General features: G+C 45.6%; 4 protein-coding genes and 1 pseudogene across 9 annotated transcripts; 4 read left to right on the forward strand and 1 right to left on the reverse strand.

Moving 5' to 3' along the window:
• Window positions 1-231: 231 nt before the first annotated feature.
• On the reverse strand, window positions 232-4,852 carry LOC133900025 (heterogeneous nuclear ribonucleoprotein 1-like). 2 transcript variants are annotated; one of them, XM_062341096.1, is made up of 4 exons: window positions 4,633-4,852; window positions 4,115-4,365; window positions 2,800-3,975; window positions 232-859 (listed from the first exon to the last, which is right to left on the reverse strand). In XM_062341096.1, exons 2-3 carry the CDS (start codon window positions 4,334-4,336, stop codon window positions 2,809-2,811), a joined length of 1,389 nt encoding a protein of 462 aa, XP_062197080.1. In that variant the 5' UTR covers window positions 4,337-4,365; window positions 4,633-4,852; the 3' UTR covers window positions 232-859; window positions 2,800-2,808. The 2 variants fall into 2 exon arrangements, with proteins under 2 accessions (XP_062197080.1, XP_062197079.1); XM_062341095.1 differs by having other exon boundaries at window positions 4,525-4,849.
• A 27,022-nt stretch (window positions 4,853-31,874) lies between these two features.
• LOC133900029 (uncharacterized) lies at window positions 31,875-36,033 on the forward strand. 3 transcript variants are annotated; one of them, XM_062341102.1, is made up of 4 exons: window positions 31,875-32,100; window positions 32,194-32,284; window positions 34,136-34,328; window positions 35,590-36,033. In XM_062341102.1, exons 2-4 carry the CDS (start codon window positions 32,231-32,233, stop codon window positions 35,718-35,720), a joined length of 378 nt encoding a protein of 125 aa, XP_062197086.1. In that variant the 5' UTR covers window positions 31,875-32,100; window positions 32,194-32,230; the 3' UTR covers window positions 35,721-36,033. The 3 variants fall into 3 exon arrangements, with proteins under 3 accessions (XP_062197086.1, XP_062197085.1, XP_062197087.1); XM_062341101.1 differs by having other exon boundaries at window positions 31,878-32,062; XM_062341103.1 differs by lacking the exon at window positions 31,875-32,100 and having other exon boundaries at window positions 32,158-32,284; window positions 33,970-34,328.
• An 899-nt stretch (window positions 36,034-36,932) lies between these two features.
• On the forward strand, window positions 36,933-46,955 carry LOC133900023 (OBERON-like protein). Of its 3 annotated transcripts, none has more exons than XM_062341092.1 (3): window positions 36,933-37,095; window positions 37,626-38,834; window positions 46,007-46,955. In XM_062341092.1, the coding sequence occupies exons 2-3, from the start codon at window positions 37,649-37,651 to the stop codon at window positions 46,648-46,650; spliced, it is 1,830 nt and encodes a 609-aa protein (XP_062197076.1). In that variant the 5' UTR covers window positions 36,933-37,095; window positions 37,626-37,648; the 3' UTR covers window positions 46,651-46,955. The 3 variants fall into 3 exon arrangements, with proteins under 3 accessions (XP_062197076.1, XP_062197077.1, XP_062197078.1); XM_062341093.1 differs by lacking the exon at window positions 36,933-37,095 and adding an exon at window positions 37,127-37,527; XM_062341094.1 differs by lacking the exon at window positions 36,933-37,095 and adding an exon at window positions 37,127-37,518.
• An 847-nt stretch (window positions 46,956-47,802) lies between these two features.
• On the forward strand, window positions 47,803-51,071 carry LOC133900030 (uncharacterized). Its single transcript, XM_062341104.1, has 3 exons — window positions 47,803-47,937; window positions 49,891-50,047; window positions 50,790-51,071. The coding sequence occupies exons 1-3, from the start codon at window positions 47,935-47,937 to the stop codon at window positions 50,834-50,836; spliced, it is 207 nt and encodes a 68-aa protein (XP_062197088.1). The 5' UTR covers window positions 47,803-47,934; the 3' UTR covers window positions 50,837-51,071.
• Window positions 51,072-51,934: 863 nt separating this feature from the next.
• Window positions 51,935-53,456, forward strand: LOC133901008 (polyol transporter 5-like; annotated as a pseudogene).
• Window positions 53,457-60,868: the final 7,412 nt, after the last annotated feature.

Consider the following 60,868-nt stretch of genomic DNA (forward strand, 5'->3'; position numbering starts at 1 on the left):
AAAAAAAAGTATACTATCATCCATGGTTTTAGCTCCAACCCAACAAAAGGAGACAATGAGGGACGGTAGGACTGCAGAACTATGGAAGGTGAATTATGGCAAAGCCAAGGCAGAAAAACCGGACACCGTCCGCTGTCCACTAGACATACAGATCCAAAAGAATAGATGGTGCAAAAACGTCACATAGTCAAATTGCAGAGAGAATAAGACTATCAAGATGTTGGAACATGATTCAAAAATAGCCTTGGAAAAAGCCTCAAAATGAATTAGAATATAATGTAGCATTATTATTCTTTGGGACCCAGAAGGGGCATCCCCTCAAAAGTTGCACTAGGAAAAACACAGACCAGACATCTGGTACATACACTTCAGTAAGATAATGAGATTAAAAAAAAACCAAGGGGAAAAATTTTAGCATCCTGATAACAACAGCTAGCACACGATTCGAAGGACGCTAGAGCATTTTTCTACTATACCAACAAAAACCCAACCGGGGGCGGGGGTCTATATGGGGGCAGCCCACAGTACAACTGAACACTCTTCAGATATATATATATCCCGCAATCTTACTTCACATCTAATCATCCAAAAAAAACCAAGGTTGCCAAAATCTAAACTCACTGTAGAAATCCGAAACCACAATCTCAAACCTTACATAGAATGCAAATACGTTTAAAAGATCCTCCGAGGATATATATCTGATCGCATCGACCACCTCCCCTGGTTAGCTCTATCAACTAACCCATATTTGTGAATCATGTGAGGTTCAAAATTTGCACCTGATGCACATCCAGTCCTCTCCTCAACCTATTATGATAAATGTTGTATGTGAATGAAAGATTCCTAGGCAGCTTCATTCCTGCACAAGACCAAGTAGAAGTTGTTAGTAAATAATCCAACACATGTAGCAAGATAAAGAGCACAAAAAAGGTTGTGCTTCCATAGTGTCATTTAGATCTCAGAGGGTGATAAAAAAAAAATGCATATGCAATAAGCTTATAGGAATAGCCGATCTTTTCTACAGATGCAAAAAGGACAGAAATGAGAAAAATCATCAAAAGTTCAAACGCACTATAAGTTCATGATCCAAAACAGGCTAACAATCGAAACATCCTACTCACTACTAGCATTTTTACCCAAAAACCTAAATGTAAGTGCATATCCCATAAAGATAAAGGCCCCAAGCTACCAAGTAGCTACCAAACTGCATCAGCCAAAAGAGTAGGCAAGCAGGAAATGCCATTATTGGCTCTAAATTCATATTGATGGGTTTTTAAAAAATCACACTTTAGAACAGATTCAGCAACTTTTTTTAACCAAACTTAATAACTGAATCAGTTCAGCAACATCCTGTATCAAACATAAAGGAATCACAGAACATATTTCAGCTAAGCTGCTCTAGTGGCACAGATGCACAAATTGGCTACCTGAAGTAAGTGGCTTAAGTGAGTTCTGGAGCAGCAGAGGGGCCTTAAGTAGCACAGAAAATTCCAAAGTAGCAAATCTTGGATACATTACTTGGGTTCATATACCACTAAAGATCGTTCTACTAGTTCATCACAAAACTAGAAGGCTTTCAGCAACCTTGTAGCCATGACCCAATTTGCTCATATTTTTGCACCAACCAATACGTGGAAACTAACTATAAAATGAAAATTCAGGGCCAATTGCTTTTTCCAAGTTGGAGAAAAGGGCCAGGGCCAAAATTTAACAGAAACATATGAAAAAAGACACAATTTTGAACAAGCATTACTTGTACATTGAGGCTTTTACATAAGCATATTAATGTATAAACAAGCCCTGTTGGATAGATTTTCAAACTAATAAGTTTACATAAAAGAAATTAATAAGGATCGATGATCTTAACATTTGTGTTAGTGGCTTAGTGCAGTTCATGGGCAACGTAGAGAAAAACATATTTTTATGTTAACAATTAACTCCACAAAGTATAATTTAGAACCATGATCTTTTAATCTGTTAATAGATAATGCTCCAGTGTATAATATTTGCCGTGAAGTTCATTGTCTACCCAACCATGTGGCCCATGTCAGGACTCTTATGGTGTACCTCATTAGTTGAGGTCCTCAACTTGATTGAATGACACACTACAAGCACGGTGAAAAAAGGGATCAGGTTTTAATTACTAGCCAGTGTTACACTTAAACTAAGAAACATAAGGTGATAGTGGATGTGATGCCTGTCTGGTTGTCCCAAATGAAGTTAACCGGTAGTATAGTCGAGATAACTTATGAGCATCTTCGAGTTTACAGTGAAATTGGAGGATATATATCTAGCAAAGTTATATTATTAGCATCTTCAATTTTAATAGCATCTTCTAGTTCCTAAATATTTGTAACGTCTGATCAAGCAACCACCACTAGGATTTTTATGTGGTTGTTGCACCACAAAATACAAAAAATTATAGTTCATTATGAAATAGTTAAAGTAACTGCTTAATCATGGTCTAAGAAGGTTCAAAGATATATCTTTATCCAGATTTCAGACATTCAGATGTCAAAAATAAATATATCTGTCATTCCCGGAACAACTAAGCACGGCATGAATAATTCCAATAAATAATAAATGAACAAAGTTTCTATGTGAAAATGAGCACTAGAATGTAAGTGCTTTCGTCTAGTGTCAGTGTTTAAATACTGGTTACACTCAACTTTTCTCCTTTTCAATAGTTTTCACATTGACATAGTCACAATGGTACTTGAAACTACTAATTGAAACACTATCCAAAAATAAAACGAAAATGCTGACAAAGATATCACAGCATAAGGAAAAATAGCTTACCTCTATCAGTCAATGCCCCAAGTAACCTGCTGAGCTCTTTGCTGTAACATCTGATGCTGAATTCCCAAGCCCATAACCAAATGGGCTGGTTCCATCAAGCTCAGAAGATGCAGATCTCCAAGTTGTGTCTCCATAGATGGAGCCACCACCTCCTGAGGCATCTCCAAAGTTCCTTGCATATCCATTGGCTGATTGGTTGAAAGTATTGACACCACCTGATCCAGAATTCCTTCCATAAGCACTGGAACCCAGACCAAAGTTGTTTTCACTGGATCCATAACCAAAGTTCCCACTACCATAGCCGGAGCCACTGCTAGCACCTTGAGCAGGCACAGGAGGGTTTCCCCAGTTCACATTGCTGTTCCCAATTCCACTAAGGCCCCCATTTCCAGATGACACAAAGGTATTAGAGCTTGCGGAGTTGGAAGAGTAATTAAGCCCCGAATTACCCCATAGATTACGAGCCAACGAGTTAAACACTGAACCATTATTATCGTTGACTCCACCATAGCTAACATTGCTATTGTATCTACCTGAGTTGGCACTGTAGTATGGATTAAGCTGCCGTCCATACTGGAGACTATTGTTGAAGCTAGAGCCACCTCCAATAGCTGGGTTCATCCCTGGGTCAAAATTCATACCAATTCCATAACCACCACCAAAAGAAGGATAACTACTGCGACCACCTGATAGAAGCCCAAATCTTGCATCCATCCTCATTCCATAGCCACCTACTGGGCTCGGATTGTAACCTTGCGTATATCCATTAAGGAAACTATTGGTCCTACCCATGACATAGTTGAATCCACCGACAGGAGAGCGCATGCTAGGTCCAGGCGATAGTTCCTTAGGAACAGCACGCTTGACCTCAACCATCTTACCCTTCAGTTCATGGAAGGTCTTGAACAATGCCTTGTCCACAGCATCTTCTGAATCGTACGTGATGAACCCAAAGCCTCTAGGTCGCTGCGTGTTGTGATCATACATCACGACAACATCAGTGATCGTCCCAAACTGCTCAAAATACTTTCTGAAGTCTGCTTCTGTCACGGTGGAAGCGAGACCGCCGACGAATATCTTCTTGGTACGACTGGGGCCCGGTGATCCATGAGCACTGCCACCGCTCTTGCTAAGTGCATGCTGATCGTCCCTAGGAACAGCTTTCTTTGCCTCCACCTGAAGAAATGAATCCAAACATTCTGAATTATTCGCAATGACAGCAACTACTAAGAGCTATGAACCAATATAACCTAGTGGCGTGGATCTAGCAGCACATCATGAGCCTAGCATTCGTAAACAGCAGCAATTTGCTCACCATGCGCCCGTCGATCATATGCTTCTCCATGATGACCCGCTCCGCGACGGCGGGGTCTGCGAACACGATGAATCCGAAGCCCCGGGCGCGGCCGGTGGCCCGGTCACGCATGATGACGGCCTCAACCACCTCCCCGTACTTATCAAAATACTCCCGGAGGCGTTCCTCGTTGGTGTCCCACGAGATGCCGCCGATGAACAGCTTCCCGGCGTCCGCCTCCATCTCCCGCTGCGCTGCCGTCGCCTCCCACGCTGCACACACACAAAGGAAGCAACTTTGGCGTCAGATCTTAGCCAGGCCGATCGAATCACCCGCAATCGGATCGGGAGCGAGCCCGGCCGCCTCAAGATCCGACCTTTGGCCCGCCGCGGTGACCCAAGCGGCAGATCTAAGCAAGAAGGACAACGCACCAGGAATGCCCGGCTCCAAAAACCGATCGAACAGCTGCAATTGGGCAGCAAATGGGGCGGAGTTTGGGACGGCAGTGCCGGGGAAGATCGTGGAATTCAGGGGCGCACCGATTAAACCGAGGAAGAGTCGCGTTCGAGCTGGCGTCTAGGATCTTGGGGGAGGCATGGCAACCTCAGGCCACACCACCACCTCCTCCTGTTCTCCTCTTCCTGTTGTGTCTCTCTCTATTCTATATCTCTCTCTCTCTCCTTCCTTTTTATCATTTATTTTTCTGCTATTCCTCTGCTTTTTAAGATGTCCTGTGAGTCTTATATATAGCTGTGTTGAAGTTTTTTATGTCCCTTTTTCCTGCCTCCATTTCCTCCCTCTCTCTTATCTGATTGTGTAACTCTTATAAAAATATGCACATTTAGTCCTGCAGGATCTTTTTATTTGATCGGGTCATATTATCATTCATGTTCGAATATATTGTAGCTTACAGTAATATGCATTTCAGAAATGTTTTTGTATATTGCAAATGGACTTTCGATTGGAAAAAGAAAATCAATCATGGATGCGGGCCTTTTGTTTGTAACGTGGTATTTTTTTTTCTAATCCTGCTGAAATTGAACTATTTCATATGAAATTATAAAGTCATTCTTATACTTTTTCATTGTGTAGTAAAAAATACGTTGGGAGAAGGATGCACATCTTTTATTTTTCAAATGACCAGGAGATTTACTTTTTATCAATTCTACTAGTAGGAGTCTGGAATGTCCTCCTTTTATTTCGTCTCATCATATTTTATTTTCTTATCCAAGGAAATAGCGAATCTGATACACCCTTTTAGGCCCATATCTAATGGTGTACACTCTTTTCTAAAAATATGACCCTTGTAAAAGTGTACCTCTTCTCAGGAGATATAATTTATTTTCTTTTGTAACAAAACAGTTTGTAGTGTCGTTAATGCCATGCCCTCTAGCTAAGAAGTTTGTTACATGCTCATGGGTTTCGCCTCTCGTCCTGCATTCTTTATGTAACGTAGTGTTTTTTTATTTATTATGATGTTGTTACAGTTATTTCCTTACAAAAGTTGTAACTGCATCCATTTATTTGTTTCCATGCAAACTTCCTACCATATCACTTTTTTTCTGTGGCTATGATAGAATGATGCTACTCCTATAGTTTAATTTGAACTATTACAGTGCGTTGTAGAGCTTAGAAAAATGTAAACTAATTGGAGGTACATCTATATAGTTGACCTCTACTTTTCCAACGGTGGTGCCACTTGAATAAAATTCTCAAAATTGGAAAAAGAGCATAGATTAATGCAAAAATGGTGTGAAAATAGTGAGTTGTGCTAATAACCCATCTTCGGTACTCTATCGAATTATTTTGAATGTAAACTTAACTATTTTGAATGTAAACTTCGTAGAAGTTTGAACGTTGTTCATAAATGTTCTTTAGGCATTGGGTACTACCTCCCCTATATGGTATGAATTTGAACTTCCCTTCCTTCCGTACCTTTTGAGCCTAAGCATACATTTTGCAAAAGTTTATATTCTTGGCCTATGATATATTCAAACAACAACCGCTACTACATTAAAATATTTTCTAACAAAGCTAAACTAAACCAAATCAAAAGCCAATGTTTTCTATTTAACCCAAAAAAGACGTGGAATGTGCCATTTACTCTCTACAACACCGTTATATTTATGTCTTTTTTTTTTAGAAAATTGTTGTATTCATATCGATCTCCCATATCATTTTTCATATGCCACGATGATTTTACAACACTTTCCATAGCAGATAAACTTATTATATTATTATCTTCACACCCTCGAACGTGCTGCTATGGTGTTATACTATCTCGATCATCCCCTAAATTAGCGCTATATGTGTCCATTTGCTTCTCGCTTGATGTATTTATAAATTCTAATATACACTGACAAATAAAACTTCCTAATTAAATTTTTAGAAACCCACTACTACAGAACTTGACATATATATCAACCCATCACTGTCAGCACCTAATAGGCTGGCAGTGATAGGGCATCACTGCCGGTTCAAAATCTATGCGAGAATAATCAGCCAATGTGACTTATGAACCGGTGGTGATGGATGACATTATTGCCGACCGAAGGTTTGAGCCCGACAGTGATACTTCACTACCGGATGAGGGCACCGACTGGCAGTGATACCTGAACTATCACTACCGATTCTAGCCACGAACCGTTAGTGATAGTGTGTTAAGTATTATTGTGGTTCCGTGTTATAAACCGATAGTGATAATGGGTATCACTACCGGCTCGTGTGACGAGCCGACAGTGATAATAGATGATAATATATCTTAAATATTCATATTTTTTTCATACGAAGATGGATGAGGAAAAATTTTACATGAAAATTGTAGTCCTCGATGAGATCTACAACTTTGCAGTTAAAACTTTTTAATTTGAGGTTATTTAAATGCCTAAATAATCTTAACAAATTTTCAGCCGTGGTCGATGATAGCTAATCTTAAAAAAATCATAACATTTTCATAGAAGTCGGATGAAGACAAACTTTATATAAAAATCATAGCTCTCGACGAGATCTACAACTTTGTAGTTAATTATTTTTTAATTTGATGTTATATAAATACACAAATAAATATCTAAAACTAATACAGATGGAGTCACAAACTTGACCATAAGCTTTTGGCTTAGATATAGTGTAAAATTAGTAGGAATCATTGAAAAAACCACATACAAGGCAATAAAGTTGAAAATTATAAATTCAAATATTTTTTTTATCACGAGTTTGGTAACTCGAATTGATGAAACATCTACATAGCACTGACTTTCAGATGTAGCACTATATCTGTAAAAATTATCAAGTAAATTAGAGAATGTCAGTTTTCGCAGAAAAACTTTAGAGGTCTTGTTGAAGATCTTCTGAGTCTTTTTTAGGGTCAAAGAAGGCACAAGTCTAAAGATATGTTTTTTATGCTCCTCGTCATTAGCTTCAAAAGTAGAAGTTGAACATCGAAATATAACTCTATATGCAAAAGTTATGATTGATTTACTTAACACTACATAAATTAGACACAAACTATTTTTATACGGAGTCGGATGGAGACAAATTTTATATTAACATTGTAGAACTCAACGAGATATATAACTTTGTAGTTGATAATCTTTTTATTTAAGATCATTTAGATATGCAAATAGTCATTCAAATGTTAAATGAGAATATGTCAAAAGGATTGATTTTGCTATTGTACTCAAGAACAAATGAGAGGTGAGATAATTAGAGAGGTCACGTGCACGGAACTTCTGATCAAGGTTGTGAGTTCGAGTTCTGGAACTCGCGCGAAAAAAATAGCGAGTGAGTAGTGATCGGTATTCGAGCTTCTAGTCGAGGGCGGGTGAGCAGTAGTCGATTGGTTGCCTTTGGTAAAAAAATAGTTTTTTGCTTTTTTTCAACTACAAACATGTTGAATTGGAGACCTATAATCACTATTAGCCAACAGTAATAACTGACTATCATTGCTGGCTGAAGCCTCCAACCGGCAGTGATTATCCCTTCACTATCGGCCCTCGGGGCGACAGTGATAGTCAGGGATTATCACTGTCTGTTGCCCACTGCCGGTTTAAAACAAGCAGTGAAGAGAGTTTTGGATCTAATAGTGTTAAGAGTTTCTGCAGTAGTGACTGTAGTTGTAAGTGATTACAAACTACCAGCATACTTTGTGGGGTTCATCTTTGTGAGGTTTTCAAATGCAGTAAAGGATTGTAGTCACTTTGTGTGGTTTGTTATCAAACTCTATGATTTTATTCGAATGGAAAAGGATGTAGAGATTGTACCCATTTTATTGTTTTCCTTGACGTGGCGAGTTTGAGATATATTGCAACATTGGAATATTTATCCTTTCTATTTTGCTACATGTTTTATTTTCCTTATGTTGGTCTAAAATAAAAGCTAAATCGTTGGATGCAATTGGGCATAATGGGTATTTTAAAAGGGCAGCATGGCACCATTGCCATGTGGACGTTAATGATACAGCCGAACCTATTGCTGACTTGTGTTATTAAGGTCAAATATATGTGAGAACCAAGCTTTGATTTGGATGATTAATAAAGGTGGTTACACCTCCTATCTAGCAGGAATTAAATCTAGGTTTGCTCTTTATATGTTTTACTAAAACGGAATCTTTTTTGAGTGGTAGGCGAGGTATCACATCGATAGCAAAGTGTATACGGTGATTTCGTCAGTCTTCAAGCTACACATCTTTGGTCTTTAATAAGCGTTCTGTGATTATATGTGTATGGTGATGTAAGTATATGCGTGTTTCTGCATATTATATTAAAGTTTTTTAAAAAAAAAATTACCGATATGGGTGCATACATAATTTCGTGTGTCTACAATTCAGTTAGGTACACTAATTGTTTTATTTAGTTCCACCTTCAAATCACATCTTTTCCATCAAGAATGCATAATTTTTTATAGGATTGAAACCTAATTAATTATGCCTAAAATTAATCGTTTGTATGACCACCACAATAAAAAAATCTCGTTTTTCCTTGATAACCTAGTTTACACAGTCTATGCCAATTAAAGGTTTAGCCATTTGATAGCCTCTATACCATAAACTAAGACCAGGTGACCTGCTTAATCTTTAGGATTGTGACTTATCATATTTGCACACAAAAATCAATCAGAATTTTCTGATTGGAGGAGACACACTCATGCCACACTGCATGCTGCAGTGTGCTTTTCCGGGGAAGTTCGTGGCTTTACTGCATAAAGAACTTTTGATCTGGAGAGAAGTTGCTACAGGTGATTGATCGATCTAGAGAGTGCTAAGTATATAGAAGAAGGATTGCTAGAAGCAAATGGTATAATGTACACGGAATCATACTAGGCTTCACTTGCTCAGTATGTATCATGAGCTGAAAATACAGGTAGTTTTGTTATACTAGGCGTGCATGCATGGTGCACATCTCGACCAATTTACGCTCTCAGAATATCCATGCAGCCAAGGACGCAGGTACGGAAACCATCTCTTGGTGTGGGATGGAGACAAAGGTATATTTCAACTATGAGAGTCTAAATTTTGGTATCTAAGACTTACGTATACATAAATACATTATTTATAAATATGTGATAAGAATGTACTCGTGTGTGTAAGTGATGTGCATACGTAGAGGTTATAGGCGGAGCTAGGGAATTTTGGGGTGTCACATGACCAACCAAAAATTCGAGATGCTGGTATAAATTAGCTCTGTGTTGAAAAAGAATTCACAAATATCATTACAGATTAGTGTCAGAGACACACTTAAAATTTTCGTGTAAGTAGATGTTCTAGCTTCGTCAATAATAAAAGTGTGCGAAAAGAAAGCACGTACGGGAAGATGAGGTACAGGACTCACCGAAAGCGGTCTAAAATCAGGAAAAGATGGTGCTGAACCAAATTGCGAGAATATGCTGATGCGTTGTGTTTTTGTGTGCTAGTCCTATATCCGCAAATATTTGTCACCATTGGCCATCATCTCTCAGTGCATAGTTTCTTATTTTACCAATTCACCACGAAATGAAATTGCGGGAATAATTCGCTAACGGAGCGAGGAATATTGTCAAGTGTATCCACATATATGCGTACTTTTTTGTGTTTGAAAATTTTCATATAGATTGGGAAAAGTATCTGCCCTATATTTAGAAGTTTCCACGCGTTGACTTTGCTCTCTTGCTGTTTCTCATGCCAGAGGCATCAGGCATGCAAAGCATGCAGCCTTGCTTGCTTGGGGCTTGTTCGGTTGTTGCCCTCGTCGAGATCCGCCTGAGCTTGAGGAAGCTGGAGAGATGTCTAAGGGGTGTTTGGTTGCTACTCTGACCACCTCCTCAGGCAACTGAGCTCAGGTTAGGCGTCCGAGATCGAGCGCCTGAGCAGCTACTCGTGAAGATCGTTCATGCCTGAGCATCTGTCAGCGACCACGCGCAGCTCGCCCAGTCCTCCTGCTCGTCGACGGCAAGCCACAGGTGCCGTCTCACACGACGCTACACAGCCCGTCCCTACAGCTCCTTAGACCTTAGCCCAACCTCTACGCACAGCTCTCAAAGGCCGACCTCGCCGATGACCAACCTAGGACCGACCGCCCCACAGGTGCCTCACTAGCACCACAGCTCCTTCTTAGGCTCCCGGGGCTAACCTCGCCGCCGGCGAGCTCCAAATCCTTCTTTTTCCATTTCCCCCAATTTCCAAACCCTAGCTGCAAATCCATGAAATTTGAGACAGAAGCCATGTATGAGGCCAAATCGATCACACCATCATGTTCTACACCTAACAGTTCCATTTTGGTGGTCACTGCCGCCCTTACGGCTGATCCTCGCCGCCGACGAGCTCCAGAGTTTAATCATGGTCATAGTGGAAGAAACTGTTGAACACAGTGAAGGTGTACTCTCTCTTTTTAAGTTTGCTTTACGTGTTCTGCTTGACAAAGTGTATTTTGTTTTTCCGTTTTCCTCTCAGGCACATGGCAACAACCAAACAAGAAGAAGAACTCCATGCTTGAGCACGCAAATATTCTCTCAATCTCAGAGAGGTGTCTGACAAGTAAAATGCTCAGGCATATGAGCAAGGGCAGCAACCAAACAAGCCCTTCTAGCCGCAAATCCATGAAATTTGAGACAGAAGCCATGTATGAGGCCAAATCGATCACACCATCATGTTCTACACCTCCTAACAGTTCCATTTTGGTGGTTAACGCCGCCCTTATGGCTGATCGTCGCCGCCGACGAGCTCCAGAGTTTGGTCATGGTCATAGTGGAAGAAACTGTTGAACACAGTGAAGGTGTACTCTCTCTTTTTAAGTTTGCTTTACGTGTTCTGCTTGACACAGTGTATTTTGCTTTTTCTGTTTGGAACATGGCAACAACCAAACAAGAAGAAGAACTGCCTGAGCACGCAAATATTCTCTCAATCTCAGAGAGGTGTCTGACAAGTAAAATGCTCAGGCATATGAGCAAGGGCAGCAACCAAACAAGCCCTTCTAGCCGCAAATCTAGTGGATCATGTGCCTGACCTCACAAACAGGTCTACGTGTCACTCTTAACTGCTCTAAGTAAATGGCGTCAAAAGAAAAAAAAACTGCTTCAAGTAAATTACTCCATTCGATCTCAGATATAACTTTATTTAAGTTTGTCCAAAGTTAAACTTTTTTAGTTTTGACCATTAATAATTAAAAAATCATATAGATTGATAATATAATATTTATGCATCATGAAAAATAATACATGACCTTTTATATTTGAAATTATATCATTTATAGGTATTATTAATCAAAGTACTATAGTGTAGACCGTGTCGATATCCTAATATACTTATATTTAGGATCTCTGGGAGTAGTACTCTACCTATGTTATTTTTTATTCATTATTTTAGATATCGACACGGTCTCCGACGCATACCTTCTATTAACATTTTTCTAAGCATTTGTTATTGAAAGTTATTAAAAATATAGTCATTTGAAAAAAATCATGAAAAATCTACTAATATCATTTTTATATGATAAATCTTTATACTTTTGTGTAAATTTTTAGAGCTAGATATAATCAGTTCCAAAATTTTTAAAAGTTGACGCTGTGCCAAACAGGCTTAATGTTGAATAAAAAATTGATCTCAATAGTGACCAAGGACTTCCTTTAAAACATGGGAACTATACAAAAGTTGATCTCAGTAGTATAACCTCTACAAAATTAATGTCGAATTCTCGCGTTCAAAATAGGGCCTTTTTGAAGGAAAGAGTGTTGTGTGGTTACAGTCCCATGCACCATGCAATCATATCCATCTGTCAACTACACAGCGTGTGACAATTCACATGGATTATTGTAGTAGAATTCTAATCAATTTTTAATGCATAACCCGAGTAAAATCCCTCAAATTTAATTCCTGCTATGTGACATCCGCCCAACAAAGAATTAGGCCTAAGTGTAACCTATGTACGAGGGTATGAAAGTTTAGTTCCACTTTACTTGACTAATTTTAGATTGACCAACATATAAGTAAGATGTTCTGATACCATACATCAATCTTAGGTTAATCCTTTTACGCGAAGCATGGGCGACATAAACAAGTTGGTGAGAGTGGGCGACATAAACAGGTTGGTGAGAGTGTGGGTTCACTCAGCGTGTGAGTGAGCCTAAGCTAATTTGGACCCTAGGTTGTTACATGGTTTGTTGATCCAAGTCAAAAGAAAATCTATATTTGAGCCCATCGATCTCTTGGTAGAAAATGTATAACAAGGGCAGATTAAACTAAGAGTGAAGCTTCAGAAACAGGATTATTAAGTGTGGGGGGGGGGGGCATGCTTGGCTGGTAATTATTGCTGTACCATCATGAGTGCAGCTACATTTGAACTTTGGGCTGGGACTAATGACCTTGACCACTATGTATGACCTAACCAACCTCACCTACAGCAAAGTCTCACCAAATATAGGTAGGCGTTAAATGCAAAAGGAAAAAATGGAATGTAGGAATGGAATTGATTGGGCTGTATGTTTGTTGGGCCGATTCCTATCATCTCATGGTTGTGCATGTAGCTAGCTACAATTGATACAAGAGCATCACTTAATTTCCTTTCCTTGTACCCTAAAAAAAGTTTCTTAGTATCGTTTACTCTTTATTTGAAGACAGATGCCTTTTCTTTTTCTTTTGTAAGACTAGCATCACATTGTACCAGGTTCAAGAAACTTGTGGTAGCCGGCCAATGGTACATGTAATAGATGCCTACCTTGCACTCCAGTTTGTATCCTCGTGGATCGACTCGATTATATTTACCTCTAGTTTATACTCCAAAATTCAAATTATTAAAAGCTTCAAAATGAAATTTGGAAATTTAAGCTGATATCTTTTGTATGCTGCATGGTGCTGTGTTGCCGTGTTCTCTTATTTTTTTACTCTTTGGAATTGTAATGTTCGCAGCTGTGAATGGTTGCGCGTTGCAACATGACACTGTGTTACGGTCATTTTTGTTTTTTGCATTGTTGCGAGTTGCAACATGACGTTGTGTTAAAATGACAAGGGTAGGGTAGCCAGAGAGAGGTCCAACAACACAGGCTGATTGGCTGGTGATAATATAATCATGTTGGGTTGGTTGGCCTAACGCATGCATGCATGCATGCATGAGAGTGAGTGAGTGAGGTTGGATGGATTATTTGTTTATTTGGTGCTCGGAATAAAACATCGTGGCCCCAGTGATTGATACACAAGGTTCCAAAATTCGTAGATATTCGGTCAATTCAGTTCGTACTGAATTATGAAATCAGTTGTTTTTTAAATTTAAATTAAAAAATAAAAAATAAAAAATCATAAAAATGGTAGAGATAATTCTAAGACCTTATGTGAAAAAATCAAATATAATATCGTTTGCATCATATTTTATAGGGATAAAATTTGAAAAAGAAGAAAAAAGTTGAAGCGTTCATCTCATTTATTAACTCATGTAGAAAAAGTTTAACATGTAAAAATATATTTTTCTTGTTTAGGTGTACCTTAAGAAGACTGTAAAATTGGTTTCACTTCATTTAGAGTTATATTAATTTCTCTATGATTTTTACAAAGTTGACAAGTATAAAGTGAATATGTTAAGAAATAACACTGTAATTAACTTTTTCATGTCTACAATTATTTTTCCTACATAAAACATAGTATAAGTAAACTAATAAAAGTAGTTTCACTAATTTTGGAGGTATGATGGGTTATTTATGAATTAATCTAGTTGTAACACATTTACTCAATCATGCATGTTATAATAATTATTTCATGAGTTCATGTATTTTTAAAAGACATAGGATCATGAAAGAGACTAACAAAATTGGTTTTTGGATTAGCAAAGAATTAACTATGCATTTAACTAGGTTTATCAAGTATATTTTCTCACAGAAAATATACACACATTTTCATGAGTATAAATACTTTTATCCGTAGATCATGTTATAAGTAAACCAACAAAATTTGTTTCACTTGATTTGAAACTCAGATGAATTTATAAATCTTGGTGCACCAGCGCGTCTCCAGCTAAAAAAATGTTGTAATCAAATCCCTACCACGAGCATAAAGTACCTGAAATAAGTGAATATATGTTCCTTCGAGAAAACATGGTGGATATTTATTTTAAACTTTTTTTTGACTAACAAGGTTGATATTTTGGTGCAGCATGATATATATGAACAATTCAGCACACGCTTTATGCATAATATTTCGCCTACAGAAAGAGTTATAGCAGTAGATAGAGCTTACATATGCTTGAACCACGTGCTGGTGCTTTGTTGAATATGTTGTATTCACACCAACAACTAAGTCTCAATTTTCTTCTCAAGAAAAAACAACAACTGCCCTACTACAATGTTATTTCTAACTCAACTGAAATGATGCCCCGAATTAATTAAGAATAAGACGATCAACTATCTCAAATATTGAACGTTTCACCAACTATCTGAACCATTAAAACATTTGTTGTAATCTTTAAAACACAACTATGTATATATAGCCAATGATATAAGATTGCTACAATATTCATGCTTTCCAAGAAAGCCTACGCTACTTACAGAACCGGGCATAGATAGTTCATCATTACGATTGTGTAAAAATTAGTAGTGAAGATGTATTATTGTCGATTCTTAATCTTCCGCATTCGAACCATAATAGAGGCACTAAGAACTAGTATTGATATTGACTATTAGTGTCGGTTCATATTACAAACCGGTACTGATGACTATTACGGTAGATCGGACCCAAATTTTATTTCCAATGTAACTTTGGCTCTAGAACCTCATGCTCGCTCACGCGCTGGAGTTCACTGATATTTCTAAGACGCTCGGCTCGATCCCCTCCACTCTCTCTCTCTCTTCCATACCTTATCTCTCTTCCTCCTCTCTCTCATACTTTATCTTTTATCTCCACCATGGGGAGGGCGCGTTGCTCTTCTTCTCCACCTCCTTCGCGCGGGTGGCGGTGGCAACAAGGACCGGTGGCAAGAAGTCGTTGCGCACTGCTTCTCCTTTCCATCTCTGTCGTGCAAGGAGCGGTGGCAGCGACGGTAGTGGGCGGCTAAGCAGCTATGACGACAGCCATCGCGCGTGGGCGAGGTTATCCATGGCTAGTTTAGGGCGGCTGTATGTGAGCACAACGGCGAGCGTGCAACGGAGCTTGTGCGGCGGCAAACGAGTGTGATGGCTGACAGATAAATCTTGATTCTACAGTACACTATAAACAGTAAAGTATGATGGATTTACTATAGTACTATTGCTACAGTGATCAATCTGCAGTGTTTTAGCGTTATGATACTATTCACCCTCTTATATTTTACTGTTCTCTCGTGATTTCACCCACGTAGAGTAGAGGGATCCAGATCCATTTGCATGTGGCATCAGTCGTGTGCATCACTGGCCTACCTCGAATATTTATTCTTCTTGGTGCCGTTACTTTCTTATGAGCGTGCATGCAATTTTTAGCCAAAGCGACGCGTTAATAGCCGTCACTGATATTTGAGCAAGAAATAAGAAGAATTACTATATATGCAAGTACTTTGGCAGCTTGAGGCCATATTTGGACGAAATGATATTGTTGTGAAACTGGGTACATACATTGTTCGGAAACAAAATTCCATAAAACTCATTTGTTCCTGAGCTTATCATCCTGATTAATTAGAGGGATCTTACATTTGATGCACATGACAAATCCACATTTGTTCCTGAGCTTATCATTCTGATTAGAAGGATCTTACATGCTAGTACCTGCATTATTAATTGGAGGTTGCGCACATGACAAGTCCACATTTGATGCAAGCACTTGCAATGTTGTCGATAAATTATTGGAGGGAGCTTTTGTCGAGTAGACAGTTGTCATTGTCGTCATTTGGATAATGGAATGACCTTCGCCTAAATTGCTAATTTAATTTATTTATAAAATCGAGATAAACTGTAATATCATAAAGTATTTATCAGGAAAAAAATCTACATGAGTAATTTCATATTCTCAGTGTAAATATCCATTGCTAGAGATATCACTAGTCAAGTTTGCACACCTCAAAACAAAGCCGTAAGATTCGTACGTACGTACGTGAAACTTGACTATCGTTATTGATCTTTCTTATAACCGATAATAATGGGATGGCTATTATTAACGACTTTAGCTACGAATTGATAATGATAGTTCATCAAATATCTCTGATAGTCTGTGTTAACAACCGACAGTGATAATAAGTATTATTGTCGGTTCAGTGATAATGGATGATAATTTATCTTAAAAAATAATAATTTTTCTTACTAAGTCGGATGAGGATAAATTTTATAAAAAAATATAGCTCTCGACGAAATCTATAACTTTTTAGTTGATTTTTTTATTTGAAGTCATTTAGATATCCAAATAATCGTTTAAAGTGTTAGATAGAAGAGATCAAAATGATTGCATATACTATTGTTATCACAAGTACTTCTGTAGTATGATGATAAGCATGTATCACACGAGCTGAGTGATCCCAGGTTCAAATGCCACGAAGTGCACGCACACGTATTTCAAATGAAAAATCACGTAACTTGTGACTTGGGGTGCCTGGTCGGGAAAAAATTTGTTTTTTTCGAGCCAAAAAATACCAATTCGGATATGGACTATCACTGCTGGCCCCGGGAACCTGCAGTGAAGGTATTATCACTGCCTATTACCCACTGTTGGCTCCAAAATCGACAATGAAGGTCACTTTAGAGCCGTCGGTGAAGGTACTTTTTTAGTAATGAGTGTGTAGACTAGATGTCCGTGTGATGAGGTTGCTGACTCAATCCATCATGAGCTATGTAGTACTGAAGGTACACTAGATATAATGATAGAGACTACAAAGTCATGTATAACCCCTCTCAGGACTGAAACCCTACTGTCGGTGTATCAGGAACCAGGGGTCCCTGAGTCTCGAGACCAGGCCGGCCGGCCGCCACATGTCACCATCCCGCGAGGTCCACCCTGCAGGATGAGAAGAAACTAAGTTCCGGGAGAAGGTGCTCGGGGCCGCGGCCTCTGGTTCCCGAGCACCCCAGTTCTCCGATGACCCGCAGAGTCCAAGTACCGGGAAGAAAGTGCTCGGGAGAGGGTGCTCGGGGCTGCACGTGGCAGCCCCCGAGGACTCGGTTCCCCGAAGGTCTTACCGGAGTGCTCGGGAGAGGGTGCTCGGGGCTGCACGTGGCAGCCCCCGAGGACTCGGTTCCCCGAAGGTCTTACCGGAGTGCTCGGGAGAGGGTGCTCGGGGCTGCACGTGGCAGCCCCCGAGGGCCTGGTTCCCCGAAGGTCTTACCGGAGTGCTCGGGAGAGGGTGCTCGGGGCTGCACGTGGCAGCCCCCGAGGACTCGGTTCCCCGAAGGTCTCACCGGAGTGCTCGGGAGAAAGTGCTCGGGGCTGCACGTGGTAGCCCCCGAGGACTCGGTTCCCCGAAGGTCTCACCAAAGTGCTTGGGAGAGAGTGCTCGGGGCTGCACGTGGCAGCCCCCGAGGACTCGGTTGCCCGAAGGTCTCACCGAAGTGCTCGGGAGAGGGTGCTCGGGGCTGCACGTGGCAACCCCCGAGCGCCTGGTTCCCCGAAGGTTCACGCAAGATCGCCCGACGACCCGAAGGGTCCCATCGGCGGGGTGTCAGCCAGTCAAAGGTCCAATACCGTATTCAATAGTCCTGCGCGGCCTGACATCCTGACATTCTCAGCTGCCCACGCCCTAGTGTCAGACCCTGCCATGCTTTGGCAGGGGGGCGTGGGTCCATTAAATGCACGGGTCCTGTCCCGTTTCATCCGGGTGCCTCGGGATAACGTTGCCAGAATCGAAGCGCTCCGCCTGCCACTCTGCCCCGGCAGAAGAACAAGACAGGGTGGGCGCACCGGGCACCTCTATGGCTGCCCGGTGGGCCCTCTTAATGGCGCCGGAGGACATCCACAGTGGCGGGTGGTCGGATGCACGCCGCATTTTTCCACCGCCCCTGTCACTTCGCCAAGACGGAATGATGGCACCTTTCTCCGTGGCACCTTGGCACTCGCGCCCCCTATTTCCCATTCAGGATAAGTCGAGGTCGGCGCGCCTATAAAAGGTAAGGATGGAGAACACATAAAGAGGACGCCAGACAACAGAAAAACCCCCAGTTGATGATTCGAGATTAGAAGCCGCGCCAGATCAGACGAGACAGCATAGACAAGAGACATAGAAGAAGCGCGACGAACACAGTAGAACAAGAACATCACAAACAAGCTCGAGCAGAGCCAGTACACGGGAGCCTCAAGCTCTCTGTAGGCGACACACCCTTGTAACCAGATACATCCTTGAAGAATTTCCTTCAAGGAAAGATATTGCACTCACACAGGAGTAGGGTGTTACGCCCCCGTGCGGCCCGAACCTGTCTAAACCCCGGTGCATCTATATCTTTTGCACTAGGTCGATCATCCTCCACCACCAGCCGTTGCATTTATTTCTATTTCCATTTATTTCCCGAACGAGCTCGTTCAGGATCATCCCCCCGGCCGAATCTTTAAAAAGGGGTCTCTCGGGATCCCTGCGACAGGAGTTCATCCTCCGACAGCTGGCGTGCCAGGTAGGGGGGAATATCCTTGGATTTGTTTGTTTGCTTTTTTCCACAGGAAAAGATGGCTGGTGGGCACCGTCTCCAGCGTTCCGGCTCCACTTCCAGTGACGAAGTGCTGCCCGACGCCCGGGAGAGCCCAGTCGCTGCTGCGTTCCAGCAGCAGCCGCTATCCACGTGAGCGGTTTTTCCCGCTCAAGGGGATCAAGGCGCTGGGCCCAGCAGGGCCGCCGCCGCCGCTGCTGATGCACTTTCCGACCCCCAGCAGGAGGTCGGGACCCCGGCCACTAGGTCCGCCTCTGGACCGCGTCGGGTGCCCCCTCGGCGCAGGCTCGCGTTTAGCGAGGCCGGCCCGGGGAGCGCGCTGCTTGCACCGCATGCTCTCCTCAGGCACCCGCCCGTTCAGGCCACGCCGAATACTCCGGAAGGCCGGTGGATCCAAGATGTCGTCGCTTTGGTTGGCACTGCTCGCCGCCAGGTGCAGGCCGGGAGTCCTCGCACCACCTCTCAGCGTGGCGCCGCCAGAGCCGGCTCCTCAACGGGCAACGTCCACACGGGCCGAGGGGCCTCCAGGCGGAGTGCCGCCCCCCTGGCCGTGTCCGAAGCCCGGGACCTCCGCTTGCGTCTTGACGAGCGGAGGGGCCACGAGGATGCCCGAGTTACTCTCAAGAGCCAGCGGGAGACCCGGCAGGAGGTCGGGGCAGAGGACCAGGCTTCCTCTCTCCCGGCCCAAGGCCACCGGGAATCCCCGGCTCGCCGCCACTCGCCACCGAGGACCCCCGCTCGCGCTGCGGGGTACGGCACCGGCTGCCGTGCCTTCACCGCTGAGCTCCGCCGGGTCAGGTGGCCTTCCAAGTTTCGCCCCGAGCTGCCGGAGAAGTACGACGGGTCCATCGACCCCGTCGAGTTCCTCCAGATCTACACAACGGCCGTCTAAGCGGCCGGAGGCAGCGAAAAGGTGATGGCAAACTATTTTCATGTTGCCTTGAGGGGCTCTGCCCGCTCTTGGCTTATGAACTTACCCCCAGGGTCTATTAGCTCCTGGGATAACCTTTACCACCAGTTCGTGGCCAATTTTCAGGGCACGTTTACGCGCCCCGGCTTGGAGTGCAACCTCCACGCCGTCCAACAGCAGGAAGGGGAGACGCTGCGGCGCTTTATACAGCGTTTCAGCCAGGTTCGCAACACTATTCCGCGAGTAGCCCCCCATGCTGTTATTGTTGCTTTCCGGCAGGGCGTCCGCGATGAGCGGATGCTCAAAAAGCTAGGTACGCACGAGATCGAGACCACGGCGGAGCTCTTCGCACTGGCCGATAAGTGCGCCAAGGCTGCGGAGGTCAGGGCGTGGCATGCTCCTCGCCCCACCACCGACCAGCCAAGTTCTTCCCGCTCCGACAAGCGGGAAAAGAAGAAGAGAAGGAAGCGCGAGGCAGCTCCTGTCGAGCCGACCCAGGGCCCCGCCCATAGGGCGCCGCAAGAGCCCGACCGCCTGCAAGAGCGCCGGCCGGGCGTCGACCGACGTCCCGCGAGGGCCCCTGCTAGGGCTCCTCCTCGGACCCCTGTGCCCACGAGGGCCCCGGCACCAGCTAGGGCACCGGCTCCCGCAAGAGCCCCGGCCCCCGGCCGGGCTCCTGTTCCAGCAAGGGCCCCCGCTCCCGCGGGGCCTGAGCCAGGTAAATGGTGTCCCATACACCAGACCAGATGTCACGACCTCACGGAGTGTCGTACGGTCAAAGGACTCGTGGAGCAGCGCCAGAGGGAGCGCGACGAGTCCCGCGGAGGAGGCGATGCTGAGGTCGCCCCCGACAACGCCGAGCTCGGTTTCCAGGAGCCCGAGCACGCCATCGCCTTCATCGACGGAGGCGCGTACACGCCTTCCTCGCGCCGTGGCATCAAGGTCATGCGACGCGAGGTGTGCTCGGCAACCCCGAGCGAGGAGGCCGCGAGGCCCCTGAGGTGGTCGGACTCTCCGATCACGTTCAGCATGGCTGATCACCCCGCCAGTACTGCAGCCGTGGGGCGACTACCTCTGGTAGTGTCCCCCACTGTCTGCAATGTTAAGGTCGGCAGAGTGCTGATCGACGGTAGTGCCGGCCTTAACCTCCTTTCCAAGGAGGCCTTTGAGAAGCTGCAGGTGTCCTCCAGGCGCCTAAAGCCGTCACTCCCCTTCTGCGGAGTGACCCCCGGGCACTCCCTGCCCCTCGGGCAGGTCGAGTTGCCTGTGATGTTCGGGAGCCGGGACAACTTCCACACAGAGTGCGTCCTCTTCGACGTCGCGGAGCTCCCTCTCCCCTACAACGCCATCCTCGGGCGTCCGGCGCTCGCCAAGTTTATGATGGCCGTGCACTACGCATACCTCACGGTTAAGATGTCGGGCCCCGCGGGCCCCATCTCCGTGATCGCCGACTCCGGCGGCGCCGTCTCCTGCGCTGAGCAGTCATACATGGCTCTGGTCTCAGCGCAGGCCGAGGTCGATGGCTCTCCAGGGGGCCCGGGACCCTCTCCATCCAAACCCCGACTCGCTGCCGACGCCTTTGTTCCGACGAAGGAGGTCATGGTGGGCGAAGGCGCTACCCGGGTCGTCCGAATCGGCGGTGACCTGGGCAACAAATAGGAAAGCGCGCTCGTCGTCTTCCTCCGGGCTAACGCAGACGTGTTTGCCTGGCAACCGTCCGACATGCCCGGGATCCCTAGGGAGGTGATCGAGCATCACTTGGCGGTGCGTCCGGACGCCCGCTCGGTGAAGCAGAAGGTCCGGCGGCAGGCGCCTGAGCGCTAGGAGTTTATCCGCGAGCAGGTCAGCAAGCTCCTCGACGCCGGATTTATCTGAGAAGTCCTCCACCCCGACTGGCTAGCAAACCCAGTCATCGTCCCGAAGGCCAACGGCAAGCTCCGCATGTGCGTGTACTACACCGACCTAAATAAGGCTTGCCCTAAAGATCCATTCCCCTTACCTCGCATTGATCAAATTGTAGATGCAACTGCGGGATGCGATCTTTTATGCTTTTTTAGATGCAAACTCTGGGTATCACCAGATTCGCATGGCCGTAGGGGACGAGGAAAAAACTGCTTTTACCACTCCGGTGGGGACTTATTGCTACATGTCAATGCCTTTTGGCCTGTGCAACGCTGGATCCTCCTTCCAGCGCGCTATTCGTATTACCCTTGACTCGCAGGTTGGCCGCAACGTCGAAGCTTACATCGACGATCTCGTGGTCAAAACCCGAGACCGCGCCACCCTGCTCGAGGACCTTGCCGAGACTTTCAACAGTCTCCGCTCTACCCGCCTCAAGCTCAACCCGGAGAAGTGTGTCTTCGGGGTGCCGGCGGGCAAGCTCCTTGGTTTCTTGGTTTCTGGCCGAGGAATCGAGGTCAATCCAGAGAAGATCCGGGCCATCGAGCAGATGCGACCCCCGGCTCGACTCAAGGAAGTCCAGCGTCTCGCAGGCTGCATGGCAGCCCTCGGGCGCTTCATCTCCAAGCTCGGGGAGCGAGGGCTCCCCCTCTTCAAACTTCTGAAGAAATCCGGTCGTTTCGACTGGACGCCGGAGGCCGAGCAGGCCTTCCGCGATCTAAAGAAGTACCTCACTTCGCCACCCGTGCTGGTGGCTCCCTCTCAAGGTGAGCCCCTACTGCTCTACGTTTCGGCCACACCTCAGGTCGTGAGCATAGTGCTGGTGGTGGAGCGCGACGAGTGTTCAGGGTCGGGTGCTGGGTCCCAGCTCCCAGAGGCCCCCGACCACTCACCCTTCCTCGCGACTCCCCCTGGGCAGGGGGTCGAGCCCGAGCACACTGCTCCTCCCAGCTAGGGAGTCGAGCCCGAGTGCCCGGCCAGCCCCGACCGTGCCGCCGAGCCTGGGGGCTGCGGCAGCCCCCCCGGGTGGAGCCGCCGTCCGGGCCCGCCGGGTGCAGCGACCGGTGTACTTCGTCAGTTAAGTCCTCCGGGAAGCCAAGACAAGATATCCCCAGGCTCAGAAGCTGCTCTATGCCGTGCTCGTTGCTTCCCGGAAGCTGCGCCACTACTTCCAGGCGCACAAGGTCTCGGTGGTTACCACGTATCCACTGGGACCTATTCTCCGGAACCGGAAAGGCACTGGGTGCGTTGTCAAATGGGCAGTTGAGCTGGCGGAGTTCGACCCACACTTCGTCAGTCGCCAGGCAGTCAAGAGCTAGGTACTCTCCGACTTCTTGGCAGAGTAGACGCCCGTCCCCTACATCGTCCCAGAAGAGATCTCTGCCTATCCCGAGCACGACGCGCCCAGGTACTGGGTCATGCACTTCGACGGCTCCCTCTCACTGAAAGGCGCAGGGGCCGGAGTGGTTCTCACCTCCCCAACAGGTGAAGAGCTCCGGTACGTCGTGCAGTTGTAGTTCCGCCCATCCAACAACATGGCGGAATATGAAGGTCTCATCGTCGGCCTCCGGGCTGCGGTGGGGATCGGGATTCGTCGCCTCCTGGTCAAAGGGGACTCCCAACTGGTCGTCAACCAGGTGTCCAAGGAGTACCAGTGCACGGATCCTCAAATGACGGCGTACGTGGCTGCGGTCAGGAAGCTCGAGAGGCGCTTCGATGGCCTGGAGTTGCGGCACATCCTTCGTCGCGACAACACTCTGGCCGACGAGCTCTCCCGCCTGGCCTCCTCACGTGAGCGTGTTCCTGCCGGAGTCTTTGAAGAAAGACTCGCACGGCACTCCATCCTGCCTGCCGAACAGGATGAAGGGGAAACCTCGAACTCAATTCAGGGGACCCCGGTGGTGCCCTCAGTGGGAAGCCCCGTTAGGGCGCCGCCGTCCGGCGAGTGCGCTGCGCTCGCCGAATATTCTCAAGATGCCTCGTGGATATCTGACATCCGAGGGTACTTGAAAGAAAAGTTCCTACCCGGGGATGAGGCGTCTGCCGAAAGAGTTGCTCGGCAGTCCAGACGCTATGCCATGGTAGATGGGGATCTCTACCGGCGTAGCGCATGAGGTGTCCTCCTGAAATGCATCTCCCGGGCAGAAGGCGGCGATCTTCTCGCTGAGGTCCACGAGGGCGAGTACGGTGGCCATTCATCGTTCCGCACGCTGGTCGGGAAGGCCTTCCGGCAAGGTTTCTACTGGCTTACAGCTCTCCAGGATGCTTCCGAGCTGGTTCGGTGCTGCAGGGCGTGCCAGTTCCACGCAAGGCAGATTCACCAGCCAGCTCAGGCTCTTCACACCATTCCCCTGTTATGGCCTTTGGCGATCTGGGGTTTGGACATTTTGGGTCCATTCCCCCGAGCAATCGGGGGCTATGCATACCTATATGTCGCCATCGACAAATTCACCAAATGGCCGGAGGCGGTCCCAGTCATCAAGGTGACCAAGAACACGGCGCTCCAGTTTATCCGCGGCATTACCAGCCGCTTTGGCGTCCCGAACCGGATCATCACCGATAACGGCACCCAGTTCACGAGTGCCCTGTTCGGGGACTATTGCGAAGATCTCGGCATCAAGCTCTGCTTCGCCTCCGTCGCTCATCCTCGGAGTAACGGGCAGGTCGAGCGCGCCAACGCGGAGATACTGAAGGGCCTCAAAACCCGGACCTATAACGTGCTCGCTAAGCACGGGAAGGGATGGGTGGACGAGCTGCCAGCCGTGCTGTGGGCTAATCGGACTACGCCAAGCCGTGCCACCGGGGAGACTCCGTTCTTCCTCGTCTATGGCGCCAAGGCAGTCCTCCCCTCCGAGCTCACTCTGGGCTCCCCTCGAGTACATGCGTACTCTGAGGGTGAGCAGGAGCAGCAAAGGCGCGACGACGTGGACTACCTGGAAGAGCGCCGGCGGCGTGCCGCCGTCCGGGCGACTCGATACCAGCAGAGTCTGCGGCGTTATCATCTGTGCCATGTCCGGGCCCGATCTCTCGAGGTGGGGGACCTAGTTCTCCGACGCGTCCAGTCGCGCGAAGGAATGAATAAGCTGTCCCCTGTGTGGGAGGGTCCTTTCACCGTGATCGCGGTCCCGCGGGCAGGTTCTTTCAGGTTGGCGACAGAGGAAGGACAGCCACTCCCGAACCAATGGAACATCGAGCATCTCCGGAGGTTCTACCCGTAGATGGTCGTGCTCGCAGCTCAGGTCAGCCAGGCCGAGGGCTTCCCCCCGCCCAAGCAGACCGAGGGCTCCACCCCTTGGGTAAGTCGTCGTCGCCCAACCTTGTAAACATTGCACATTGAGTATTTCAATAGGCAATCGCTATGTCGAAGTATTTTTCTGGATTCCGTATGTTTAATCTGTCTGGTGAGGTGCTCGGTTGTGCGAGAAAAAGTTCGCTCTCTCATTTTACCCGCTGATAAAAGAATCCCAATCGGTATGCATGCGAGCAGTCGCCGCTGACTTACGTCCGGCATGGTAGGCTGTGGTGTTCGGTGTCGTGGCAGGCTCCCGGGCGCTACCGAGTTTCGGGGTGCTCTGGGTAATCCTATCGCTCGAGCTGCTCGAGTAGTTCGGAGCTCAGGCCCCCGGAGCGGGCTGTCGGTGCTCGGTCTGGTCTGTCATACCCGGGCGCCACCGAACCATAGAACCTCTGGGTTATGCCTCTGTCCGCTCTTGTCCGCCGGTTTGGGTATTCAAGAGGTCTCGGGTTGAAAACGAGAGCAGTCTATAACAAGTACCGCACTGACAGAGCGCACCAGACAAAGAAATTCTATATTCTCTCTTAAGTCACAGGCCGGCAATCACGAGCAGTTCAACTGCGAGGGCTTCAATGCCCCGGTCTCTGGTCGGCCCCAAGGGTCCTCGGGTGGTCCTACCACTTAGGCATGAGTGATCGAGATCACCCGACCCTGGGAGCCTCGTGTGCCTCTAGGCGCTCGGGCGCTCCGCTGAAAGAACCAAGTCCCCGGGCAGAACCAAGTCCCCGGGCACCCCGAGCTCGGAAGCACACACCTCCTGGATCGGTTGGCCGGAAGGCCGACAGCTGTCCGGTGAGTGGTTATAATCAGACAAGTCTGCTTTCAGTAAATTTATGTTCCCGAGTCATTCTCGGGGGCTCTCGCGTTTTAATCTGTTCGGCGAGGTGATCTCCTTGCGCGCAAAACCCTGCCGCGTGTCTACTTTTTCCTGGAATGACAGAGCGTTTTGTAGAAAGGAGTACCGCGCGTACGGTAATGTCTGACCGAAGCCCTTCGTGGTGGTCGTGGTGTTCGGTCCGCTTTTTAAGGACCCCGAGCACTACCGAGTCCTTGGGTGCCCTGGGTAATCCTATCGCTCGAGCTGCTCGAGTAGTCTGGAGCTCAGGCCTCGGGGGCGGGCTGTCAGTGCTCGGTCCGGTCCGTTTTAAGCCCGGGCACCACCGGACCACGAGGACTCTTGGTCACATTTTCGCCCGCACGCGTCTCCCGTCTACTAACTGAGTGGTCGCGAAGTGAAAAAGTGTTCACCGGGCACGACGTGTTCCGTGCTGGATCGATCTATCTCCCGGGCAAGGAAGTTCGTGTCTTTGTTTTTTAACTTAGACAATGCGGACTCGCGGGAGCTCGAGAGCTGACTGCGCCAACAACAGTGATCAGGACAACTTCGTTCTCGGGGATGGGAAGGTCGGGAACGGCCCGACTGAGTACTCCCCGGGACTTCAAGGCAAAACATCATAAGAAACATCAAACACTCAGAGAAATTGGAGTTGCGAGCCCAAAGAAAAGCTGCCACTATATTCACAAGGCATATACAAAGTGTTTCTAAGGGATCACTCCTATATTTACATTCATCAAGACAACAAAAGAAAGAAACGACTACAAAAGATCTAGTCGGCGGCGGAGGCGTTAGCTGAGTCCTCTGAGTCGTCCCCGGGGGCTGGCGGCGGCGGCACCTCCCGCTTGAAGCCGGCCGCCACCACGGCGGCAGTGCTCCGGACCGCTTCCCGGGCGGCCTCTCCCTCAGCTTCGATCACTTCCTCCCGCGCTGGCTCCAGCAGGAAGTTCGGGTCCCTGCTTCGATAGCAGGCCAGGACGTGCTCGGCCACTGCATGTGCCAAGCCACGTCCCTCCCGAGCGGCAAGTTCTTGGACCGCCCAAGGTAGGGCCTCAAGGCGCTCGCAGACCTGTTGGAGCCCCAGCACTTGTCGTGCAGGGCTGTCGCTCTTCTGGTCTTCAACGAGCCGCCCAAGACCGCCCTTCTCTACGGCCCGCCGCATCCGCCGGAGTATATCTTCCAGCATATGCTGCAAGTTGACCCGCGAGACAAAAGCGGTCTTGAGCTTCTCCTTGGTGGCCCGCAGCTGCGCCTCAAGTCCCTGGTCCCCGGCCCGCAGGAAGTCCACAACCACCATGACGGAGGTCAGCCTGGACTCGCGCAGCTCCAGGATGCGCTCCAGCACTGGCTTCAGCCTCGCGTCTTCTGGCGGCGGCGCCTCCCACGTCGACCTCCGAGGTTCCGCCGCCGCCTCTGGCAGTTCGAGGCGCTCGTGGGGTTCGACGTCGACGAAGAACCAGTCCCGTCGCCACTCCTCCCACTTGCTGCACAGCACCTGGGGAATGTAATGGTCCCTCAGGCCGTCCAGAAGCCGAAGGTTGCAGCTCCCCGCGACGTCCGCCGTGGAGTGCCCCCTCTTCTTCCCCACCGACCGAAGGACGAAGAAATGGCGAAACAGCGTTGCCGACGGCGCCACCCCCACGAACATCTCGCAGAGGTGCGCGAAGATCGCCAACACCACCACGGAGTTGGGGTTTAGGTGCACCAGTTGAATACCATACGTCTCCAGCACTTGCAAGAAGAAGGTGGAGAACGGCGGCACCAACCCCGCCGCCACAAAAGATGTGAAGAGGACGATCCGCCCAGGGACGGTCGTCGCCGGCGTCAGGCTCACCGGCGTCACCACCACAGCTCCTGCTTGCCCCTCCGGCACCAGCAGTTTCCTGATCTTGTCCGCCACCTCCTCGTTCCTCAGACGAGACTCCGGCAAGATGCTGTCCGAAGCCTTGTCCCGACGTCCTCCTCCGACCCTCGTCATCTCGGTAAGAATAGAAGGTATTTTTGTGGTGGAGAGAGAGAAGGAAGAATGCTCCGGTCGCCTGAGAATTTCCTAAGGGGCTTCGGAGCACGAAGAAAGCAAGAGCGCAAGTGCAGGGAGGCGTAAAGAGGGGGACGGGCCGATCCCTTCCCCCTTTTATATCTCAAAGTTCAAAAATTGCCGCCCAAACGGTTCGCTCGGCGAAGCGTCGCCTCGATCGACGTAACCACCAGGCGAATCTCCCGCCGATCGTGCGGTGTCAGCGGCTGCCAGGCGTATTTTCCTCGATCTGCGCGGCGACCGCGCGTGCCGCCCGTACGGTCATCATACCCTTCGGAAGTTGTGTGGACACGCGTCCACTCGTTTTCCCGCTAGGTCGTGCTTGAGGTCTGGGTCCGCAAGGGCCACCTCCCGAAGGCCTACCATGTGGCGTCTGCACCAGCCTCGGCCGCGACGAAGGGCCCATCCGCAGTCTCCATCCCGTCGCCTGTCAATGGGCCCGGGGGCTACTGTCGGTGTATCAGGAACCAGGGGTCCCTGAGTCCCGAGACCAGGCCGGCCGTCCGCCACGTGTCACCATCCCGCGAGGTCCACCCTGCAGGATGAGAAGAAACTAAGTTCCGGGAGAAGGTGCTCGGGGTCGCGGCCTCTGGTTCCCGAGCACCCCAGTTCCCCGATGACCCGCAGAGTCCAAGTACCGGGAAGAAAGTGCTCGGGAGAGGGTGCTCGGGGCTGCACGTGGTAGCCCCCGAGGACTCGGTTCCCCGAAGGTCTTACCGGAGTGCTCGGGAGAGGGTGCTCGGGGCTGCACGTGGCAGCCCCCGAGGGCCTGGTTCCCCGAAGGTCTTACCGGAGTGCTCGGGAGAGGGTGCTCGGGGCTGCACGTGGCAGCCCCCGAGGACTCGGTTCCCCGAAGGTCTTACCGGAGTGCTCGGGAGAGGGTGCTCGGGGCTGCACGTGGCAGCCCCCGAGGGCCTGGTTCCCCGAAGGTCTTACCGGAGTGCTCGGGAGAGGGTGCTCGGGGCTGCACATGGCAGCCCCCGAGGACTCGGTTCCCCGAAGGTCTCACCGGAGTGCTCGGGAGAAAGTGCTCGGGGCTGCACGTGGCAGCCCCCGAGGACTCGGTTCCCCGAAGGTCTCACCAAAGTGCTTGGGAGAGAGTGCTCGGGGCTGCACGTGGCAGCCCCCGAGGACTCGGTTCCCTGAAGGTCTCACCGAAGTGCTCGGGAGAGGGTGCTCGAGGCTGCACGTGGCAGCCCCCGAGCGCCTGGTTCCCCGAAGGTTCACGCAAGATCGCCCGACGACCCGAAGGGTCCCATCGGCGGGGTGTCAGCCAGTCAAAGGTCCAATACTGCATTCAATAGTCCCGCGCGGCCTGACATCCTGACATTCTCAGCTGCCCACGCCCTAGTGTCAGACCCTGCCATGCTTTGGCAGGGGGGCGTGGGTCCATTAAATGCACGGGTCCCGTCCCGTTTCATCCGGGTGCCTCGGGATAACGTTGCCAGAATCGAAGCGCTCCGCCTGCCACCCTGCCCCGGCAGAAGAACAAGACAGGGTGGACGCACCGGGCACCTCTATGGCTGCCCGGTGGGCCCTCTTAATGGCGCCAGAGGACATCCACAGTGGCGGGTGGTCGGATGCACGCCGCATTTTTCCACCGCCCCTGTCACTTCGCCAAGACGGAATGATGGCACCTTTCTCCGTGGCACCTTGGCACTCGCGCCCCCTCTTTCCCATTCAGGATAACTCGAGGTCGGCGCGCCTATAAAAGGTAAGGATGGAGAACACATAAAGAGGACGCCAGACAACAGAAAAACCCCCAGTTGATGATTCGAGATTAGAAGCCGCGCCAGATCAGACGAGACAGCATAGACAAGAGACATAGAAGAAGCGCGACGAACACAGTAGAACAAGAACATCACAAACAAGCTCGAGCAGAGCCAGTACACGGGAGCCTCAAGCTCTCTGTAGGCGACACACCCTTGTAACCAGATACATCCTTGAAGAATTCCCTTCAAGGAAAGATATTGCACTCATACAGGAGTAGGGTGTTACGCCCCCGTGCGGCCCGAACCTGTCTAAACCCCGGTGCATCTATCTCTTTTGCACTAGGTCGATCATCCTCCACCACCAGCCGTTGCATTTATTTCCGTTTCCATTTATTTCCCGAACGAGCTCGTTCAGGATCATCCCCCCGGCCGAATCTTTAAAAAGGGGTCTCTCGGGATCCCTGCGACAGGAGTTCATCCTCCGACACCTACAGATATAACCTTGTTATCTTATTTAAATTGTTCAAAGTTATCAATAGAGAATATAACTGTATATATACATGAACCGTTTTACGCTTAAAACTAAACTGTAAAGCCTCAGACTTTAATTATCTTTTATGCATATATCAACTCTAGTATAGAACTTGATGAGTACCTTGTGTACTTATTCATGCTATTTTTTAGTTAAGGAAGTGATTGCCGACTTCACTGAAGACAAATACATGAATAAGGAGTAGATTAGTGGTTGCATTCACACCTATCTACTCGTGCTTTGGGTTGTTGTTTCGTTGTACTTTCGTTGGCTTATTAGCCAGGCTGTTATTATACTCTATGATTTAAGATCAGTTATATTGTTGTAATCTTAATATTTTTATATACGATGCATGACTGTGATACCATAAATATTATATTATGTATATAGCTATTGGATCCGAAGACTGATACAAAAGTCATAGGAGATCTTGGGAAATAGATCTTATAGAAGCCAAAAAGTTAGGGGGAGTATGTGTGGGAAGTCGAAAGAGCCAGGAGAGACGTGCAGTCAAATTTAAAAATATTCACGAATCTTTAAATACAGACGAGTATTTATAAAATCTGTCTGTATCTATGTCTGTATCTATCGATAGACACAAACGGAACTTAAGAAAACTATCTATAACAATATCACAAATAGATTCTTCGAGAAGCCGTATATGTATGCATGATAGAAATAAATAAGTTTATAAAAATCATCTGTGAGTTCATTCACACATAAACACCTGTTTTATTATAGACATATCTATCTTAACAACTATATATATTTTATCTGTGATAGATCTTAAAAATCATCTGTGATATACCGTATGCTTTCAATGATTATGTGGTGGTGCAAGTTGAAAGGTTGATTACATTAGTAAAAAGCAATGGAATTTTTTTATGCTAATTGGACCTTCTAATATTAATAAATACGGATGGGGGACCAGGAATTTTTTTTATTAATCTTAAAGTTTGATATAAAATCCCAAGATGACGAAAACTCTCCAAGAAGAAAAAGGGAATTGTCTGTGAATCATTCAAGCGAAAACTCAAACAACATCGACCGTATTTCTTCTTTCCCTAAATTTTGTCTCTCCGCTTGGCAGCCGATAGAAGAATGGATGTCAAAGCAATACACCGCAAATTTAATAGATAAAATGAATAAATAATCACTCAAATGATAAATAGATAAACTGAAAGAAGAAAATTATGAGAAGCCTCGATCATAATGAAGGAGGAATCACTGCATTAGAGTATGTACAATAAGATATTTAGAGGATGATGTGTTTATAAAAAAATAGTTTTTTTCAACTGTATTGACACAGGTGTTTAAACAGAAGATAATATGCTTACTTAAGTACTTTTGTTTATATTAGTACCAATAAAATAATTAACCATATTTAGACACTTATACTCACTGTTTATATTAAAATTATAATTTTTACGTAAGTGTTAACACTCTCTTTTTTAACCCCTAATCATAATTAGGTAGCGTTGTTCATGCCCTCCGCAGTTCTCCTTCTCTCTCCACTTTGAAAAGGAGAATAAAAAAGAGAGAAAAAAGAAAGGAAAAAAAAGAAGAGCAGTAGTCGGCCAGTGCTGGCCACCTCTCGCAGCTCCACTGCGCGCACCATCACGCGGATACGCCTCCCCTTCCTCCACTTGCAGATGAGATCGAGCGGGCTGGGCTGAAAAGATTCCATCATTTCTGATCCAGGAGCGGTATTCTCGTGTCCTTTCGGTGGCTTCTTCTTTTGGGGGTTCTTTCAGTTTCTTTTTGAGAAATTCTTGAGGATGTTCTGTCCTCTTGGGAGAGCCGTTTCTTGATCTGTGTTGGGGTAACCTGTTTGCAGGTGGAGGGCCTCGCCGCCGGTGGGGAGGGAGGCGGAGATGAGCCGAGGCCGGTCGCCGGAGCCGCTGGATTTCTTCATCTGGACTGTGGAGGTGCTGCTACTTCTATTTTCTTTGTTTCAGTTTTGGTGAACTCTATTTTATTCTTTCATGTATAACTGTAGTTTGGTTGTCGAAATGGATGTGTGATTTCTCCGTGCGAATTTAGGACACTCGGGTGCTGGGATTTAAATTGTAATACGAAGTGTTTTTGGATTAAATATTGGGCTACACATCATATTATCAGTCTAGTCCTTTTACTTGAAATCTTTAGTGCCCGTATATTTTCTATGATAGTTACACTTGAGCTAATAAGGGATCGAGATAGTCATTCCCCATTCTATGGTACTTGGAGTACCTTTCCCCTTAGCTTTTACTGTCCTCCAATTAGTACATTTTTTTGTTGGGTAAGATCATAATTTTCTGTTGTTTGTGTGTTGTCACTTGTCACATTTGTTTGACTAGTAGGATACGAAATTCGGAATCATCACTTTTATGACTTTAGCTGATTAATTTGTAGGATTCATTGTGTAACTTCCTTTACTAATTTGCTGAGGGATCATTTACTTGTCTCTGCACTTTCACATACTATGCTACTCCTAAACTTGTACTGCTAAAGGGGAAAATTGATTTTTCGTTATGGATAACATAATCGGGATGCTGGTAAGGAGCTTTCTTTTGTGGAGCATGGACTGTTTCCTTCTCCAGCTTTAGATGTTTTAGTGTAGGTTTTCTGCTTATAGATAAGTGTTGAGTGAGAAATGTGCAATAACTTTATGGTAAATGAAAATCACCGTCGCACTGCTTTAAGACTTCATTTATCAATCCTTGTTGGCTTAGAACAGTAACACAATAATGGCACTATAAATAGAGGGAGACAGGGGGAGGGGTTGGGAAAGTGCATGTGCTGAGTCTAATTTACCATTTCGTCTATTGGCAAGATGGCACCTTAGGACCTTCTGGCTGAATAGAGCCTGACAAAGTAAGCTATTTGGCTCTTTAGCTATCTGTGGGAAAGCAATGCTGGTACCAATGGGTTTGCTATTTTTGATTTAGACAAATTTGTGCTTTGTTTACCTTGGAACTGATTTTCTTGTTGATGAGTGATGACACCTGCTAGACCTGACACAGAACAATCATGCTTGATCGTGCAAGTCAATTCTTGTGCTCTGCTCTCCCAGTCAAGCAATCTTTTTCTAGCACAAATGGCCTACATGGCCCTGCAGACAAACAAAACTGAGCTCTTTGGTTCTACTGAATATGCCTTAGGCTTTTATAGCTAGGAAAGAGAACTGATTTCTTCCTTTTGCAACTTTGCAAAAGTGTATCAGGCTGCTTGACCTGGGGGTGAATTAGCTAGCACCACAAAATCATGTATTTTTCCGACTGGCAAGGAAGCAATTTGCAGTACAGAAGGCATAACCAGAAAGGGAAATTATAGGCTTAGCACCGAAAACAGGTCCAAGATGGAAATGATTGCATGTCTGGTTGAGGTAGAGAGGTTAGACATTGTCAAGTATTTGGTATTGTTATAAAAAGACCTTCTTTTGTGAGTTCTATTGTGACTGAGCTATCCTGATGGTTAGTGTGCTGGCCATGCTCCTCTTTTCTTTGTATAGATGACTACAATTGGTGCACAAAATACATGAAACATTTATTTTTGCCAAATTTTGTTTTCAATGGAACTTGCTGGTTGCTAATTCCGCCCTCCAAACTTACATCTTTTATGTGTTTCATAGGAATGAGTGTAAACATTGTACAAGGGAGCTACTCTCAGTGTGAAATGATGTGTACAATGTGTTAAATGATCTACAGTTATGCTTTTCTTCTGACAGTACACCAGCATAGACCATTTCTTGCAAAAGGACTTAATACAATGGCATATGGGCCATGATTGTTCTGCAGGATGTGGGGTTATGGTTGGAAGAAATAAATCTCGGAAGCTATCGCCAGGCATTTGAAGAAAATGGTGTAAATGGAGAGTATCTAGAAAGCTTGTCAATGTTCACTACAGAGCAGATTCTTCGGTTTATAAGACGGTGTCATATGAAATGGGGAGATTTTATCACACTTTGTAAAGAGTTGAGGCGCATTAAAGGTTCAAATTTCTGCTGCCTACTTCTACCCTTGAGCTTTCAAGAAAGTGTTTACATATACATATTTCTGTTATATGATGCCCATCACAGTTTGAGATTTTTTCAGTTAGCATAGCATGTGACATCAGTGTTACCTGGACATGGATACGGGTGTTGGAATCCGACTCGGATTCGGGTGTCCGATTCGGCAAAGAAAATTTGGATACGTGAAATACAACTCGGAATCCGGCACTGGTGTCGGAATCCGACTCGGATTTGGGGTGTCCGATTCGGCAAAAATACTTGGACATGGGTGTCCAGGTAACACTGTGTGACATGTGTCAAGCAGTTAAGAAAATGATTTTTTTTCCTAGCAGTACTTCTCTATCTTTGGCATATGAAGTACTGAGATAGTGAAAATGGCCCTGTAAAACAGCTCAATTATCAGGCTTATAATTCTTGAAGCAAAGGCATCCCTACCATGTAGTAGCGAAACATGTGCTTTAATTGAGCAACTCCTTTTGCAGACTTTGTACCTCATGCTGGCAACTTGGCATCAACAATTTCCTGCTGTTGTTTTTGGTGATGCTGTAACTGAAGCTTAATTAGTACATAAATGTTGGTTGGCTTAAAAATATGAGTCAAACAGTTTCTTTTAGTGCATGGCAAGCTTTATGGTAGAATTATACCATGTCTACTATTGTCCTCAATGATGTCAGTAAGTAACATGATTTCCATGTTAAACACTTGCACATGCACATGCACAGATGACTTGATTGAGCATAACCCAGTCACCTAGAACCTAAGATGACCATGACCATGGTATTTTACTGTTCAGTTATGACTTAAGCATCATACTTACAGTGCCACATGTCTATTTTAATTTTTCTAGAGCTCTAGTCTTCAGAATGCAGTTTGTGCTCAGTACATTTAGCACAGCCCAACAGTAACCAAGAACAGTATGTGAAGCAAAAAATGTAGAATCTGTTCACCAAATATTTGCTAGTACCAGACAAGGAAAGTACCATGAAAGCTACTGATCTGTACCAATCCTTAAAAGTGTGATAAGTGTTGCCATTCAGATTTTGTTTTAGAGGGAACAGTGGGAAAGGATCCAAATTTGATAACATAGTATAAAAAGTAATTACAATCCTAACTGTCAAGTATTTTGGTCTCCTGGAATTTTGATACAACTTGATATTTCTAGTCTGTCTTGCATGGTGTAAATCTCAAGAGGTTTACTTGAGCTGTCTGTTCTAACTCCTAGTAACATTTTCCCACCAGTTGCCTGCTTGAAAGGGGAGCAGGAGGTCCGCAGGCCATGGTGGGCGCCGTCATGCCTGTCAGTGGTGTTTGTGAGGGTGGCCAAGCGGAACCGGCAGTCCCGAGTCGTCTCCCTGAAGCTGGAAGCCTAACAGGTTCACCGTCAGCCACTTCGCTGCATGCCCTGCCGCCGTCCTGCGCCGGCGCTGATGGAAGAACGCGGCGCAATGTACCATATAGTACTAGCTCCCAATGGTCTGGAAAGCTCGTTTTGCTGTAGAATCATCAAGTGTTGTAACCTGTGTGTATCTCTTGATTTGTTCCTCCATATATATAGGGTTGAGGATTTGAGATGGTGATGTGGTGTAGACAAGAACACACATATGTTGTGTGCTGTGCAGTTGGTCGTTCCCTGTTCACTGCTGCTTCTAAGCCTACCAGCCTGAAGTATGTTCTTTTGATTAAGATTGTCTTAAAATTTGCCCTTTTGAAAGGCGAATTCATCTTGCGATGGCTTTGCCATTTATTTAGTTAGTTCTATAAGAATTCATCTTGCAAAAAAAAAAAAAAAACTATATTGATTTGGAACTACAGATGCAGAGTGTCTCAATAGGATGCGGAACTACAGATGCAGCAAGTTGTAGTCCATGAAGAAGATGAAGAAAAAAAACTATATTGATTTGGCACGCGTTTGTATTTGCGCAAAAAAAAAAAAGAGAGGCCACAAGGGATTGTGCGCTCTATCTTCCAGAAAGGTGTTATCTTGCAAAGTTGCAACATTTTTACTGGTAATATCATGAATAAACTATATATAGAGCTGGACATTAAGAAAGCGTGAGCAATATTTTGCGATAGTGAGTGGTGATAGGTATGATCCACTTCCACTAGATCTCTATTTCTTATAGCAACCCTGACAAAAACCCTCTTCTTTCGTAGTTTCAATCTTTGAAACGCATGAATTTCACAAGGAATAAGAACAAATCCGCAAGTCCCATGATCGGCTCAACTAAAAGGTTATAAAGTCGTTAAAAACATGGCATTTTGACACAGGATAAATCGCATCCACATTTGACCTTAGCCTACCCAGTTGAGTGACCGTGGGCCCACCGCACAGTAGCAGCGCACTGCCAGTGGGCCCCGTGACATCACGTGCGCAGTAAAAATCCGGGGCCACTTGCTCTGGCTGGCAGTCAACCCCATCGAATTTACCGTTCTACCCATCGACCAAGTTGTCAACCCGGTCACCTCGCCCCCGACCTCTGGTTACCGCCTCTTCCGTTACCGGCCACAGTCACACCCCGTCCTCCGTTTCGTTACCGCTCACCGGCACCGCCCGGTCCCCTTCCTTCATCCGTGACGTACTCGCTGACATGTGGGGCCCACTTAGAGTAGGCCCGCATGTCAGCGACCACATCACGTAAGTCGATCTCGTCGCCATCCCGATATGCTCACCCGGGGCGGCGGCTTCCTCGTCAAAGGCGGCGGCGGTTTCGTTCTCCTCCGGCGAGCCTGCTCCCCTTCGATGCTGTGAGTGCTCCGCGCGCTGCTGCTTTTCGTTTCGTGAGACAGCGGGGAAGGGAGATCTGGGGTTTGCGGGTGCTTGACTGGGTTCGGTGGGTGAGGGGGAGTTCTCGACAGCTGTTGTGAGGGTAGGTTTCGGGCTAGCTTGTTGGGTTTCCTCGCCAAGTCCGAGCTACCGCTCGTCGTCTTGGCTCCTTGCCTTGCCGCCCCTCCCCCTCCTCCTTGGGCTTCCGTCTGCAACGTTGGGGACCCGCGGCTGTCCTGTGCGGCGACTCGTTGGTGATTTGTTGTAGCTCGTCGCTCGGAACGATGAGCCTAGGGGAGAGATGAGACTGCGGCTATTCCTTCGTGGTGCGCTGTCTGGTGATCGGGATTACTGCAGAAACGCGTCCCACTTGTGTGTTTGAGGATTTTAGCACTAACAATTAGGTCGATGATGTGAGATACGCCTTGTTGTTACTTTGGGAATCAAATGAATGATCCTCAAAGAGGCGAGTTTTACACCGATGAGTGATTACTTCTGCTGTTCCTTGCAGGTTTGGTTAGGTTCTGATTTCGGATGGGAACCTCATCGGACGCAAACTTCCACCAGGAGCCCCCGCAGGGGATGCCACCTCCTCGCCACAATGGCCACACGCCAACTCTGCAGACGTCCCTCTCTCTGGCCGCCTTGTCGGATCAGGTCAGTTCGCCTCCAGACACGCAGGAGCCGTTGTCGAATTCCGATCAGGGGCACGACTCTGCTACCGAGAGTGCCAGCTCCCAGGGGACGTGGCCTGGGGAGCCGAGCAAGAGCGGTGGCCCTGCTGTAGCAGCTGCACCAATAACAACAGTGAGGATAGTGGATAAGGAGGAGGAGGTGGTCGGTAATGGTGTCTCTAAGCCGCAGGCTGTCCGTAGGATCCCGAGTGCTGGTCGGATGACTCTCAGGGAGGTTGCTCGGGACAGAATTGACCTTGTCGCGGAGAAGATGAAGGTTATGAGTGAGGAGCTCTTGGAAGAGATCAAGACTGAGCTCCGGTCGATCCTGGAGGGGGCTGGTGGTTCGCACCATATCGAGGAGTTCTTGTATCTGCAGAAACTCGTCCAGGGTAGGGTTGATTTGACACCAGCAATGCTTTCAATGGCCCACCATGTGCAGCTGGAGATCCTTGTTTCCATCAAGACTGGGATCCAGGCGTTTTTGCATCCTAGTGTTAACATACCCCAGAGTCGCCTTGCTGAAGTTTTCTTGTACAAGAGGTGCCGGAACATTGCATGCCAGAGTGCTCTCCCTGCCGAGGACTGTAGGTGCAACATTTGCACCAACAGGAATGGATTTTGCAACCTCTGTATGTGTGTGATCTGCAATAAGTTTGATTTTGAAGTCAATACTTGCCGCTGGATTGGGTGTGATGTCTGCTCCCACTGGACTCACACCGATTGTGCAATTCGTGATGGGCATATTGGGACTGGACAGAAAATTAAGAATGGCATTGGCCATGCAGAGATGCTTTTCCGGTGCCAGGCCTGCCAAAGGACATCCGAATTGTTGGGATGGGTTAGGGATGTCTTCCAACAATGTGCACCTGGTTGGGACAGGGATGCCTTGTTACGGGAACTTGACTATGTTTGTAAGATATTCCGTCTAAGTGAGGACTCAAAAGGGAGGACATTGTTCAGGAAATGTGTTGAGCTAATTGAAAGATTGAGGAGTGGTTCTGCTGAATCCATGAGTCCTAGGATGCTGCTACAGGCACTCCAAGGTATGTGTGCTTTGTTAACCCAACTTACTTGTACAAGCTTACTTGTGGTCCTGCAATTTTGTCTACTTGTATATAAGTCTATTTTCTATTTAGTAGATCATCTTATCGCACTTAGTTACATTGTGCTTCTTGTGGTGCTTGTTTGCATCTACAACTATGATTGGGATTTTGTACTTTTCTTGCTTTGTAGGTGAATGATGCAAAATAGCTACTTGTCAAATACACTGTTGAGACTTTTTTGTTATTGGTTATTTTCTACAATTTACTTTGCATGTTAAATTTCAGTTTTTTTCTTTCTTCAGGTTGGATTTAGCTGCACTTCGTGCATGTGCATGCATGATGAATTGAACAACTATTACCTTAAAGCTACCAACTTTACCTTTGTTTTCGCGTTGAGTTTTGAAAAACAAGACTGATCCCGTATAATTTTTTAGTAGTCCTGTAGTCTTGTTTCATGTTTAGCTCCACATCTTCAGAAACTCCTTTCTGTCGTGTCCTACTCAAACCCATGCTTTGATCTTTAGATGATCTATCTCGTTCTAGCCTTGCTTGCTGGGGTTTTGAATTGTCCACTTTCCAACTTGTGTTGTAGCTCAGTGTGCTTCAGGCCTTGTACACATCATTATGACAGCTGTAGGAGTTTGCAAGTTCATAGGCCTTTCTGAACATTTCTGAATACCTCAAACAATGATGCTGTCTTCCACAAAATTTTAGTAAAATCATTCTTTATAATTACTGAAAGCCGTAGCTATTCCACTAAATGAACTCTACAGGCGCATACGAAGTTACCAACAGTCACGTGTTAATACACGCACACTTTTTTGGTGTTGCTTAACATGCAGGAAGTAAGGTACAACTGGTTGGCATGATGGCGTTTACTGCCATCCAGCTCATATCATCTCCTTAGCATATTTTTTACTTATCAGAAACAACTATAACTTTTTTGGTGTTGCTTAACATGCAGGAAGTAAGGTACAACTGGTTGGCATGATGGCGTTTACTGCCATCCAGCTCATATAATCTCCTTAGCATATTTTTTACTTATCAGAAACAACTATAACTTTTAAGTCTGTTGTCTGGCTGCTCTACTGGTAATAATTCCATGGAAACCATCACACAATCTCAATATAAGATGAACTATTGTTTTTAGTTGTCACATTTATAATGACTGCCACGTGATTGTGATTGGATATCTTCATCTTTTGGTTGAATTGGTTGTCCTCCATAGTTGTTTTTCAGTCGTATTGTTTTTTTAGTCAGATTAGCTACAATTATGGGGTAAATGTTTTCCATTTGTAATTGGCATGCAATTGTGATTTTAAACCTCTTTGATAATTTATTTCATACCTGCTCATTCTGCCACTCTACCCACGATAAATAGCTCCACAATTGTACTCCAGGCTGTAATCTCCAGCTTGTGTGTTTTAGGGTAAGTTTTTGGGGGTAGAAACCTCCCTGCTTCTCTTGGTCAGTGCACCAGTTCAACTAGTTTGAATAGCTAGTTTATGCTTGCTCTACATTTAGCATTGGTCTCGGTTCCTACATAAAGTGGTTCTCGACAAATGACACTGACAGGTAAGTTGTCTCGACAGGTGCGAAGGATAAGGAAAGTTAGCCGAGCCAAGTAGGATCCGTTTAGGTAGTTGGAACTGAGGTACCTAACAAGTAAGTTGCGAGTGTTAGTTGATACAACGGTTAGGAAACATGTAAATATTCTATGCGTCTAGAAAACTAAATGGAAGGGACAAAATGCGAAGAAGGTGGAGAATACCGGCTTCAAACTATGGTACACGGGGTCCGCGAGTAGAAATGGAGTTGTCATCTTGATCGACAAGAGCCTCAAGAACGGAGTGGTGGATGTCAGGAGGCATAGAGATAGGATTATCCTTATTAAGTTGGTTGTTGGGGATTTGGTTTTGAATGTTATTAGTGCATATGCCTCTCAAGTAGGTCATAATGAGAGCGTCAAGAAGCAATTCTGGGAAGATTTAGATGACATGGTTAGTAGTGTGCCTATTAGCGAGAAGCTTTTCATAGAAAAAACTCGATCTATGGGGAAGACAGCCCATGACATTACTTTTAAAGGTCGAGTAAAGGCACTGAAGGCCGACTACCCAGGGGCATCACTGAAAACAACTTCATGGCCGCCTAAGACCACACTAAAAGTGACACATAGCGATAGGGATGAAAACGGAACGGGAAAATCCTGTTCCGTCCCGGTGCCGTATCCCGTTTTTTTCAGTCCGTTTTCGTTTTTTCCCGTTCCCGTCTATCCTGTTTTCGTTTTCGTCCGGCTGAGAAAATGTGAAAGTGAAAATGGTAGGGGTTTTCTGACCGTTTTCGTCCGTTTTCACCCCTACGCTCACTTATGTTTTTGGTTAAGACTTATCACTTATGTTTATTATATGCTCGAGTATCGAGTTAAGGTTTATGTGGTTCTTTTTTAGAGGGGTACAAAACATGACGTACATAATCCACTTACATCACACTCACGCCTAATGCACGCACACACGTGCATGTCCTAAGCATACACGTTACAGATATATTCTCGCTAAATGGGCACGTGTGTGTATACCCCTAACTACTAAGGAAAAACCCCCGATGAGGCTCGTGGGTCGATCCTAGGGATCGAACCCACGACTGGCCGTCCCTGTCAGTCTGCCACTGGGAGCGAACCAACCGAGCTACTGCTCGGTCCTAAGGCTTATATTGTTGTATCTTCGTATCTTGTATTGTTTGAGTGAAATATTGATAAAAAATGATGTCATGTGAATCGAAAAATCATATGATATTTTTTTTTTACTTTAATGCGACTTGCTGATTGGATTGGTTCATTAAACTTATTAATTCAGTGTTATCTGAAGATAATGTTAAATTTATACATGTTGATATGTCTTGATGGTTCTGTAGGTCGGTGTTTCCATTTTGTGTTTTCGAATCCCGACCGATACCGACATTTTCCCGATCGGATTGGTTCGTTTTCGACCCTCCGATTATGTCCGACCGTTTTTGTTTTTTCCCGTTTCCGCCTATCCCGTTTTCTTTTCCGTCCGGCAGAGAAAATATGAAAGTGAAAACGGTTAGAGAGTTTTAGCGAGATTTTTTTTTTTGTGAGAACCAGGGTTCGAGTCCTGGTTGGTAGCACCATAACTGGGTGACTTACCATCATGCTATCAGCACGTTCCAGAAGCTCTTCATAGGAGGATACCTTAATGGCCATGTAGGTACATCTAATGTAGGGTTTGAGGGGGTGCATGAGGGTTTTAGGTTTGGCGATAGAAACCAAGAGGGAGAGGATGTCTTGAACTTTGCTGTGGCCTACGACCTGATAATAGCTAACACTTTCTTTAGAAAAAGACAATCCCATTTAGTGACTTTTAGTAGTGGCCACCACTCTAGCCAGATTGATTTTGTCCTTGCAAGAAGAGAGGATAGACATGCTTGCTTAGACTGTAAGGTGATACTTGGAGAGTGTGTTGTCCCTCAACACAAGCTTGTGGTGGCTGACTTTAGCTTCCACATACGTGTTCGACGGGACAAGGGCTCCAAAATCGCAAGAATGAAGTGGCAGAAGCTCAAAGGAGAGGCGGCACGAAATTTTAGGAGAATGTTTTTAACGAGGGCTCTTGGAAGGAAGGAGAGAATGCAAACAACATGTGGACGAAGATGGCAACTTGCATTAGGAAGGTGGCTTTATAGGTGTTTGGGGTGACCAAGGGAAGCAGATGCGAAACTAAAGACACCTGGTGGTGGAACGAGGATACCAGTAGGAGATTTGTACGAAGAATTCATGAAGCTAAGTTCAAGAGAGATTTAAAAAGGATGAAAGGAGGCAATACGATAGACTTTGATAGTATCCCCATTGAGGTGTGGAGATATCTTGGAGACCTAATTTTTCGATCAAATAAGATGCTTGAAGAATGGAAGTACAAATCTTCAAGAATAAGGAAGATATTCAAAGCTGTACTAATTATCGTGGAGTTAAGTTAATGAGTCATGTAAGACCCTAAACCCAGATCTCTTATGCCTCATGTATCGGTCCCTGAATCAAATAACTGATACGCATAGTATAACAGTTGTAGTATCACAGTCAAACTTTGTACATATATATTAAGATTCAGAGTACAAAAGGTTTACAAACCATACAGTATATTACAAACCCAGCTGAACGGCCAACAAAACACAGCAGAAAGCAAGGACCCATAGCCACAAGCAACTAGGGTGCGGACGCGACTTCTACGACTATTCTTCATCCTCGCCTGCATCTTTGACGAAGTCGGCATCGACTTCCTCATCTGAATGACATCAAGAGTGAGTATGGAAGGTACTCATCAAGCTTTGTATTACTTCAAATGGTAGATAGATGCATAAAAGGGTAATTCAAGGATAATGCTTTACGGTTTTAGTTAACCCAAAGCAGTTTTATGTAGGTATCTAATTGTATCATCTACGATCGAGTTCAAAACAGTTTAAATAGTTTAAACCAGGTAACAAGCTATATCTGGGGGTTTTCGGTCCTGAGAGGGGCTACACTTTGCTCCGTAGTTCCTATCATTACATCTGGTGTACCACTAGTACCACACAACTCGTAGCGAATTGAGCTAGTAACATCATCACACGGACATCTAGTCCGCACACTCACTCATCAAGACACACGCACCTTAGTCTAGTCATCAGGGTTACTGCTTTCGTATGTCCATGACCGCGGACATGGCTATTCGAATAGTTTTACACTATACAGAGGTTGTACACTATACCCACGCGATATGCTCAGCCTCCAATCGTTGCAAGTGGAGGAGCGAATCATACTGAGACACTCCAATCATCTTTTCTGTCGGACTTTTCTACGAGATTTACCACCAAGTGTCAGAGGCCATGTAATGAATGCTAGCCCTTTTTTAAGCCTTTTGCCGGTTCTCGAAACATTCAAACAAAGGGACAGATGGTCATTTGACTGCTCGCTGCTCTTAGCCTCCTAGTATGATGTCCAACTTAGTCTGGTGAAAAAGTCAAGTCCTGTCCATTCAGGACGCATGGTTGAATAGGGGTGGCTAAGCATGACGGTGCAATGACTCAGTTCTTAAACGGTTGGGGCAGGTATCTTCTGTTAATGAATACCACAGAGGTAACTCAAGCCCCCAGGAGCATTCTCGTCCAGAGTACTACTCCACCTGCCCCCGTTAAAACAGTTTTCATTCATTTTTACATATCACCCTCCACATCCCACATGACATCAACCATCGTAGAATTCACAACCATTACAGAATTCACAACCATCAAGGATTCATGGTTTATGAGTTTATCATTGATAACATTAAATCTTATCTTCGAGGAGAGGTGTTTTAAAAGCGACGTCTCCGAAGAGACATATTCAATCCTAAGCATGCTAGATATCAAAACGTCGTCTGTTCTTAATATAGATAACAATAGGTAATCCTAGGGCGATATGTATTTTGGATAATAACATTTATAACATAGCAAGTGTTAATAGGATTAACTAATACATGCAGTTTTAAGGAAAACGCGATACGTAGCACATGCGATAATATGTCATGTTTTAGTTGATCATGTAGACTACTTGAAAACATAGTTCTAATATGATCAAGGAGATATGACTTGCCTTCTTCGAAGTTTTCTTCAAGGTCTTGCAGGTGGCTTTTGTGCCGGAGCTGGGCAGGCCCACTGGGTGTGACCTTTGGGTGGCTGGGTTGGTTTGGCAGGCCAGTGGTGTGCGGGCCGGGCGTGGCTTGCTTGCATGGGCTGTGCGGCGCGCGAGCAGGCGCGGAGCGTGGTGGTGAAGGGGGGAGGAAAGAATGGCCGACAACGAGCAATTTGACGAAGCCGCGCTTGTTGGAATCGCGTTCCCGACGGAGTTCCACGATGGGAAGCTCACGTCGGTGACCTAGGCACTACGGGAAACTCGGCTAGGGGCATATCGACACCGGTCCGTGGCCGGAGCAGCACCAGACGGCGGCCGGAACAGACGGCGGTGGCGCAAGAAAACTGGGCAGCACCCCCCACGCGCTGGCGTGGTCAACCTGCACGGAAAGGGGCCTAGAGCTCCTTGGACTACACGGTACGATGGTCGGACCACACACATAAGCATATGCACACCAACGGCGAGCTATGTCACAGTGGCGAAGGAAGAACCAGGCGTGAGAAGAAAGCAAGGGGATGGCTACATGCTAACTAGGAGGGTTCGTGAGGGGGTTGGTATGCTCATTGAGAGCAAGAACGGCGAGATGCTGGTTAGCGGCCAGCGGGGCGACTGTGTAGTAGCGGTGGAGTGGCTCGGCGTCCGGTGCAGGTGGCCTCCTGTCGGGCTTTTGGTCGACGGAGAGCAGAACAGGGACGGCGGCGGCTTCCTGGTGTTCCTCGGTAGCACGTGGGTGGCTCATCGGCGACGGCGAGCTGCAGTGGTGTGTAATGGCGACGACGACGGAGCTCTGGTGGCGGCGAGATGGAAAAACGGGGAAATGGGAACCGGACTACCCTATTTATAGAAGGGAAGGGAGCTACAGAGAGGCGATGGGCGCGTTGCGCTATCCCTGAGGAATAGGATGGCGGATGGTGCTATCCCTGGTGTTTATAGCGGGATACTAAGGCGTGTTGCTAATATGAAGAGAGGCAGAGATCGACTAAACCTAACATGTGAAGAGTCTGTAAAGAGGGACTTGAAAAAATGAAATATTACCAAATAACTATCCACTGATAGAAGCGTGTGAAAGTTAATAATTCACGTACCAGAACTATAATTTATATTTCAGTCTCTTTGTACTGTTATTACTTTATTTTTTACTATTACTTAGTACCTTTATTATCATTATTATTTTCTCATCATTTTTTTAATTAGATCTTGTGGGTTTCATCTCTAGCCTACCACAGCTTACTTGGGACAAAGGCTTTATTTTTGTTGTGGTGGTGGTTGACAAATGACACTGACCGAACATTTGCAATGGGGTCTGCTCAGTTATGTTAGAGTTGGTTTGCGGTTCTCTGCATGTTTACGTGATTTGGTTGCAAATAAGGTATGCCTGATGGCGAAGAGAGTAACAGTGATGCTTTTTCCATGTGGAAGTGATGCTTTTACTGAATTTATCCGTAGTTTGTCTTTTATTTGTGTTTCTGATTGCTAATTCTAAGCAACGGTTAACACTTGCTATATTTCCCAGAGCTAGATATTGATTCCCCAAAGAACTATGAGAATGAAGAGCCAGGGTGCTTGATCACTCCCCAGGAGGCCTGCAACCGAATTGCCGAGGTCGTCCAGGAGGCTGTTAGAAAGATGGAGCTCGTGGCGGAAGAGAAAATGCGAATGTACAAACGTGCCCGCCTCGCCGTGGAGGCCTGCGACCGCGAGCTGGAGGAGAAGGCCCGGCAAGTCCAGGAGCTCAAAGCCGAACGTCTGCGGAAGAAGCAGCAGGCAGAGGATCTGGAGAGCATCATGCGGCTAAAGCAGGCGGAGGCGGAGATGTTCCAGCTCAAGGCGAATGAGGCCCGGCAGGAGGCCGAGCGGCTGCGGAGCATCGCACTCGCCAAGTCGGAGAAAGCGGAGCAAGACTACGCCAGCCTGTACCTCAAGCGCCGCCTGGAGGAGGCTGAGGCGGAGAAGCAGTACCTCTTCGAGAGGATCAAGCTGCAGGAGAACCAGAGGCCGCCGCCTGGGGCTGGGGCGGGCGCGAGCAGCAGCGGTGTTGGTGTGGGCCTCGGCGCCGGCGACCCCTCACAGATGATGATGCTGTCCAAGATCCAGGACCTGCTGAAGAACGTCCGCAGCATGCCGTCCACCAAGTCGGACGGGCAGCAGTCGAAATAACAACGGCAGCAGGCATGGTCGCTCGCTCTCCTGGTTAAGCCTGGTTCGTAACGAATTGTAGATGCTGCTGTTATGTTCATTGCGACTTTGTGGTGATCCATGGTTGTTTCTGGCTTTCTGCAATGTAAATTGACTGTAGAAGCGCAGCGTCGTCGTTTTTTTTTTTTTTTGCTTATTATCAGTGGCTGCTTGTGCTGATCATCATCGTGTATCCCTGTGAGTTGTAACTAACAGCGTAGTTAATCATATATTGAACTGATTACTGTATTTGTGACTGTTTGAATGTAAGCTTGATTTCATGACAAGTTTGATGAGCATAGTTGTTGAGAAGTTTTATGGTGCCTGGGAGGGACCTCGGTTACATCCCTTGTAGGATATAAGATATGATACCGACCCACAACTTAAATTTGTTGGTACCAAGCATATTAACACATCTCAAATTTGTTGGTTTCGTGATCTGTTTGATGGAAGCTATGAGCCGCCCCCTCTCTCGGCGCATCTGCATTTGGGTTAGGACTTGGGACGGCGAAAGCATTGCGGCCGGCAACCGCCGGTGCCGTGTGCGTGCGGTATGGGCTATGGGGCACCACCAACTCCGGCGCGACGCCGGGCACGGCCGCGGCGGCGGGAGGCGCCAAGTCAGCGCACGTAGTCGATCGAGTCGTCGCGAACAAGTCAGCATGGTCATCAAGCGGGATACCAGATTGGGAGTCGAGCCAAGTCAAACCCTGGCAGCTCGGTCGCATGGACACACCCAAAGCATCACACGAATCCCGAGGAAACATAGACGGTCCTGATCTCCCTGGCCCACGGACTGGGTCCACAGAACCAGGCACGGTTCACGTGGGAGCGATGTTTCATTAACACCCGTGTAATTTTTTGCGGAATCAGACACGCTGAGTCTAAGTTAGATTCTGACATTACCGTTAGATTCTGAGTTATATTTTATATTATTAAATTATATAATTAAATTTGAATCAAATTTTGAGTTGTATTTTACATATCTAGTTTTTTTTATCGAATCATACACCTAAATTCAAATCAAATTCCAATACCTATGTTAGATTTCAAAATATATTTCATATATTAATTTTTTATCAAATATTCGAATTCAAGTCGGATTCAACTCCGTATCCCACGCGACGCAAAGCCAGCGCGCCAACCAACAATCTTCAATAAAACCCCCTCACCTTGTCCGAAATCTCTCACCATTTCGCTCGCGTCCACCATTACCGCCTCGCTCCTCGACGCCTCGCTCCGGCGACCTCGCTCACCGTCGGGAAGATGGTAAGCGAGCCTGCGCTTGTCTTCTTTAAGGCAGTTTCTCTGTTCTTTTTCTCGGATCGGGTTGTCGCAGAGGCTCCGGATCGGGGGCGAGATCTCTCTGCGTGGAGCGGGGGATCTCGCCTTTCTCGCGGACCTGCGGTCGGCGGCCCCCTCGTGTATTCGGTCCCTTCCGGGGTCTCCTTCCGTTTGGCTTGATTCGTGGGGCGGTGTGATTGCAAAGCTGCTCTCGTTCGCGGATCCGTGTGATGTGATGATCTGTTGCTTTCTTCGGATCTCGGGTAATTATCGGATCCAATCGTGCTAAGAGATGTGCCAAAGAATTGCGAGACCAGGTGGGGTGGTTTCGACGATGTGGATTGGGGGGGGGGGGGGGAGAGACAGGATCGCTAGCTGGCGGATTCAGTTTTCGCGTTGCGCTTCTGCAGGGGCATGCCAGTATGTGTATCGGTCCCAATTCCTCCTCCGTGATGGCAGCCAGTAGCAGATAGAAAGAGGCAGTCAGGTAACCAAATCTAGAGCTGGAGCATCAATTAGCAAAGATTACATGAATTAGGCGTTGAAATCGTTCGCAGAGGAATTCAGTTAGGAGTTGAAAGCTTTCGCAAATGATTTCACTAGTGAACATCAAAACCTTTGCAGCATGTCACCGAAGGAATCATTACTGATCTCCAATCTTACATTCCTACGACACATGATTGAATAAAACTCGTGCTGTCGTGAGTATGTAGAGTGGCACACATTGCAAAGTTTGGGTTTTGGTTATTTTTGCGAACCGAGATGTGATGCCACTGATTCTTTAGTTTCAAGCATTGTGGTTTCACAATTTTTGGGCATACATGGGAAGAAGGACGCACTTTTGATGATTCAAAGTAACAATCATGCAATGATTCCGAATAATATGTCCTTCAAATGATAGTTGGTGGTTGCTGAACTGCCAACATATCATTTAGGATGGAAGAGCATCTTGTGATATAGAGATAAAACTGTTTTTTGGATTAGCATTTTGCATAGTGGACCATCAATTAGTTGGGGAATAGGAATAAGTGATCTTAACTGTTTTCAGTAGGTTTATTCTTTTGATGGAGGGGACAACCCTCCAAATTCTTGGCCCATTTCTTGGACAGGACTGGAAATGACATAGAAATCAGAACATCAAACCTTTGCGTGTTCCTCTCATCTAATACTAATTGCAGTGGTAGGAAGGCCGTCTATTCTTGTGTATGCATTCTGCAAGGATGTTGCTTTATAATTTATTTTATTTAGGGAAAAATGCAAATACCCCCCTACAAGTCACTTGAAGTTGCAAATGCCCCCCTACAAGTAAAATAGTTGCGTTTACCACCCTGCAAGTCTAAACCTATTATGAAATCCCCCTTTAGGGTTCTAACTTGATGCCATGGTAATATATTTGCCATGATGTCACCTAGTGTGCTCCACGTAGGTTGCTAGCATGGAAAGGTGGGGATGGGGAAAGGACTAACAACACACTATAAAGTCCATTGAATCAAACATGTCATTGCTATTTCCTACACAAATCAGACCAAAAGAGACGTTTACTGGTCGTTACACGTAGTTAAATCCTCCCCAATCATTTCCTATCTATGCTATTAACCTATGTGGAGAACTCATGGTCACAACACAACGTATATGTTAACATGATATCAAGTGAGAACCCTTATGGGGGATTTTGCAACAGGTTTAGACTTGTGGGTGGTAAATGCAACTATAAAACTTATATGGGGGTTTTGCAACTTCAAGTGACTTGTAGGGGGGATATTTTCAATTTCCCCTGTTATTTATCTTCTTCTACCTCATCTGGCAACTGCATGAAACTTTAATAACTACTTACATGTTTACTATTTGTTTGACACTCGATGCATATAAAGTAGCTATCAGATTGATATGAATATTTTATATATACTGATTGCTGAATGGTGGCTTTTGTGTGGGCAGACTACTTCAAGGCGGCTTGCTGACAGGAAGACTGCAAAGTTCCAGAAGAACATCACCAGGAGGGGTTCGGTGCCTGAAACTACTGTGAAGAAGGGGAATGACTACCCTGTTGGACCTTTAGTGCTTGGGTTCTTCATCTTTGTCGTGATTGGATCATGTATGTCTTCCAACCTTCTCAAAATCTTTCGTCGTGTTTAATCTATTTTGCTACTACTGGTGCTGTGTTATTAGAATACAGAGTTGCACAACAAATTATCTGCCTTTTCACTATCGAAATATAATGACTATGGTTTCCCCATCAGTTTAGGTTCTAGCCTCCATGACTATAAACTGTTCTTGTTGATTCATGTTACACGTAAATTTTAAGAAGATATTTTTCTGTCAACTCCTGATTTTATACTTACTAGTGGTTTGGATGCTAATTCCACCCTAGTAAAGTGCTTGTTCTGTATGTTGGTCTTACTACTTGACTATGTTTAAATGAGTAAAATAACGCGCTGTTTTCTCGACTATGTTTTCATTTCCAATGTTAGGCTATTGCGAAATTCCAGCAAATCTTTGACTTGTTTACAAACTATTTTAGGATTTTTTTTTTTTGTTTAATTGAGCCTGTGAAGATATTGTTACTTGTTGGCAGTAATTGATGACAGAGGAGCAGCATTGTTAAAGCTGTGTAGGATTCCAAATTGCCAACTGACAAATTTAACACTGCTCATGTATTAAATCACTTGTGTATCCTAATTTTATTAACTGTTGCATGATAGTTGTGCCATTTCATGCTTATCCATATGATACCTAGAGTTCATCGACTGTTAAACATCAACTGTTTCTTAAAGCAGGAAGAGTTCTAGTCATTTTGCCACAACTTCTAACACACTTCAACTTTTGTGCCTTTGCAGCGTTGTTTCAGATAATCAGGACGGCAACTAGTGGCGGGATGGCTTAAGAACTGACCGTCTAATTCCCGAGTCCAGAGATTTTTATACATTGCATCCAATCCAGAAGAGGGTAGCAGCTGTCATATGTTGTCATAGAGTCCTGTATGCGTTGTCTGATGAGCGTTGAGTCTAAAACTAGTGTCTGAAGAACTGTAAAGCAGAATTATGTACCTTGAAAGTGTTAAATGGATAGTATAATGTGTCATTCGATCTCTTTTATAAATTAACTTTCATCGTTGAAAATATTTTGTGCGTTACTAAGTGCTGCCTTGGGCGATATGTCACTGCCAGTTTTGTTCAGCCGTTGGCTTTTGCAGGATTGAAATTTCAGCAGCTGCAACTGTGGTGCCCAACTGAATCCCTCGATGTGTCGTGTACTCACATGACTAAACGGAAGCAAGATGTTTCCTTGGGTTATTCCGAATTGTCAGGTCATGTGTTGGATAAGGAGACTTTTGTCGTTGATGATCTTGACGTAATGACATACAGAGAAGTCTTTCATAAGACAAGGACGCTTCTGTCTGAGGACTTGATGTTGAACTGTTGGACATGATCGAGATAATTTGGTGATCTCATCTGTTGTGCTATTATTTGTTGGGACCTAAAATATCACAGGACTTCTACAGGAATATGAACCTGCATAATACTCTGTAATTTCTGTTATGGATCATGCTCTCTGATCCGTCGTCCACTTCAGTCCTGCTTTGCAAACACGCTTCATTTCAGATTTGCAGATGACTCAGATACAATTAGACTGCTAAATCTGAACAATGGATTAGAACGAGCTTCTCACGTGACTTAAGGATGTAGTGTACTAGCGCCCGCACAACTTCTGAATCCTGAACCTGAATCGTGAACAATGGCCGCGCCGGCAACGAAGAAGAGGGCGGCGGTGACGTAGGAGACTTCAACGCTTAAAAATTACCGTCTTTAGCTGACGGGCAATGCAAATACATGACCGTGCTTAACTTCATGAATCATGGCCACCATCGTGCCAGTCTGAACCTGCCGGATTGCTGCTATCGCGTGCATTCTGATCAATCGTCCACTCCAGTCCTCGCGCGTCTCCCAAGGCCGGCCGGCCGGCCATCTCCCCGCCCCTACAAATGCGTGACCAGAGCGAGCTGCTCTTGAAGGAAGCGACGGCGGGTTTGTCAGTGTCCCCGCTGCCATCTTGGACGTTGGCCTCGCCGGCGGCCGCGGCATTCTCGACGGCCGTCGAGCTCTGCTGCCGCACCGTGCTCTCGCGATCCACCCTAGTGGGCCTCCGCCCTATGGTTCCCCGCCCTCACGACGACCAAGTCAGAGTGTCACTCCACCCGATCCGCGCCGCACGAACTCGATCGAACCCTCTCATGGACCTAAGGTCTGGTCGGTATTTGAAATAAGGGTGTTGCTTTTTTTAGCGCCTGTTTTTGTTTGTTTTTCTATGCAACAGTTGTGAGCATTCAACGGCTCACAGTTTTTTTCAACCTCAGATCTCAAACCTGATGCCCGTCTCTTTCTGACACCTGCCTAGCTTCTTCAACCGTGTGACACACGCCAGGTCGCTCTCCCTCCCCCTCCTCTAACCATCTCCGGTGGCAGCCCCGTCACCGGATCCGTGGCCGCCGCCCCTCCCTCGCTAACCTCTTGGGTTCGCAGTCGTCGTCGCGCCGGTCTACGCCGCGGCGTCGTCGCGGGGGCTCCTGACGTCCCTGGTGGATATCTTCATCACCGCCGGGATCCTCCTCAGCTACGTCTCCAACTACACGCTCGTCGGCCTGCCGTTGCGCCTTGGCTGGCGCGTCATGTTCGCCCTAGGCGTCGTCCCTCCGGTGCTCCTCGCGGTCGGCGTGCTCGCCATGCCGGAGTCACCCCGGTGGCTCGCCCTGCGCGGGCGTAACGACGAGGCACGCGCGGTGCTCGTGTGCACGTCCAACACGCCCGCCAAGGCCGACGACCGACTCAAGGAGATCAGCGCATACCGGTGGGGCCGGCGTGTGGAGGGAGCTGCTCGCTGGACCATCGCCGATGGTGCAGCGGATCTTCATCAATGTCCTCGCACTGTTTTCCTTCCAGCAAGCCTCCGGTATCGACGCCATCGTGCTCTACAGCCCACTGGTGTTCAAGAAGGCGGGTATTTCGTCGAACAGCGTGGCACAGGCTGCTACCATCGCCATGGGCATTGTCAAGACGTGCTCCATATGCGTGGCCATGTTCCTCTCTGACCATGTTGGCCGGCGGCCATGTTCCTCTCTGACCATGTTGGCCGGCAGCCTGCGTCGCGTCGATGCTGGCGTTCTCGATCGGCCTTGGCCCAATGGCGCCGGCGTACAGCGCGGAGATCCTGCCTCTACGGCTGCACGCGCATGGCACGAGCCTCGGCATCACGGTGAACCGGCTGACGTGCGGGATCCTGAGCATGGCGTTCATCTCACTCACCAACAGCATCACCATTGTCCGGGTGCTTCTTCTTGTACGCCAGCATGGCGGTGGCCGCGTGTGTGTTCGTTTACGTGTAGCTGACAGAGACCCAAGGGCCGAAGCTTGGAGGACATGGATGTCACTATCGCAGAAGCTCTTAACACTACAACTCTAAAATTCTCTTCAGTGTCGGTTTTAAAATCGACCGTGAGCCAGATCTGACTATCACTGTTGGTCTAGGAACCGATAATAAAGGAGTTATCACTATCGATCAAAGACTTCAGCCGATAGTGATTGTCGATACCTGATTCAATATGTTTGTGGTCGAAAAGGCAAAAAAAAAAAAAAAAAAAAGACCAGAGGCACCTAACTGACTGCTGCTCACCTACCCTCGATCAGAAGCTCGAGTACCGATCACTGCTTTCTCACTATTTTTTCACGCGAGTTCAGAACTCAAACTCACAAACTCGATAAGAAGCTCTGAGCGTGTGACCTCTCTATCTCACCTCTTATTCATTCTTGAGTACAATAGTAAAATAAATGCTTTTGATCTTTTCTATCAAACGTTTGAATGGTTATTTGCACATCTAAATAACCATAAATAAAAATATTATCAATTACAAAGTTATACATCTCGTCGAGTTCTAAAATTTTAATATAAAGTTTGTCTTCATCTAACTCCGTATAAAAAAGTTTATGTTTAATCTATGGAGTGTTCAGTAAAAAAAACATAAATTTTACATACAGAGTCTGATTTCGACGTTCGTCCTCTACTTTCGAAGCTAACGAGGAGGTGCATCTAAAAAATACATGCCTTTAGACTTGTACCTTTTTTGACCTCAAAAAAGGCTCGAAAGACCCTCGATAAGACATTTGAAGTTTTTATCAAAAATTGACCTTCTCTGATTTGCCTGAAATTTTTTAGAGATATAGTGTTACGTCTGAAAGTTAGTACTGCGCAAACATTTTACCAATCTAAGTGACCAAACTCATGATAAAAATATTTAAATTTACAGTTTTCAACTTTGTAGCCCTGTTTGTATCTTTTTCAATGATTCCTACTAGTATTTTTATACTATATCTAGGCCAAAAATTTATGGTCAGATATATGTAAAGATGTTCAAATGGGCCGGTCCGAGGCACGACACTATTAGCACGACTGAAGCACAGTCCGACCCAAGCGTAGATGAGCCGGACCAGTATGGCACGAAGCCTCGGGCCGTGCCTGGGCCGAGCGTGCAGCACGGCAGGCCGGCACAGCCTGGCCCGGATACTTCGGGCCGGCACGGCACGACCCGGGCATGCGGCGGCCCAGTAGGCACGGCCGGGCCAGCACGACACTGCACGGCCCGGGCACGCGGTGGCCCAGCATAGCACGACCCGACCGGCACGCGTGGGCATGATGGGCACGCTGGTTAACGGGTTAAACGGACCGGCCCGATATTTTTGAATTTATAGCTGTTTTGTGATCGTTTGAGCTCCAAAAAATTCAAAAAAATTGCAAAAATTATAATTTTCACCTATAAATAGAGGAGCGCCCTACCCTTCCATTCCACACCAGCAACATCATTTTATCTCTTGTTTCCTCCTCTAATTCTTGTCTCAAAGTTCTTGAGAATTAGCGATAATTTGGCAAAATTAGTTTGAATTGTTGCAAAAAAAATTCGAGCAATTCCAAAACCGTCATGCTGCTGACCTGCTGTCTTGAAGTTGAAGAAATCTTGGTCATTTTTTTGCATCGTTGTTGAGTCTTATTTTATTATTAGTTTTATTACTTGATTATTTCTAACTCTAAATAGTTGCAATTTTTGTAGTATCATTCGATATTGATCATGGATGCCGGTGATCATGATACATCCACAGATCATGATTTTTTTTCTCCAAGGACTCACAGGGGACTATGGCCCCTTTGATACCAGTACTGCAGGTGATGATGGACCCGACGGTGAACCTCCGGTTGGTTCACATGCAGGTGATGCAGTAGCAGTTCCATCGTCAGGCTCTACAAGTGCGCACACATTAGCAAGCATCGGGTCTAAAAGATCAAGAGCCGGTACTTCTGAAGTTTGGTAAGACTTTGAAAAGTTCTACAAAGAGGAAGATGGGGTAAGTATCAGGTATGCTAGGTGTTATATTTGAAAACATGAATTATCAGCAAAGCCCTCGGGTGGAACGGGGCATTTGAAGAGGCACGCCACAAGTTACAAGCGAAAGAGTGGAGCAGCCATGAAGTAGACGGTGTTGCAGTACAACCCCGATGGCTCTGTTCGTTATTGGGAGTACGACTCTGCCAATGCTCGAAAAGAGCTATGTCGCTTCATTGCAAGAGCGGATCTACCACTTAATATCGGTGAGTCTGCTGTATTTGAAGATTACATTAAGCAAGCTCATAATCCTAGGTTCACGTATGTTTCTAGACAGACAACTAGTAGGAATATGGTAAAATACTACAATACGTGTCGTAGAAAGCTTAAAGAAATGTTGCAAATATGTACATTTTCAGTTGCTTTGACCTCGGACATATGGGCAGGTAGAGCTAGAGAGGATTATCTTAGTGTGGTTGCTCATTTTGTTAATAATGATTGGGAATTAGAAAAGAGATTAATAGGTTTTTAGTTGATTGACAACGCGCATACCGGTGAAAATATTACTGAAAAAATATCTCAAATAGTTGCAGACTTTGGTCTCAGGAATAAAATATTTTCTATCACTTTAGATAATACCGGTGCAAATTCTAGAGCAATGAATATTCTTACTCCGTTGTTTAGTACCTATGCTGAATCTTTCTTGTTACATCAACGTTGTGCTTGTCATATTATCAATCTTATAGTAAAATCCGGTTTGAAGAGGTTATCGCAATATCTAGACGATTTTCGTACTGCAATATCTTTTGTGAACTCCTTTAACCAACGAATTGTAGCATATAAACAGTATTGTGTTGCAATGAGTGTGCGTCCACGTAAGTTTGCTGTTGATATGCCGGTAAGATGGAACTCTACTTTCTTGATGCTTAAAAATATTATACCATATAAGAGCATATTTGATGTGTTTATTCATACACATTACCATCAGCATGGGGTCAAACTTTACTCACGGAAGCGCATTGGTATGTTGCTGAAAGGATACTGAAGTTTCTTGAAATTTTTTATGATTCAACTGTGAGTTTATCAGGAGTTTATTATCCAACATCTTGTTTAGTAGTGCATAATATTGTTAAAATTGCTACTCATTTAAACAACTATGAAAATGACAATCTTCTAAGAGATTGTGCAGTTCCTATAAAATCTAAATTCTTAAAGTATTGAAAAGAAATTCCTTTGTTGTACGTCTTTGTCTTTATTTTAGATCCTAGAGTTAAAATTGCAGCTTTTTGTAGAGTTCTCGCAATTCTAGGTGATGCTCTTGGCCACGATTATTCTAATTATTATACTAATATTCGTTCTAAGTTATTCGAAGTTTATAGTAATTATGAAACAAAGTATGACAGAGTTTGTCTGCAACGACCTCCACTAGCACCCACAACATGTAAGAAGACGATAACGTGGGGGAAAATATTTGGTGCAGGTTCTTCATCAAGAAGTTCAGACTCTTCGTCACGATCGTCTACGAGCACCGGAATTCCAACATCCGGTGTGAAGCTAACTACCTTCATCGACAGTGACGTTATCAGCCATGAACAAGAAAACTTTAACATACTGCAATGGTGGCATGAGCACAAGACAAATTATCCAGTACTTTCACTGTTAGCGTGAGAATTTTTAACGGTTCCTGTATCTATAGTTTCTTCTGAGGCTGCCTTCAGTCTTACTAGAAGGATAATCGAAGAGAGAAGAACAAATCTGTCAATTGAGATGGTTGAAATACTCACCATAGTAAAAGATTAGGAACAAGCTAAAGCACGAATGCAACACACTGCAGAAAACACTGAGCTTGAAGAATCATTCCAAAATTTGTATCTAGATGCTGATGAGAACGTGTAATTTCAAAATTTCTGAGCTAGGTTGTACTCTTTTTTCCTTTGCTAGAAATGTTTTTAATGAGGCAACCTATCAATAAAGCTCATTTTTAGAATTAATTATGTGTCTCTATTATTTCTAAGTTTTTTATTTTATTCATATTTTTTCTTTAATTTTTTTGAAAACGACCCCCACGGCTCCACCCCCACCCACCTCTCGTCTTGGCCTATAAATACTATCTCAAACTCCATATGATCTCATCAGCCACCCATATCTCTTTTCCTAGTTGCTAGCCAAGTAGCCAGTAGCTACTTCATATCAAGAAATCAATTCCATATTTCAATTAATGGATCAAGACGTCGAGAACTCGCGTGCATGGTCATGGGTGTGGCAACATTTTGAAAAGGTCTTTAAAGAAATTAACATGGAACATGTAAGATTTGCTAAGTGTAATATATACAGCAATAAATTAGGTGCCAGATCTCCAAATGGAATGGGACACTTGAGAAAGCATATTAAATATTGCAAGCAAAATTCTGGGTTTCTAACGAAATCATGTAATTTTCAGAGCATAATCATAGGTTGTACTCCTTTTTTCTTCTAGTAGAAAGGTTTTTAACGAGGCAACCAATCAATAAAGCTCTTATTTATTTATTTTTTATAATTTTTTTGATTTTTTGGAATTTTTTAGCTATTATTTTTTATTCTTTCCTATTTTCGAAGTGCTGGTGGGCTGAGCGTGCCTCCACCGTGCCGGCTGGGCCCGTCGTGCCGATCGTGCCGTGGGCCAGCCCGGCACGGCAAGGTGAAAGGTGGACCGTGCCGTGGGCCGATGACTCGGCACGCGGGTCGGCACGGTACGACCCGTTACAGTAAACAGGCCTATCGAGCCGTGCCGTTTTCGGATTATGCCGAGCTGGGCCCGTACCGGACCGGCCTGAGTGGCCCATTTGGTCATCTTTAGATATATGGCACCCTCTATACTAGTTTTAGATATTTATTTATACATATATATGGCTTTAACTAAAAATTAATCAGCTACAAAGTTGTAGATTGTGTCGAAAGCTATAATTTTTATATAAAGTTTGTCCTCATCCGACTTTGTATGAAAATGTTATAATTTTTTTAAAATGAGATGTCATCGACCACGACTGAAACTTTGTTAAGATTATTTTGGTATTTAAATAACATCAAATTAAAAAGTTTTCAACTATAAAGTTGTAAATCTTATCGAGGGCTATACTTTTTATGTAAAGTTTTTCCCCAACCGACTTCGTATGAAAAAATTATAATTTTTTAAAGATAAGCTATCATTTATTATCACTGCGGTCTCGTGACACGAACCGGCAGTAATACCTATTATCATTATCATTATCGATTTATAACACGAATCGACAGTGATACCCGACGAACTATCACTGCCGGGTCGTGGCTAGAATCAGTAGAGATAGTTCAGATATCACTACTGACTGATGCCCTCACCTGACAGTGAAGCATCACTACCAGATCAAGCCATCAGCTGACGTTGATGCTCTTCATTATTGCCAATTTATAAGCCACATTTGTTGATTTTTCTCACACGGCTTTTGAACCGATAGTAATACCTTATCACTGCTGGTCCATTAATAACTGACAGTGATAAGTCGATATATAAGACTAGTTTTATAGTAGCGTGTGCTCTTTGCCAAGTGATCACTAATGTCATCTTGGTGTAGTATCTCTTTTTTTTACAATTTTTTTTTGAAAGGGTCTTTGCCCATGCATGGCCACATGGTGGCCTTCCTATGGTGGAAAAGTAAACATGCCGTTTTCTTTGTAAATCCCTACTATATAAAACACAAATTGATTCTCGCGTCACCTCTTTTCTCTACTCCCCTCCCATCTAATAAAAACCTCTAAAATTTGAATAATTTATCTATATTTGCCATCAATCCTATTTCTCTAACGTCCCAGTCTCTTAGTGGCTATGGATATATGATCTATTTTACTAATAGAAATAAATTAAGAAATTAGAAGAGAGAATATCAGATAATCTCCTTTTTTAATCCCATATAAAATCAAACTACGATATCGCTCAACGGCGTTTTTATAATGTATCTATATCTTCATATCTTAAATTTGTAATTAATATTATCGTGTTTAATGTTTATATTTTTGTTACAATGTACAACACTTAATTAGCTAATGGAACTGAGTGTTTGTTGGGTTGGTAAAAGGTCCGGTCGAGTATAATGCATATTCGGATCGAATGGACTGCTCACTTCATTTTTATAAGTGGATGCAAGAGCTGCTAGCACAACTTAAAAATGATTGTATGGTTTTATAGAAATTAAAAGATCGCGCGGAAATATAAGAGCTTATCGTGCCGAAACAAGGACCAGATTATGAGGCCCAAAACACACATGAATTATTTACACTAGTGTGTGGAGATATCTCAATCGCTCCAACTCGAGTCGTACCTGGCACTAATTTTCATTCGACGCAGCCTACGACAGCCCATCCTCTATCGGCCACTATGTCGTCGTCGTCGGAAGTCAATTTTATAAAATTCAATTTTATAATTTTTTTCTGTGATGATATGTATCTATATATTTTCTTTTTCAACTTAGATATTATATCACAAGATAGATGATGCGAATGAAATATTACAAAAATCTTAGAAATTTCTTGGATGTATAATATGGCGGAAGTTGATCACTGCAGAAATTTACACAATTTTTGCATAAATTTCTTGTTGCCGTTGCTAGGTGAGTGACAATTGACAAATCTGTGTTGATTCTCTTGGCCTTTTTATAAGCTTTAAGACACGCTTTTGTGCGTTTAGCTTTCAATTTTTGTATCCAATAGCTCCAAAAGAAGTGCTTGCACAAGAAAAAACTAGTTAGCTTGCAAAAATATAACCCATTTTGATAACGCTTGTCTACTTGAATTTGCAAAATAAAATATCATATTAAAAGCGAGATTACTTTAAAATTCATCGTAGGCAAGGTCATTCTTTTATCTTACTCATTACTTCTTACTCAAAGTTATCTTCATATTAGATCATCCCTAACCTCTCGTTAGGGACTAGAATCCTTTAAAAAAAATTCGTTTTTTTTCTTCAACGGTTTCTCTTTACGGTATCCGTTACGAAGAGATTTCTAAAGTTATTTCTTTCAGGATAGGATTCTCTCTCATTTCTCTTCACGAATAACTTCGAAAGTAAGCTGTTGAAAATGAGAGAAAATAAAAGAAATAGAAATAAGAAAGAAAATTGAAAAGAGAATGAAATGAAAGGAATATAACGGGGACGATCTTAGATGGCTCTACGCCACCCTCCCTCTAAGGTCCAGATCAGTGAACCCAAGTCCTAATTCGGTGACAACACTATAGAACTGCTCATAACACGATATCAAAAGGTTATAAAACAGTGTAATTTTGCAAACTTCATGTTTCTATGGCCCAGCAAACTTGTTTTCATAAATTCGAGATCCTCGGTTGGTCTGGAAGAGATATGGGCGATTACTGCCGATCTACCTCATGTCCTACAAGGTGCAAACGTGTTAGGTAGGAAATGATGACTCATCATTCTCATGAGGTAACAGATCGACACACAGAGACAAGCAATCTCAGTATCTCACTGACACTGGGACACTGACCATTCGATGACCAGCCACACTGTGTGATTAAAAACAAAAC

This window comes from Phragmites australis, chromosome 19 (assembly GCF_958298935.1).
Source record: "Phragmites australis chromosome 19, lpPhrAust1.1, whole genome shotgun sequence".
In the NCBI taxonomy this organism is placed as follows: Eukaryota; Viridiplantae; Streptophyta; class Magnoliopsida; order Poales; family Poaceae; genus Phragmites; species Phragmites australis.

What these genes read in the sequence shown, in the direction of transcription:
- LOC133900025 (XM_062341096.1), bottom strand. Translation starts at nt 4,336, where the DNA reads ATGGAGGCGGACGCCGGGAAGCTGTTCATCGGCGGCATCTCGTGGGAC. An exon ending in ATATGATCGACGGGCGCATG is followed by an intron (nt 3,976 to 4,114) that starts GTGAGCAAATTG and finishes TCATTTCTTCAG; the next exon opens with GTGGAGGCAAAGAAAGCTGT.
- LOC133900029 (XM_062341102.1), top strand. Translation starts at nt 32,231, where the DNA reads ATGAGCCGAGGCCGGTCGCCGGAGCCGCTGGATTTCTTCATCTGGACT. An exon ending in TCTTCATCTGGACTGTGGAG is followed by an intron (nt 32,285 to 34,135) that starts GTGCTGCTACTT and finishes ATTGTTCTGCAG; the next exon opens with GATGTGGGGTTATGGTTGGA. An exon ending in AGAGTTGAGGCGCATTAAAG is followed by an intron (nt 34,329 to 35,589) that starts GTTCAAATTTCT and finishes TTTTCCCACCAG; the next exon opens with TTGCCTGCTTGAAAGGGGAG.
- LOC133900023 (XM_062341092.1), top strand. Translation starts at nt 37,649, where the DNA reads ATGGGAACCTCATCGGACGCAAACTTCCACCAGGAGCCCCCGCAGGGG. An exon ending in GCTGCTACAGGCACTCCAAG is followed by an intron (nt 38,835 to 46,006) that starts GTATGTGTGCTT and finishes TATATTTCCCAG; the next exon opens with AGCTAGATATTGATTCCCCA.
- LOC133900030 (XM_062341104.1), top strand. An exon ending in CTTTGTCGTGATTGGATCAT is followed by an intron (nt 50,048 to 50,789) that starts GTATGTCTTCCA and finishes GTGCCTTTGCAG; the next exon opens with CGTTGTTTCAGATAATCAGG.